The sequence below is a fragment of the Myzus persicae genome, unplaced genomic scaffold (genome assembly GCF_001856785.1).
Source record: "Myzus persicae strain clone G006 unplaced genomic scaffold, MPER_G0061.0, whole genome shotgun sequence".
NCBI lineage: Eukaryota > Metazoa > Arthropoda > Insecta > Hemiptera > Aphididae > Myzus > Myzus persicae.
Genome location: NW_019104477.1, coordinates 644,150 through 708,975, shown reverse-complemented (window position 1 = coordinate 708,975; position 64,826 = coordinate 644,150). Strand labels below are relative to the sequence as shown.

The 64,826-nt window shown below is 28.4% G+C and overlaps 6 protein-coding genes across 24 annotated transcripts in view; 4 read left to right on the top strand and 2 right to left on the bottom strand.

Moving 5' to 3' along the window:
- Nucleotides 1-8,174: 8,174 nt before the first annotated feature.
- On the top strand, nucleotides 8,175-14,698 carry LOC111042434 (polypeptide N-acetylgalactosaminyltransferase 35A-like). 2 transcript variants are annotated; one of them, XM_022327051.1, is made up of 12 exons: nucleotides 8,175-9,038; nucleotides 9,254-9,459; nucleotides 9,547-9,688; nucleotides 9,772-9,938; nucleotides 10,013-10,146; nucleotides 10,667-10,911; nucleotides 10,981-11,098; nucleotides 11,248-11,400; nucleotides 12,816-13,058; nucleotides 13,123-13,224; nucleotides 13,282-13,413; nucleotides 14,404-14,698. In XM_022327051.1, the coding sequence occupies exons 2-12, from the start codon at nucleotides 9,264-9,266 to the stop codon at nucleotides 14,536-14,538; spliced, it is 1,767 nt and encodes a 588-aa protein (XP_022182743.1). In that variant the 5' UTR covers nucleotides 8,175-9,038; nucleotides 9,254-9,263; the 3' UTR covers nucleotides 14,539-14,698. The 2 variants fall into 2 exon arrangements, with proteins under 2 accessions (XP_022182743.1, XP_022182742.1); XM_022327050.1 differs by having other exon boundaries at nucleotides 8,175-9,459.
- Nucleotides 14,699-23,246: 8,548 nt separating this feature from the next.
- On the top strand, nucleotides 23,247-25,623 carry LOC111042433 (heat shock protein 70 A1-like). Its single transcript, XM_022327049.1, has one exon. It carries the CDS (start codon nucleotides 23,514-23,516, stop codon nucleotides 25,428-25,430), a length of 1,917 nt encoding a protein of 638 aa, XP_022182741.1. The 5' UTR covers nucleotides 23,247-23,513; the 3' UTR covers nucleotides 25,431-25,623.
- Nucleotides 25,624-28,173: 2,550 nt separating this feature from the next.
- On the bottom strand, nucleotides 28,174-35,336 carry LOC111042429 (putative ATP-dependent RNA helicase me31b). 2 transcript variants are annotated; one of them, XM_022327035.1, is made up of 11 exons: nucleotides 35,160-35,336; nucleotides 33,182-33,568; nucleotides 33,035-33,113; nucleotides 32,734-32,968; nucleotides 32,505-32,648; nucleotides 30,839-30,933; nucleotides 30,602-30,724; nucleotides 30,400-30,528; nucleotides 30,147-30,327; nucleotides 29,871-30,082; nucleotides 28,174-29,051 (listed from the first exon to the last, which is right to left on the bottom strand). In XM_022327035.1, the coding sequence occupies exons 2-11, from the start codon at nucleotides 33,247-33,249 to the stop codon at nucleotides 28,977-28,979; spliced, it is 1,341 nt and encodes a 446-aa protein (XP_022182727.1). In that variant the 5' UTR covers nucleotides 33,250-33,568; nucleotides 35,160-35,336; the 3' UTR covers nucleotides 28,174-28,976. The 2 variants fall into 2 exon arrangements, with proteins under 2 accessions (XP_022182727.1, XP_022182728.1); XM_022327036.1 differs by having other exon boundaries at nucleotides 33,035-33,110.
- Nucleotides 35,337-35,817: 481 nt separating this feature from the next.
- On the top strand, nucleotides 35,818-55,733 carry LOC111042428 (TBC1 domain family member 23). Of its 8 annotated transcripts, XM_022327027.1 has the most exons (16): nucleotides 42,858-43,015; nucleotides 43,390-43,488; nucleotides 46,487-46,709; nucleotides 46,781-46,837; nucleotides 50,776-50,934; nucleotides 51,001-51,212; nucleotides 51,283-51,605; nucleotides 51,675-51,799; nucleotides 51,857-52,007; nucleotides 52,063-52,269; nucleotides 52,632-52,848; nucleotides 52,923-53,070; nucleotides 53,129-53,298; nucleotides 53,359-53,473; nucleotides 53,569-53,745; nucleotides 55,038-55,733. In XM_022327027.1, the coding sequence occupies exons 5-16, from the start codon at nucleotides 50,909-50,911 to the stop codon at nucleotides 55,117-55,119; spliced, it is 1,953 nt and encodes a 650-aa protein (XP_022182719.1). In that variant the 5' UTR covers nucleotides 42,858-43,015; nucleotides 43,390-43,488; nucleotides 46,487-46,709; nucleotides 46,781-46,837; nucleotides 50,776-50,908; the 3' UTR covers nucleotides 55,120-55,733. The 8 variants fall into 8 exon arrangements, with proteins under 8 accessions (XP_022182721.1, XP_022182718.1, XP_022182725.1 ...); XM_022327029.1 differs by lacking the exons at nucleotides 42,858-43,015; nucleotides 43,390-43,488 and adding an exon at nucleotides 35,818-36,102; XM_022327026.1 differs by lacking the exons at nucleotides 42,858-43,015; nucleotides 43,390-43,488 and adding an exon at nucleotides 35,818-36,106.
- A 3,178-nt stretch (nucleotides 55,734-58,911) lies between these two features.
- On the bottom strand, nucleotides 58,912-60,784 carry LOC111042432. Of its 5 annotated transcripts, none has more exons than XM_022327044.1 (5): nucleotides 60,721-60,784; nucleotides 60,506-60,596; nucleotides 60,301-60,444; nucleotides 60,072-60,233; nucleotides 58,912-59,262 (listed from the first exon to the last, which is right to left on the bottom strand). In XM_022327044.1, exons 2-5 carry the CDS (start codon nucleotides 60,530-60,532, stop codon nucleotides 59,173-59,175), a joined length of 423 nt encoding a protein of 140 aa, XP_022182736.1. In that variant the 5' UTR covers nucleotides 60,533-60,596; nucleotides 60,721-60,784; the 3' UTR covers nucleotides 58,912-59,172. The 5 variants fall into 5 exon arrangements, with proteins under 5 accessions (XP_022182736.1, XP_022182738.1, XP_022182739.1 ...); XM_022327046.1 differs by having other exon boundaries at nucleotides 60,506-60,601; nucleotides 60,721-60,736; XM_022327047.1 differs by lacking the exon at nucleotides 60,506-60,596 and having other exon boundaries at nucleotides 60,602-60,757.
- A 634-nt stretch (nucleotides 60,785-61,418) lies between these two features.
- Nucleotides 61,419-64,826, top strand: part of LOC111042430 (DNA-binding protein Ets97D-like) — a 5,140-nt gene continuing 1,732 nt past the window's right edge. Inside the window, exons 1-4 of one of the 6 annotated variants that reach the window (XM_022327040.1) lie at nucleotides 61,419-61,510; nucleotides 61,597-61,637; nucleotides 61,742-61,933; nucleotides 62,891-63,491. In XM_022327040.1, coding sequence (XP_022182732.1) covers nucleotides 61,760-61,933; nucleotides 62,891-63,490 — 774 coding nt within the window. In that variant the 5' untranslated portion in view covers nucleotides 61,419-61,510; nucleotides 61,597-61,637; nucleotides 61,742-61,759 and the 3' untranslated portion in view covers nucleotide 63,491. Of the gene's footprint in view, nucleotides 61,515-61,596; nucleotides 61,687-61,738; nucleotides 61,934-62,890; nucleotides 63,492-64,826 lie in introns of all 6 variants that reach the window. The other 5 variants (XM_022327038.1, XM_022327037.1, XM_022327042.1 and 2 more) reach the window with 5 other exon arrangements.

Here is a 64,826-nt window from a genome sequence, read left to right as displayed (position 1 = left end):
GTATTGTTCCGTTTCGATAATGCATTATTTTTGTACCGTAATAAATACGAAACAACGTGTAGTAATTTGGTCAGCTACGAATATCTATATTAATATCTAACGACACGTCTTTTTGTGAGGTGCATACAACGATTAGTGCAGTATTTTTCTCACTCTGAACATTTCCAACGTGTTCCGTTTTTTTTTGTATAAGTTTTTATATACCTAGTTTTTAGTTGTTTTTATTTTATTTTTTTATACACTTGAACGTTTTACTCACCAGCCCTGACGGACCATGCCACCGCACTGTTATCTTTTAGTCACGTGCCATCACTCCATGCGATCGGTCAACGTATGTATTTCGCCCACACGATTTGCAACAAACGTCCTCCACCTGCTCGAACCCGCCGATATCTAATCTAATGTTACAGTTGAATCCGTCCATAAATATCGTCGTGATATATTCAACTTAAGTGCAGATATAATTACTTCTATCAAACGCGGCAAGAGGAACGCTGCACATAGCTCTAATCTGGGGATCGAAATAACCTTTAATGGCGCTATACGAGACTTAGCACATACTAGTTGCGATTTAACGATGCCATCCGTATCTGTTGTGTGCATAAATATCATGTTACGGGCAATGTGTACATTGCCGTCATTGCCCTGTCAATGTGGTCCTGCTCAGGAAATGTAAGCCACAAATTTTTTTTTAACCCACTAGTAATATTATTTATTATTATTATAAATTATTATCATCACATATTTATAGTATAATTTTTTTTTAAAAACAATCATTATTAATTTTATTCGTGATACGAAGATTTTGATGGAATAACAAAAAAAAAAAATTACAAGTATCATTTTATTTTTATAATTTTACTTATTTACTTGAACAAGATTTAGAAGCATGACACTTACAAGTACATAGTCTGTCTGCTTTTCTACACTTGATATTTAAATAGGCAGTGCCTACCATAAGTAACAAAAATAAGTTTATACACAATGTCTCAAAAAATTCATAGTTTATTGTATTATGATAAATTAATAAAATTAATAATGATTTTAAAATAAAAAATTTTTTTTTAATTTTAATATATTAATATATTAATATATCAATATTTTATTTTAAAAAAAAAAAATCAATACTTTAAATAGGTAATATGTAATAATAAAAATTATATTCTTTGGTTAAAAAAAAATCGAGGTTTACATTGCCCGGTATTCCACATTGCCTGTAACATATATACACGCACCGTATGCTTTCGTGGATGCATCAGCATATCCGTGTATCTCTATTAATTTCTTCTTGTCGCAGCCCAGCTAACGATGAGGTATATGAATTGAGCTCGTTTAGACAATTATGGTATGTCCCCACTGTACTTGTATGTGTTTTGGAACTGGGCTGTTCCAACCGATTTTCTCACGCCATATTTTTTGTAACAATATTTTACCCACCAATATTACCGGACCTACAAAGCCGAATGGGTCAAATAACGGAGTTTTATCAATTCCGCCGTTTTAATATCAATTCCGCCGGCTATCGATTCCACCCGATATTTGTTTTTTATTTATTGATTCTGCCGAGCTTTTTATTTATTGATTCCGTTTTATTGTTTCAGTTTTTACTTACGGTACTTGTACGACGTACTTGTAGTAATCACTTTTCGGTTCCCAGTATAAACCTAGAGTTTTTACGCTTTCTCTATCCATTGGTACGGTCGTTAATTCATCTTTGTTTTGATTCGGAGATAAATCTGTATTGTTCGTAGTCCATTTTTATAATTTGAATCCCCCACCTCGCATAATTGAAATTAATTCGTCACGCAATTCAATTGCTTCCATCAATGAATCTGCCGCGGTGAGGCAATCGTCGACACAGAAATCATTTTTAATTATTTCTTTTTAACTTCGTGTTAGTGGTCTTATCGCCGATGCGATTGACGCAACTTATTGCCAAAAAACCTGCCTACTTGTCCGACATTTGATTACTATAATCTCCATAAGTACTCCGAAAAATATTTTGCTTTAGAATATAAAAAAAAAATAATGAAATAATGATATTGTCTTACATTAAATTTATCACGCCATATAAAATAACTTTAACAACAATTTTTTTAATTTTATGACCCTAGTTACACTTCATTCATCAGGCAATTTTTACCCTTTTAAAAATATTTGTAAATTTGTCTTTTCAATAGAAATTAGACATAATTAGTATATTGAAATGATGTTTTATTAAAAAAACGTTTGTAAAAGATAAAAAATAATGATATATAACTAATAATATCAAAATATGTTCGATAAACATGTAACATGTTTAATAAAAATTAAAAGATTTTAGATACCTAATAATAAATTTATCACAGCACATTGTTTAACTTAGATGAATGATAACATTCTATTTATACATTACTCTAAGAAATGAAATAAAATAACTAGTCTTTTAGTAATCTGTTGAGATCAGAGAAAAACTGTGGTTGGGCCCTATAAAAATGATGTTACAAGATTGGGAGCAACTAATTGTAATAATTACGTATTTAACTAATTCAAATCTTTAATATTGGAGTAAAGTAATATGTGGGGAGGTGACGAATTTTCTAGTAAAGTATGACTCTTAGTAATTTAAATGTATGTCAAGTATTGGCAAATTTACTTTTTGTTGTTGGATTGGGAGTATTTTAGATTTTTGACCTACTAAAGTTGATACACAAAATTAATGAAAGACAATAATAGTATTAAATGATTACAATAATTTCTTTTAATAGTTATATGAAATTATCACGTGAACTAATATTAAAGTAATATTTCTAGTAAAATACGTATTGCAATTATTATCTAAATAAAACAAAAAAAAAAATAAACCTGTAATTGGTGTATAATATATGTAGGTACGGATACTCTTTTACCTGCGTAATAGTTTATGTTAAAGTGTCTGTATGTCATTTTCCTGTGGCGTGGTTGAAACACTATTCGTAAGCCAATTCCTCACGTAGCAATAGGAAATATAACTGTATAAATAATAATATGTATTAATAACTAATACAAAATTATAAGAATATAGTTGGGGCTTGGTGTGGCGTGGTGATTGACTGAAGTCCCTAATGGGTGACAAGCATCGGCCGGCGTAGCCAGCATCTGGATGGGTGACCACCTGGGTGTTTAGTGACGAATCCTAGCTCCACATACACACGTGTAACTCGAACCCTACCGTGACATCTATACAAAAGATGCTGTTATCCATAATGAACGGTTTATTTACAATCAAATTGGCATACAAAATAATATGTAATATACAAATGGTACAAAATAAGAAGAATGCAGTTGGGGCTTGGTGTGGTGTGGTGATTGGCTGAAGTCCCTAATGGGTGTCAATTATCGGCCGGCGTAGCTAGTATCCGGATGGGTGACCACCTGGGTGTTTAGTGACGAATCCTAGCTCCACATACACACGTGTTACTCAAACACAACCATGACCCCTACAAAAAATGATCATTGTCATAGTGTCCGAAGATTTAGACAAAAAAAAAATCCAAATTGTTTATATTAATTATAGATTTAATAGAACCGCTAATAATTATGATTATTTTAGTAGTGTTAGTTATTGGCTGTTAAAAAGGTTAAAGTTTATCATCCAGATAATGCTCAAAGAATTTAAAAATAAAATTATTTCAATACTTTATTCAGTTGCTTCAAATCTAGACATCTTCCTAGAATTTTTGCAAAACAAATGAAGCTTAAATAATTAATAAAAATATGTTGCTTTAAGAAAGACGTTTCACCTGAATATCTGGTCTCCAATTGTTCAAATGCGTCTTACAAGTATGAAACCTATCAAATTTTAGTTAAGCAGTTATCATTCATCTTCGTTGATTCCAAATAATAATAAACATTCTAATATTAAAACTTTCATTGCTAAATTAGATTTGCTGATATTGATGAGCACTTGCAACACGGGGCCAACACATGCTTATAAAATTAATATTTTTAACTAACTAGTTACTTTTTAAATGTACATCCAATCATACTTTCAAGTTGATGCACATATAAAAGTCTTTATCGTCTTTCGCATATGTTGTATGCTTCAAGTTGTTTCAAGTTGTAATAATTAAACAAAAAAAGTTTAACTTGATAAGCGGACACAAAAAAAGAAAACCAAAGAAGGATCTTTTTATTCTAAGGGTCCCACTTAACCCTCTGTTAGTCGCGCGCCAAACGGGGGTGATTAAACTAGCACCCCCCATACTGCCCAACTCGCGCGACTATACTGTTAAGACAGAGGGTTAAATAAGTCATAAATAGGTTAGTACGCCTAAGGGCTATGGAGAGTTGAAGCTGTGGTGATGATAGTAGGCTAGTGGTAGTATACTATCATCCCTGGTCGAGTGCATCGCAATGATCTTTTCCTAATAACTACCAAGGTATTCGATATTGTATAAGCTTAACAGTAAAAGAAAATATTTAAATATTACTATGATAAATTAGAACCTAATTAAGTATCATAATTTGTATCCACAGTTTTAAAGCCAGTCGGCTGGCGTTGTACCAGTACTTATAATTAATAATAACTTAAATACAGCCAACACTAATTAGTGATTTGTCTATCACACAAAATTATACAAACTGATTTAAAAATTCTAATGTATCAAAAAATATAACAAAATCTTAATTAAAAAATAATGAGAGTTGACGGTATGAGGAGTTATTGTGAGGTTTTCAGAATTTATTTATTTGTTTGTTTTAATTTAAAATATAGTTTAGTGTATTAAAATAATATTGTCTTACAATTCCCAATATGTTTTCTTCTCACTTCTTTCCACATTGCACTAAATCTAATTTTTCCAACATTTTTACTAAGACCAAAACAAAAATAAAAAATATACAATTACATTTGAATTTTTGTATACTTTTTCAAAATGTATGCTAGTTACAGTTTAAAATACAATATTATTTTAATTCAAACATTAAACTATTTAAGTCAAAAATAGCTTTAACATAAAAGAGCACCTAGACCTCTTTCACTCTAATTTTTTGTATCCATAATAACTTTCATTCAATTAACACATTATTTTATTGTACTTAGGTAAAGTCGAATGAACTCTGATCATATTTTTTCACATTTTTTCATTTTTTTTTTTATTTTGATTCTTAAAATTCACTTGCCCGCTGCCGCCCATGGCCCCCTTCCCATTTTTATTTTTAAATTTAAAAGGCCATTTACTTTTTTTGTAATTTTTTTTATTTGACTTCTTAAACTCATTTGCCTGCAAGCTCCCATGCCTCCCTTCACAGTTTTTTCTTTAATTTAACTATAGTTCAATTATTTCAAATCCTTTTTTTTATTTTGATATTCAGTTAGTGCCTAATAAATATTCATTGTTTCATGATCTAATTAATGTAAATAAAGCTATGAGCTTAGGAATTGTGATATTGAAGACTGCAGTCTTTAATATTTATTTTTAATACTCATTTTTTCATTTTTTTTTTATTTTGATTCTTAAAATTAATTTGCCCTCGGGCGCCCATGCCTCCCTTCAAATTTTTTTTCCATAATTCAACTCTTGTTCAATTATTTCAAAACCATTTTTTAATTTTTGATGGTCCGTCTGTGCCTTATAAGTTATAAATATTCACCATTTCATTAGCTAATTATTGTAAATAAAACTATGACTTATGAGTTTAGGAATACTGATATTGTAGACTGCAGACTTTAATATTCATTTTTAATATACATTTTTAGATATATTTTTTTAATTTGATTCTTAAGATTCATTTGCCCGCGGGCGCCCATGCCCCCCTTCTCATTTTTATTTTAAAAATTGATTCTTTTTCATATTTTTTCATATTTTTTTTTTTTTTATTCTTAAAACTCATTCGCCTGCGGGCGCCCAAGCTCCCCTTCTCATTTTTATTTTTAAAATTGATTCTATTTTATTTTTTTTCATATTTTTTTTTTTTGATTTTTAAAACTCGTTCGCCTGCGGGCGCCCTTGCCCCCTTCAATTTTTTTTTCTATAATTTGACTCTAGTTCAATTATTTAAAAACATGTTTTTGAATTTTGACAGATAGTTAGTGCCTTATAAATATTCATTGTTTCATGATCGAATTATTGTAAATGAAACTATAAGTTTAGGAATACTGATGTTGTCGACTGCAGTCTTTAATATTTGTTTTAAAAGTACATTTTTTCATACATTTTTTATATTCATTTTTTTAATTTGATTCTTAAAATTCATTTGGCCGCGGGCGCCCATGCCCCCCTTCCCATTTTTATTTTTAAATTTAAATTCTATCAAATTTTTTATAATTATTTTTATTTTGATTCTTTCAATTAATTTGCCTGCGGGCGCCCATGATCCCCTTCCCATTTTTTTTCTATAATTTAACTCTAGTTCACTTTTGTAAATTTTGATAACAAGTTAGTACTTTATAAAAATCCATTGTTTTATTATCTAATTATTGAAAATAAAGCTATAAGTTTAGGAATACTGATTTTGTAGACTTTTGCAGTCTTTAATATTTGTTTTTAATGTACATTCAATAAACGCATTATTTTATTGTACTGTGGTAATTTAACAGAACTCTGATCATATTTTTTCACATTTTTTCATAATAAATCATAAAATAGCATAAAGCTATTAGTTTAGGTTAGTATTCTTAGATACTGATTTTGCAGACTGCAGTCTCTAATATTTGTTTTAAAAGTACATTTTTTCATACATTTTTTATATTCATTTTTTTATTTTGATTCTTACAATTTATTTGCCTGCGGGCGCCCATAATCCCCTTCAAATTTTTTTTCAAATATTTAACTCTACTTCAATTTTTTAAAACCATTTTTTAAATTTTGATAACAAGTTAGGCCTTCATAAAAATTCATTGTTTCATTATCTCATTATTGAAAATAAAGCTATGAGTTTAGGAATACTGATATTGTAGACTGTCTTTAATATTTGTTTTTAATGTAAATTTTTTCATAAATATTTTAATTTGATTCTATAAATTCATTTGCCGCGGGCGCCTAAGCCCCCCTTCCAATTTTTATTTTTAAATTTAAATCCCATCACTTTTTTTTATAATTTTTTTTATTTTGATTCTTACAATTCATTTGCCTGCGGGCGCCCATGAACCCCTTCCCATTTTTATTTTTAAATTTATATTCTATCATATTTATATAAATTTTTTTATTTTTTAAAGAATTCTGCAGTTCGATGTGATACTTATCATCTTTTGAATTTCTACTGCTCGAAAGACTTTATGTGCAAATCCTAATTTAAAGTAAGTAAAAAAATGCTTCAAATAAGTTTTTTAAGTTGCTTAAACATATTTTGAACTAATATATTATAGTTAAAATATTTAGTTTGTACTGTTGTTATAGATATTTATATTTTTGTCACAAATTATTACTTAAAAATAAAAACAATGAATAAAATAAATGTTTTCAATGCAAAATTACGTATTTCATTATACTTGTAGGTATAGTGTAGGTATAATGTATAATATATAATATATAATGTATAATTACCTTTATATTGTAGACAATTTATCAAAAATTAATAATATTTGGTATAATTTTGATATAATTATCCAGTGACTGCTTGACAATGGCTAATGAAAATAGCGCACGTTCTATTTCAGTAAAAAATATTAGTCATGACTGAAGACAAAAATGTTTTTTTTGTTTACGCTTTATCAGTGTGCGTGTTTTCCATAAAATATAAATGTTTTATTTTTGATTAGTCATAACTCATAATAAAGCGACTTTAGTCGCTTTAAAGCAGTTTTGCTTTACCGATGTGCGGTCACCCTTAAGCAATTTTTCATACAATTTAAAAATATTAAGAATACAAAGGTTTTATTTTTCTTATAACAGACAGAATTATCCTGCTATTCACGAAATTTGGTCGTAAGGATATATTATATTGTGTTCATGGAATCTAGGACATTTCCCCATATGCTTCTTCCTATCCGTTTATTATTTAAATTTACACAAATGTATGTTAAACAGAACCAAGTAACCAACCCCCTGACTTTAATTATTAGATTGAATTCACCTATCTGCTATCATCACATTTTAAGTTAAGAACATTACCTGCCATTATTTATTTACCTGTGTTCCTATGTTGGCTATTTTATATTTTAATTTTTATGTAAGTTATAAGCGTTTAAATAATTAAAATTGTATAAAAATTAAAATATAGTAAAAAAGCTAACATGGAGACACGTAACGTTGTTAGCTTAAACTTTAATAATTGGTGAATATTGAACTCAATATATTATTACAATTTACAAGTAACAACACAGAGTTGGTTTTGACGAATATACATTTGCCATACTCCTTGTGGGTCAGAGAAATAAAACAAATGGTGAGCTGACAATTGACATCCTTTCAATAATATATATATATTGATTTAGTGAGAAACTTTGGGTGTCATCAAAAACCTTAGGCACAGCCGGAAAACGTCCAAATGGCAATTACCTACCATTATAATATTATTTATGGTACTACTACAGTAGTTGTACTTCGGCACTTCTTGCATAACTGTATATCTGCTGCAGTTGTACCTACAAGTGTACTAGATATCGATCACGATTAATTAGCCTTTCACTTTGTATATTAAATAGTTAAAAATGTATACATTGAATGTTGAGAATTAAAAAATTCTTATATCATGATATCAAATATGGATTATCGTTGATTATAGAATTTTCTTCTTCGCAATCTTGATTTTATCAGTGTAGTCAAATACTCAAATATTTTAAAATTATAATTTTTAAGTATTTCGTGCGGTACAGAATGTTTTTGTTATCATTACTCTTTGTTATCTATTATACAAATATACAATAACCATAACTGTATTACATTGGACGTTTACGATTTACATTTGCGGATCCGGTGTTTGGGTTAATTTAATATTTTAATTAGTAATTACTGTAAATCTACTCTAGTAAGAGAATAATTATTGCATATTTGCATATCTGCATAAGTAATTCAATCATAAGTAACATATAAATTCAAACGATACTACTCGACAGTCATCACTACGCAATTTTTTTGGTATACTTTTTAATAATAATCATAATATGATCTGTGATCTCATTACTCATACAAGTTAAAGTTAATGTTCTTATTCACTATTATTATTATTGGATACTGTTGTGTAGATTAGACTCTAACCTATACATTTATAATTATATAATATCATCTGAATTTAAAAACATAATGACTGTAATTGTTTTATTATAGTTAGTAATGAATTATTTTCCCAAAAGTTTATTAGAAATGAACGGGTACAAATTTTTTTTATTTGGTTGCTTGTTTACATCTCTTACTTGGTCTCTAAGTTTGTATATGTATTGGAAACTTAATACCAGGCCTGATAATTACTCACATGTAAAACTCTTTCGAAAAGAGAATACTTTTGAGTATGTGAAAAAACAGAAATCTAAATACTTTAATAATCATATGGATAAAAATGGTTAGTGTACACGCATGTTACTTATTTAATACTTATCTTATTTACAATTATTTATCTAATTCTTTTATTGACAACATTTTTGTGTAGATCTTAATGATTTAGGAATCATTAAAACTGATGACGATATGGCTACCAGGGATAAAGGATACAAAGATCATGGTTTCAATGCTTTGGTTAGTTTGAGACTAGGTAATTATCGTGAGACATTACCTGACACTAGGCATCAATTGTAAGTTAAAGTTGAGTTTGAAAAAGTATAAAATGCAATTTATACATAATAAATAATTATATTTTTTGTATTTTTTTTTACAGATGTTCAACGATAAAGTATGATCAAAACTTACCCAGTGCTAGTATTATAATTTGTTTTTATAATGAACACCCACAAGCTCTTTTTAGAACTATACAGTCAGTCATTAGACGTACACCAAAAAACCTTTTACATGAAGTCATACTAATTAACGATTTTAGTGATTCAGGTTAGTAAAATCCAAAAGTAATTTTCTTTGGTTTTTGTTTTGTATAATCATAATTAATTTCCTTTTTGTTATAGAAAATCTTCACCAAGTAGTAGACCAATACATACATGATGAAATATTACAGGGTATAGTCCATCTTAAAAAAACCAATAAAAGAGAAGGACTTATACGTGCAAGATTATTTGGAGCTAATTTAGCAACTGGTCAAGTAATTAAAGGACTACATATTTATTTTATAATTATTATTCAATACATTTATGTAGACAAATATTTATTAGTGTAAGGTATTTGGTCTACAATAATAGATGAAATAATTAAATGTTTAAAAAGTATAAGAATATGTTGTGTAACATTTATACAATAAGTCACACCAACTCCCATAAGTATATAATATAAACTTCAATTAGCTACAATGTGTTGCAATCAGTATTATGCGTATTAAATCGATACCGAGCGCATCGTTCCTCTAACCACCTGCACTTAATTCATTTAGTCTTAGTTTGATCAATAATTTATATTCACAATTTTAAAATCAGTATATAAAACAATTGATGTCATGAAATTAAAAATAAAATAAGTCTGTCTTGTGTAATAGTTATAAACTGCTTTTTATCGTAAAACCTTGTATGTGTATTTTTTCTAAACTATCACAAACTAATTGTGATGTATTAATTTTCTTCTTTGCTTAACTAATTTTTAAAATTTGTTAATTTCTTTCATTTTAACAGGTTTTAATATTTCTTGACAGTCATGTTGAAGTAAATACTGATTGGATTCAACCACTATTGACAAGAGTTCGTAATAATCGCACACAAATTATTGCGCCTATTATTGATATTATTCAACCAGATACATTTGATTATAAATCATCTCCATTAGTGAGAGGTGGTTTTAATTGGGGATTACATTTTAAATGGGATAGTTTACCAAAAGGTACCCTAGTTACAGATAAAGATTTTGTGAAACCAATCAAGTAATGTATTATTTACTATACAATATACAATTAATTTTCTTTTATAATCCATATTTATTTTAATTGTAGGACACCTACTATTGCTGGAGGACTATTTGCTGTTGATAGAGAGTACTTCAATGAAATTGGTCAATATGATTCTGGAATGAATATTTGGGGTGGAGAAAATTTGGAGTTATCATTTCGAGTAAGAAATAAATGATACCATGTCTATTCTAAATGATTTATAATGCATGAGTAAGTTATTTATCTTAGACATTTGAGTTAACCTATTTATAACATGACATTTATTTAGAATCACTTTAAATATACATTGTTTTTATTTTTCATTTTTAGGTATGGATGTGTGGAGGTTCTCTTTACATTGAACCATGTTCACGCGTTGGACATGTATTCCGTCAGCATCGACCATATTCAGCTCCAAATCATGAAGACACAATGGCTAGAAATTCTTTGCGCCTAGCAAATGTGTGGATGGATGATTTTAAAGTGAGTTCTTAATTCTTGGTAGTGGTCTAATATGATATCTATTTTTGTAAAAAGTATTATAAGTATGATCTAATAACTTTATTTATTCTATTTTGGCGGCTGGAGCCTCCTTTTTTTAGGATGTCATTAATTTTTTATTTGCTTAGCGTGTTCCTAGTCTTTATAGGGAGTAGGGACCCCGTGAAATATTTATGGAAGTATGGAAAAATTAAACCGTACATTATTTTTAGGCTAAATTTTTTGTTACATGGTCCAGGACTTTAGTATTTTTTTTTTGGGGCCCCTTAAAAAAACTGATCCATGGGCCTTTAGTGTTCCAGACCGAGACTAAACATGGCCTAAGTATTAACTGTGCATGTGTGTAGATATGTGAGTGTACATATAAATGTATAATTGTGACAATAAACTCAAAACTCAATAACCAAATATAGGTATCGGTATATCCCACAGTAAAGATATAAGATACACTTAACAGTTATATTAAACCAAAATTCAGGTCACATATATTTTTATATATTATATATAAGTCAAAATATATCACTAACTTGTACATTCACTCATTCATCGCATATTTCAAAACTACAAAAACAAAATGTGTGAACTTAAATTTTGAATAATGTTTCCACTAATGATCAGATGTGTAAGAAGAAAGGATTTTCCAATGTTCGTATTTTAAAGTGGTGGTCAAACAGGAATCTTGAAATTCATGGAGGAAATTGAAACTTTTTTTGTTGTTTAAAATGGTGGCCATTGGTTGCAGGTTATATTATATAGTAATGGTAGAAATTAGTATTACATTTTTTTTTTATAAAGGATTGCCATTGGTTACTTGGATAGATCAGGTATAAGCATGCATCTTGCAAATTGTCATGCTTATGGACTGGAATAAAGAAACTATATCTTATAAAGAAACCAAATGTATGTGTGTAGCTTATAAACACTAAAACTACTCAATTGAATTTGACAAAAATCTCAGTGGTTTTTTTTTTAGAGATATCAGAAAAGTTTAGAGAGTATAGTGGGTAGTAAATTAAAATAGATAAGTAGTTAAAAATATACAAAGTATTAAATCCAATTTGCGCTTGCAATTGCCCATCTAGGTTAAATTATTTCACAAAGCTTGGTATACTGACTCTGATTTGTCTGTGAACTAAGTTATTACTAAAACTGAGATACACTCAAACCGTGATACGCCTATATAACAAATAATATACAATATAAGATTGGCCAAAAAAACCGTATCCTGGCAAAGTCAGGATGTTCAGCTAGTTATATAATTATTATCATAGATGTATAAATTATTTATATGACTATGATCACAATGTAGATCTCTTGTTTTTGTACATGAAATTTTGTACCGCTTTCATATTTACTATACTTTTCTTTTAATGATTTAATAAAATTCTATTTTACAGAAATTCTTCATTAGTAAACGAATGGATTTATTGCGTATAGACTATGGTGATGTGTCTGAAAGAAAAGCTTTACGTACTAAATTGGGATGCAACAATTTTGAATGGTACTTAGAAAATGTCTATCCTGAAATGTTATTACCAACTGATGAAGCTGATCGCCTTAATAAAAAGTTAGAAAATGTTGACAAACCCATTTTTCAACCATGGAATAAACGAATTCGTAACTACACTGCAAAATTTTTAGTAAATATTTTTTTTTTTTGTTATATGAATGCATAATTATTAATTATTGTTCTGTTGATCTTAGATTAACTTAAGCAATACAAATTTGTGCATTCATCCAATAAAAGGACACCAAACCAAAAATAGTAGACTAGTTCTTAGATCTTGTATTCGCAACAAAGAACAGGTAGGTATTTTGATTTACATAAAACTACTGATTTTTAAAATTTTGAAATTATTTTAGATATGGTATGAAACGGATAAAGAAGAATTAGTCTTATCAAAACTCTTATGTTTGGATAGTGCTTCAGGCAATCCAATTATAGGAAAGTGCAGTGAAACTGGAAGTTCTCAACGTTGGAAACACACTGATGATGTATATTTATTATTTATCATATTTAATATATTTTTTTTTAAATTTAAATCTGAATTTTTCAAAGATAGGTGTAATATTTTGATTTAATGACTAAATTACATGTGCATGTGTGTGCGTAATATGTATGACGCGGGTAATTGGTGTGGAGTATTTGAGTATACATACACAAAGACGAGTTGTGAGCCCGTGACCAGAAGGAGCAAAAGAATTGCCTAAATACAACTTCTTAAAAATGACACTTTTACAGGGAGCCCTAAAATTTAAAAACAAAATTCTTTGAAACTAAACTCTGGTGAAAGTTATCATGTCTTGGCAAAAAAAATAGTCATTTTAGCGGCTACATTGACTTTAACATAGAAGACTTCAAACACAAAATAGTACCATTTCTTCTTGGGACAATATACAAACAATTTATAGACCTAGTCATTTGTATACACAAAATGTGATAGCATAATTATTATTGATCAAAGAATGAATCCATTACATCTAAATGTTTATTGATTACTGTGTATTAAATTCTTATTTTGTTGACCATAATAGTATAATAATTTATTTCAATAAAAAAAAATTTGTTTAAATCATTTTATAGATAAATAATTACTTTGGAACTATAGTATATATATCCAATATATTTGCCTAAAGAATTAAGGCACTTCAAACTAGTTTCTTCAACATTTTTTTAAACAATTTTTATCACTTATTAGTTATGCTCTATTTTTTATTTTTATAAAATTTACTAACACGTAATAAGTGTTTTAGGAAACTAATAAGTTCAATATGTAAACATTCAAGTTTCAATTTTTATTTTAAAATGTGCCCATATTTAAAAGACATTTGAAAAAGTGTACACAGAAAAACAACATTGTAAAACTAATTTATTTCTGAATTATTTTTTTTTTTGGTTTGAAATTTAAAATTATAATCACTATTTCTTAAAAATTTCATAATTTAATGTTTTTGAAAATATTGTTTTATTTTTGTTTTTTATAGAAGGGAACTGCATTTTATAACTTAGCAGCTGGAACGTGTCTAAGTGTGAACGAGAAAAGGATAAATGCAGAAGTTGTAATGAATATTTGCAATAACGAAAGCTCATACAACAAATGGAATTTAGTTATTGTTTAATTTACAATACTTTAAAAATGTTATGGGATGTGTTTTATTGATGTAATTAACTTGAACAGTATTATCTTATCAAATAACTTGTATCGATCTATAGCCATAAAAACAAATTTTGTAAAGTATAATAAAGTAAAATATATTAAATATCTATATTTATATTATATACAATTTAAAGTAATACTATTTATTGATAAATCGTTGGAAAAAATAAAAATGTGCTACTATATATTTCGAGTATTTAACCTTAATTTAAGCATATGACACTGATCATAGCAGGTATTCTATTTCATAAATAAAAATAATAAGGAATACGTGATAATGTTTTACAATTATTCTAATAATACTTAAAATCAAAATAGAAAATAAGGCTTCAAAATATATTGATTCATTAGTTTTCTGTGTCTAGTAATTTGATTTGCAGATGATACAAATATGTGATTTTCAGTTGACTCTTGTGAGGTGGTATTTGATTCTCATAAAAATTATCCGCTAAATAATTTACAAAAAAAAAGTGGAGTTCCCATTTGAAAAACAAAAGTTTGTATCGCCACAGGACACTCCTAAGTGGTAAAAAGTTTTAGGAATATGAAAATATGGTCTTTGAGTATATTTAAAGATACAAAAAATTAAATTTTGAAAAACTTCGTAATTAAAGAAAAAAAGGGGTTTGTACATACTTGTTGGATCTCCCTGTATATTAATTTAACCATTTGTGTATTCATTGATTTTCATTTTATATCGTGTTTAATATTTTTACTTTTAATTTTTAGCATGTTCAGGAAAAAGTTCATTGGAGGGGGTGGGTGGAGGAGGAGTAACTTCTCTACAGCAGTTCAGTAGGGTTTATTTTAAAAATAATGAATACATAAACACCCAACAATTAAAATTCCTGTCTACGCTCAGATGTATCCAAATGAAATTCGAACGAGTGGTTTAAATAATAAACAGATAGGAAGAAGCATATGAGGAAATGTCCTAGATTCCATGAACACAATATAATATATCCTTACGACCAAATTTCGTGAATAGCAGGATAATTCTGTCTGTTATCAGAAAAATAAAACCTTTGTATTCTTAATATTTTTAAATTGTATGAAAAGTTGCTTAAGAGTAATTTTGTTTAAATTTTCAATCCTTAGCTATAAAAATTGAAAATTTTATAATATTATAACTACAAAATCATTTTCATCATTTATCAATTTTCAATTTGATAAATATTGTCAACATTTGAACTTAAAATACTTATAAAAAAAAATCATGCCAATGCATTTTTAATATTTTTCAACTTTTATTGTAGCAATATATCAAGTCTTGTTTTAGATTTTCATGCTTTTTGACCCAATCAATTAAATTTTATTGACATTGATAGAAAAAAATTGAAAAAAATGAAAACGATACAGTCTCCAAGAGAAATCAAGTGAATAACCAATGTTGTAAAAATTCAAAATTTAAACGCTCTTAAAAAATTATTATGGATTTACGCTCAACTTATTTTTTTTAACTTCCATTAACAAGAATTTACGAGAAATCTTGAATTACATTTACAAGTTTTTTGATGAAGAAAACAATTTTTTATTGACCTTAATTTAAAAAAAATCAATAATGAAATAAATAATAAATAATAATTGGAAATTGCATATACCTATAAACAGTTCTACACAAGTTAAAATATTTTAAAAATTGTATGGTGTCAACCAAATGCTAACACAAACATTCAGTGAAAATTGGGTGTATCTACTGTAAGAATTACACGAAAAACCAAAATCTATTTTTTCAAAAACTGGTTTTGTATAAAAATTCCTGTTTTCCCTTAATTTTTTATTAATACCTTACTACACCCATGTAAAACTTCATACACCTAGTGGCTAGCTACATATCTACTAATGTAAAAACAAAAACAGTTGAGTTTAAATAAGCAGTAAGAAAACTCAGTGTAAATAACGAGAAAGACGGAAAAAATTCACGAATGTTCTGTTACAGTATCAACACCATTACCGTATTATATATATGTATACAGCAGTGAAAAGTAAAATGTTTGCTACAACTAGTAGCGGTGAAGTAGGGGGACGGCGAGGCGGCCAGGCAGTAAGCGTATCGAACATTCTCGAAAGTTCGGTTGGGTACTTGGGTATATAATAGCGGTTTCAAAAATTAAAACAATAAGGAATACCCGAATACGTGACAATGTTTTACTATTCTAATCGTACTTAAAATCAAGATATAAAATTAGGCTTCAAGATATATTAATTCATTAGTTTTCTGTGTCTAGTAATTTGGTTTGCAGGTAATACGATCTTGTGATTTTCAGTTGACTCTTGTGAGGTGGTATTTCATCTATATTATAAAAGAAAATTTAAAATAAATAATGCAAATGAGGAACAATTTAGGCATAGCATATATTTGTATGGAATGTGTACTTAACCTTATTAAACAATAATGTGTAGTACTAATATAGTGCACTGACAACCTCTAAAGGACTATTCTTTTTAATAACTAAAACGTATAGGTTGAGCAAATAATATATTAGAAGGGTGGAATAATACATTTACAACACTATGGTCCGTATCGAATATCCAAATTCTATATATTATATAATTATTCAATGATATCTGAGGCTCTATAGATAAGCAACACAAGTTTACTTATTAAAAATTTGAATTATAGACCAGGAAANTTATTGTGTTTTTGTATTAATTAAATAAAAAGTATTCAAATTATAAAGAAAAAAACAAACTCTTGTTCATTTATTCTCAACACCATCAAACGAGCGTAGTCAGATTGTTACAGATATAATATAATATGTTGTTATCAGTTTTCGAGTTTTTGAATTCTTTGGATGACACGATACATATTTTATTTCAGATTCCGAAACATAATATTATTCGGAGTGTTTAAATCTAAACAATTCAGAACACGGAACTCTGCGTATAGGCCATTTAGATACACTACTGTCGCGAGTCCATTTTTTTGTCCGGAATCTCACAATATTGTTTTTAATCTATAACTTAATATAAAACTCTAGAAGTGTCAAGACATGAAAAAAATTCAAAATTAGGCTTATAAATTTACAGAAGTAATAATTAAAATCATCATTCAGCAATCTCAATGATATGGAGTTTATAGTTTGAAAGAATACAGTGAAGTAAAAAAGCTAAAATACACAGAACTAAACTGTTTGGGATTTTTAAATGTAACGAGAATTCTCGTAAATCATTTATTTATTGAAACAGATTAAATTACTGAATATCAAGAGTATTCATTGGCTGACTTGCAGTGTAGTCTGACAATTAACAATAACAGGTATTGTATAAAATTATTTCAAAATAATATATTATTTAATTAATTGTTTTAAATAATTTTTAGATATATATTATCTGGAGCCGTTTTTTATGGACATGATCATTATATAGAGTATGTAAGCCGTGTAAATAGATGGGAAGTGGGCAAAGATTTGTCAAAATAAATTAAAAGTACCCTTAGTTCAACAAAAATAAAACCACATGTAATTTTATATGTGAAAGAGTAAAATAAAAGACATGTACATTGGTACAAAAGTCAACTATAGCAATAAGAGATGTCTTTTTTTAATTAAACAAAAAGACAAAAGGGTTATATTCTATTATTTTTAAATGTATATTAAGCGTTTGTTACAAGATAAATAAAAGTAATAAGAATCAATAATTAATTAAATCAATTTTATTTTTTTTAATTTTCCCTTTACCCATAAATGGCCATAATTCTATTATAGTGACATGATTCCAGGATCCGGCACAAAAATGAGAAAAAGTCGGCAGAGGATTGAAACAGTCTGGTAGCGAAAAATGTTTTTGATGTAACGACCTGACGTTTTGTAATAAATGACGAGAACCATGAACCACGATTTCTAACTTTATTAATTAAAAATTAATAAAGTAAATTTAAAATGAAGACGATTTGAAGATCTGAAAAACATAATCTATTTTATTAGCAAAACAAAATAAAAATTGTTATTAATTAATGTGAGCTCTTATTTGATGACCATGAGCTTATAATATTCAATAACCCATGTTATGTTCCTACAAATATAGAGTAAAAAGAATTAATAAATACATTTAAAAAAATAAATTATTAATTTACGTTTATTGTAATATTACCATGCATTAAGACTATAAGGGTAAGAAACAATTATTCCATATTGAACTTATATTAAATAGTAGCCAGATATATTCTGTAAAATACTTCTGTAAGCAGTATATTTCAATTGTGTATTACATAATATAATTTTAAATTATACTATAAACTATACCTACGTATAAACACCAATGATTGGTATGATTTTTGGACTCAAAATTATTAATAAGTTAGCGGCTATTTGCAAAATGTTAGCAGCATATATCAATTCGTAGCTCAAAAGGGGGTGTAGCGTGAAGTCGCCCCCTATCTTATATTTTTCATACCGTGTGGGTAATTTATTTGCAAATTATTTGTAAAATGATAACAGAGCTTAATCTATTTAATAATCTCTTCATATGGCCGTCGATGAACTTTTCTGTAACTATTTCGTATTACATAGTTGCAGAATTATTTATACTGCATCAAACCCAGAAAAATGTATGATATCTTAGTTATTTATTAACAAGATTATGAAATTAAAATGTACCAATATGTTATTGATATTGTAGAAAAAAAAGAGAATTATTACCGTTAGGTTAGGGTACCGCTCTGCTGTTAAGTAGTTGTCAAGCATGTCGTTTTAATGGATATGTTATAATTTAATTCAATGATAAATCATTGTATAAGATAAACGAAATTTTTTTTTTTTTAAACACATCATTGTAAAATCAATACATTATTTCGCTATGCTCCGCTCAGAATCTAATATCTAATTATTTAGAATTTTTATTAACTTACCTCAATGTCATCAATAATTTCTCTTCTGGAGTGATACTTTTTCTGAAATTATTATCAGGTTTTCGAATTTCATAGGTTAAGTATTTCTAGAATATAATCAAACGTGTAGGTACTCATTCGTGTAAGATTTCTAAATTTACATTCGTCATTTCGAAGTTCATGAATAAAACATTTAATTGTATTATTTTCAGTTCGTTTCAAGTTCAAAGGATGAACCCAAAGTTTTTTTTTATTTTCTTCCTATTCAATTTCTCTTAAAAGAAACCATAAAATAGGAATAGTAACTTCCTCCTAGTCGGACGACATTTTGACGACTACTTGATACATTTTTATTTGACTAACTATGTTTTATCTAGTGAGCGACAACAATGCTTTATTATGAATAAATCTAAATGACTAAATATGACTTACATTTCTTCAGTCAATTTTGCTTTACCAGTGTGCGGTCACGCTAAGTAATATTGTTTAAATTTTCAATCCTTAGCTATAAAAATTGAAAATTTTATAATATTATAACTACAAAATCATTTTCATCATTTATCAATTTTCAATTTGATAAATATTGTCAACATTTGAACTTAAAATACTTATAAAAAAAAATCATGCCAATGCATTTTTAATATTTTTCAATTTTTATTGTAGCTACATATCAAGTCTTGTTTTAGATTTTCATGCTTTTTGACCCAATCAATTAAATTTTATTGACATTGATAGAAAAAAATTGAAAAAATGAAAATTGAAAATGTCCTTGAACAACTGAAAACTAGTCAAAACATTTTGAAAATTTTACCCAGTATATAAATTGATGAATAAACATATGGTGTAAATCTTCAAGAGTCTACAGTAATTCATTTTTGTATAACAATAAACTAAGAAAATCGATACAGTCTCCAAGAGAAATCAAGTGAATAACCAATGTTGTAAAAATTCAAAATTTAAACGCTCTTAAAAAATTATTATGGATTTACGCTCAACTTTTTTTTTTAACTTCCATTAACAAGAATATACGAGAAATCTTGAATTACATTTACAAGTTTTTTGATGAAGAAAACAATTTTTTATCGACCTTAATTTAAAAAAAACCAATAATGAAATAAATAATAAATAATAATTGGCAATTGCATATACCTATAAACAGTTCTACACGAGTTAAAATATTTTAAAAATTGTATGGTGTCAACCAAATGCTAACACAAACATTCAGTGAAAATTGGATGTATCTACGGTAAGAATTACACGAAAAACCAAAATCTATTTTTTCAAAAACTGGTTTTGTATAAAAATTCCTGTTTTCCCTTAATTTTTTATTAATACCTTACTACACCCATGTAAAACTTCATACACCTAGCTACATATCTACTAATGTAAAAACAAAAACAGTTGAGTTTAAATAAGCAGTAAGAAAACTCAGTGTAAATAACGAGAAAGACGGAAAAAATTCACGAATGTTCTGTTACAGTATCAACACCATTACCGTATTATATATATGTATACAGCAGTGAAAAGTAAAATGTTTGCTACAACTAGTAGCGGTGAAGTAGGGGGACGGCGAGGCGGCCAGGCAGTAAGCGTATCGAACATTCTCGAAAGTTCGGTTGGGTACTTGGGTATATAATAGCGGTTTCAAAAATTAAAACAATAAGGAATACCCGAATACGTGACAATGTTTTACTATTCTAATCGTACTTAAAATCAAGATATAAAATTAGGCTTCAAGATATATTAATTCATTAGTTTTCTGTGTCTAGTAATTTGGTTTGCAGGTAATACGATCATGTGATTTTCAGTTGACTCTTGTGAGGTGGTATTTCATCTATATTATAAAAGAAAATTTAAAATAAATAATGCAAATGAGGAACAATTTAGGCATAGCATATATTTGTATGGAATGTGTACTTAACCTTATTAAACAATAATGTGTAGTACTAATATAGTGCACTGACAACCTCTAAAGGACTATTCTTTTTAATAACTAAAACGTATAGGTTGAGCAAATAATATATTAGAAGGGTGGAATAATACATTTACAACTCTATGGTCCGTATCGAATATCCAAATTCTATATATTATTTAATTATTCAATGATATCTGAGGCTCTATAGATAAGCAACACAAGTTTACTTATTAAAAATTTGAATTATAGACCAGGAAATATCCATAATAATTTTTAAAATGAAGATTTGTTAAATAAATGATGTAAAGATGTAAATGTTATTCAGATGAGGATATTTTGAAATTTGTAAGTTCTGAGAGCAATTTTCCAAAAAAAAAATATCATCAGCTATATTTTTTATTTTTTATTATTGAATATTGAGGTACCTGTATGGCGAAATTGGTGAATTTTGTAATTGTATTATTATGACCTTCAAATTTAAATTATATTTATATAAACAGGGTGATCCAACAAATATGCTCACATCCCTTTTTTTCATTAATAATGAAGTTTTTCAAAATCTGATTTTTGGAATCTTTAAATATACTCAACGAACATGTTATCATCTTCTTGAGATTTTTTGTGCCACTTAAGGAGTGTCCTGTGGCGATACGAACCTCTGTTTTTCAAATGTGAACCCCAAATTTTTTTCTTTAAATTATTTAGCATATAAATTTTTTGAGAAATTTGATTCGAACTAATGGTTTCCCAGTTATTAGACAATTTGTACTAAGGATAATAATTCATACCGTTCATACAGTTCTACGCATGGAATAAGAACTAAATAAATCATGACGGTTTTACTTGCAATTTACCAAAGTGTTTGACTAAATAAACATAAAATGACGTATTAATTTATATTATATACGTATAGACTATAGATAACAACGTACACTATGTAAGCATATCCTTCTTCCCAATTATAAACTATATTATCCTTAGCACAAAGTGTGTAATAACTAGAAAACTACTCGTTGGAATTTTGATTTCAATAGGTCATCAAAATTCTCAAAAAAATTATCCGCTAAATAATTTACAGTAAAACAGTGGGGTAAAAAATCCTATCTACGCCCAGGTTTTCCAGCTATTATACCTACTCACGATCAAAAATGTTATGAACTTATATAAACATATCACACTGAAATCTCAAATAAACTGAACTAATAAGCAATTTCGAATAGGTACATTTTTTTTCCAGTTTTTAACCGACGACGTCGAGGGAACTGCTAGGTACCTACCTAGCTATAATAATAGCTGCCAAGGTACAAATAATTGAAAAATTATACCATGTCTCGTAAAAACGAATAATATGGTTATTTGTTGGAGTTTTCAAATATTTAGAGTTATACATTATGCAATTGTAAATTTTTTTGAAAAAAAAAACAAAATCAATTTTGTCGAAAACTTTTGTTTTTTTTCATGGAGTAACAATAAACAGGGTTTTACATAGACGCGAAATTAAAATATTTAAAATTTAAAAATAACACACATCATTGTAAAATCATTCTGTTTAGGATCTATTCTGTAATTGAAAAGATTAACTTTGTTTGATATCGTAAACCTAATACCTTACTACACATATATTATGAAACTTCCTACACATAGGTACATATCTACTTAGGTATGTACAAAAACAAATCAGTTTGAATAAGCAGTAAGCAAAGTCGGTGTAAATAACGAGAAAGACGGAGAAAATTCACGAATGTTCTAGTACAGTATCAACACCATTACCGTATTATATATATGTTTACACCTATAGGTACTATAGTAGTGAAAAGTAAAAAGTGTGCTACAGCTGGTAGCGGTGAAGTAGGGGGACGGCCAGGCGGCCAGAACAGCGCTCGCGAATCGTCTCGAACCTTCTCGAACGTTCGGTGGGGTATATAAGCGTTGGCTGCGCGCTGACCGGCATCAGTTTTGAATTTGAATTCGAAGAATAAACGCGCGGTTACAGTGCTATTCGTCGAGCGAGACACACATAATATTACGTGCTATTTTACGCGACTTTCAGTGTTGTACACGAATTTTCCATTGCGGTTTTAAACACAGTGATTTTAAATCGTTATCGAATATTGTGGTGCGCTTAAGTACCTATAATAGATATTTATTTTTTCGTATTTATTGTGCGTGAACAAAATCTACAATTATTGGCGAAATGGTTGGAAGAACAGCGATCGGTATCGACCTGGGTACCACCTATTCCTGTGTGGGTATCTGGCAACACGGAAAAGTAGAGATCATCGCCAACGATCAAGGTAACAGGACCACCCCGAGTTATGTGGCATTCACCGACACCGAACGGTTGATCGGCGACGGGGCTAAGAACCAGGTGGCAATGAATCCCGTCAATACGGTATTCGACGCCAAACGTTTGATCGGCCGTCGTTTCGACGACGACAAGACGCAAGCGGACATCAAACACTGGCCGTTCAAAGTGGTGGACCACTGTGGAAAGCCTAAAATCCAAGTTGAATTCAAAGGTGAGCGGAAAGTGTTTGCGCCGGAAGAAATCAGTTCGATGGTTCTGACGAAAATGAAGGAGACTGCGGAAGCGTATTTGGGCCGCGACGTGACGGACGCTGTCATCACGGTGCCGGCTTACTTCAACGATTCGCAGAGACAAGCGACCAAGGACGCGGGGGTCATTGCCGGCCTGAACGTAATGCGAATAATCAACGAACCGACGGCCGCGGCTCTGGCGTACGGCCTGGACAAGAATCTGAAAGGAGAGAGGAACGTGTTGATATTTGATTTGGGCGGTGGCACGTTTGACGTGTCAGTTCTGCAGATCGACGAGGGTTCCATATTCGAAGTGAAGTCTACGGCGGGCGACACGCATTTGGGCGGCGAAGACTTCGACAACCGGCTGGTGAGTCATTTGGCCGACGAGTTCAAGAGGAAATCCAAGAAGGACGTACGTACCAATCCGAGAGCGCTGAGACGGTTGAGAACGGCTGCCGAACGGGCTAAGAGAACGTTGTCGTCAAGCTCGGAGGCCACAATAGAGATTGACGCTCTGATGGAAGGTATCGATTTCTACACCCGAGTGTCCCGAGCTCGTTTCGAGGAGCTGTGCGCAGATCTGTTCAGATCGACTCTGCAGCCGGTGGAGAAGGCGTTGACTGACGCCAAGCTGGACAAGGGCGACATACACGACGTGGTGCTCGTGGGTGGTTCGACGAGGATTCCGAAGATCCAGAGTCTCCTTCAAAACTATTTCTGCGGAAAACCGCTCAACCTGTCCATCAACCCGGACGAAGCGGTAGCCTACGGTGCCGCGGTACAGGCGGCCATTCTGAGTGGCGACACGAGTTCTGCGATTCAAGACGTGTTGCTCGTTGACGTCACACCCCTGTCGCTAGGCATCGAGACTGCCGGCGGCGTGATGACCAAAATCGTCGATCGCAATTCCACGATTCCGTGCAAACAAACCCAAACGTTCACCACGTACGCGGACAACCAACCGGCCGTCACCATCCAGGTGTTCGAAGGGGAAAGAGCCATGACTAAGGACAACAATCTGTTGGGAACGTTCGACCTGACCGGCATACCTCCGGCTCCCAGGGGTGTACCCAAGATCGAGGTGACTTTTGACATGGACGCCAACGGAATTTTGAACGTGTCGGCCAAGGACAACAGCTCTGGGCGCTCCAAGAACATCGTCATCAAGAACGACAAGGGTCGACTGTCCCAGGCCGAAATCGATCGTATGCTCAGCGAGGCCGAACAGTACAATGAAGAGGACGAGCGACAAAAAGTCAAGATCGCTGCCAAGAACCAGTTGGAGAGCTACGTGTTTGGAGTTAAACAAGCGTTAGACGAGGCCGGCGACAAGTTGACCGAATCGGAGAGGAACACAGGCAAATGGGAGTGCGACGCGGTCGTCCAGTGGTTGGACAACAATCAGTTGGCAGACAAAGAAGAGTACGAGTACAAACTAAAGGAAATCCAAAAGAGCTGTTCGGCTCTAATGATGAAGATACACGGTGCAGGACAAGCCGGCGACGTGCCTCCCGGCGGTGCACACGGTTTCCCAGGTTCTAGAGGACCTACCGTCGAAGAAGTCGATTAATTCCTTGAACCATGTAATCTCATTAATTATTATGTTTGTAAATACCATTGTTAACTACTTCCTATATTTTTATTTCTACTCTAAGCTCTAAGTTATTCAGTAGATGTAAGCTAAGACTGATTTTGATATTGTAATATTTAGGTACCTAAGTTTTTACAAAATAAAAGTATTTATTAGCTGTATAGCCTGTATACATTTTGCCTTTTTATTTACCCCGGAAGAACCATGTACTGTTTTGATGTTAATTAAAAACGTCCAACATATATATTGGAGTAACTATAATATAGGTATTTTATTTTAGTATGTACTCAATTATTAGTTATTACATAACGTTGTTGGTACGTTCATTATGCTCACAAGTTCTGGAATTTTTTTCAAGTTTTTAGTTATAACTATACAAGTTGGTAATGCTGGAAAGTTATGAGACTTAAGATACATAAAAATATGCTTTAAAAAAATCTAAAACTTGTATATTTCTTATTATTATTATTGAATTTTAGGTGATGGAAACAGAATGAAAATCGCTGAATGAGAATTCGTTATAATTATAGAACTGATTGAATATAGGTATTATCACAGAATATATTCTGTGGTAATATACTCAAGAGGGAGGGGAGTTGAACATTTTCATTGAAAAATAATTAGAATTTTCTGTTTACAATTTTTTTTTTTATTGAAGGTGGAAAATCTTATGAGAAATATCGTTTGTATTTTAAAATTTCAGATGTAAATATGTATAATTTTTTTTACTAACAATTTTCAAATGTTCGTGATTGTGTCAAAATTCCTACTTATGTCGATCATAATAAATTATTCTGGTTTTACGCTCAACTTTGTTTTTTTAAATTTTGACTACAACTAAAGAATAATAGTAACAGTAGTAACCAAAAGTACCCATCTACTAGATTCACATTCCTACCAGAAAAATTATATACCTACATGATGGGAAGAATTTTCATATCCTTGATCAATCAGAACACCATGATTTAAATTCTGATTTTTTTTTAACCTCCGATTGTGTAAAAATTGACAGATATGAATTGTAAAAGAAAAATTTAAGTAATTTGACTTTTTTTCATCGGTTTAAGTGAATTAATTTTTAAAATTAGTATCTAGTTTCTTACCTGTCAAGTCCTTTTTAAAGAGCTACCAACCAAATATCTAGCTCTCATCATGGTTTAGGAGAAAAGTTAAAAATACGTAGAACATACCAATGGATTCCATGGACAAGTCAGTATACTATTGTAAATCTATAATACAGTAATATAAATTATAGGTATACTTAATTTACGTTTTTACTTGATGGTATACAATAAGTATTTACTATGACTGGGAAAATTAATATTTTACCCAGATTCAGCAATGGACTTTTTGCAGGTATTGACCAAACGTGAATATGAGGATCATGAATCAAGATGTATCTCTTAGTATTTATCTATAGTATAACATAATTCGAGTTGGAGACAAACCAAAAATCAGACTAAATAATATACACCCGAAGACGATACATCTGATTTAATATTTAAATAAAAATAAATATTGAACTAACACTGTCAATAATATTATATTCCAAGCTATATATTGTAGAAAATAAACAAAAAATGTTAAGAGGATAAATCGTAAGATGAATACCTAATATAATCAAAATTCGCCTTAAGGATTAAGAAAGAAATCACTTTCAAAGTATAAGATCAAAGTATTTTTACATTTCTAGTAGGTGACGACAAAAAAAAAAGCTCCAACCGCTTTAAGAAATGGGTCTTGCATTAACTTCTTAAACTAAATATAACGTTGTTAATTCTAATATTTGCATAGATACTGAATTCGGGATACTGATTTTCGATGACATAGTATACAATTAAATTAATTAAGAACCTCCTGATCACTTATTAGTTTTCAGCTTTATGTTCATTATTTGGATTTATTAGGCAACATTAATCAATACTTTACCTTTCATTATATTATGTTTCTATTTGTGGTCAATTTTAATTAAGAAAAACACATAATCTATATAACACAATTAATGCTAGTTGTTAAATTGTAACTTTGAAAAATATTAATTATGTAATATATGTATTCACATAACAATATTCATTGAATGAACCAATAAATTATTATGCAGAAGAGTTTTAAGGATAAACAAAAAACACTTAAATGGCGGTTGAAAGTTGGATTTATTTAATTGTTGTTATCAATTCATTTTTTCTATCCATTTACAAATTTACACAAATTTGTATATAACAATACATTTTTTTGACATGAAAATAGTTGGATACACAGTGAATTTTAATAATACATAATAGAGAAAATAATGTTATACACTAATTAAACGGGTAACGAGATTTATAGTTTATATAAAAATTACATATGCAGGTTAACTTATAATATTTTATTGAAAGTCTAATAGAATTTGGTCCTATTTTCAAATATAATTTTAACTGTAACAAGACTGTCGGTTTTGATTAAAATATTAATTTTTAATTCAGTAAAATAAAATTTGTTTTGAAACTAACAACCATTTTTTTAAGATTATTTTATATTTTTTTTTCGATGTAGCAGTAATATAACTCCTAATAACGCAGTAAAGCCAACATCATATTTTATTTTTTGAAAAAGAAAATCAAGTACCAAATTTTGTCAAACTATAATAAGATATTTATTTTATTTTTTAATTTAGTTTCTAAGTTTTGAAACAAAAATGGTACTTATTTATTTCATCAAGAAAAAAATAAAATGTAACGAATTTTCCCCCCATACATAATTTGACTTCAGCCCTGAAATCCCAAGTCAAATTATGAACATGAAACAAATTTTTGAAAGATTTATTTATTAGGTCAAATACATAATAGTAGTTAAAATTTTACCGTCCATAATTAAGCCAAAAAAATTAAATTGGTAAGAAAACAATCGGGCTGAAGTGAATGTTTTCATAAGCCAATACTAAGAATACAATTTTGTAGGACGGGTTCCAGCTTTTAATCATTTTGTACTGTAACTGAGATAGCTGTACTCTCAGCTCACAATTTGGATCAATTTTTAATAGCCGCACTTGCATTAGAGATCTTTTCGCTTATTCAATAGCAACAAATTTTAATGTTTTTAAATATAATAAATAATATACTCTTATGTACAATATATTGGACAACAGCGAGGGTATTTGTTTTTATCTTTAATATATACATATTTTATGCCAATGTGGCAAGAATGTAGTACTGTTCACGAAAGGCTTGATCCAAGAAGTTTAAGTCACCTAAACGAGATACAGTACTACCATGCAAGGCAACATAAATTTCTTGTGAAATGAAAATAAAAATAATACTAATAATAATAAAAAAAAAACAAGAGAAGAGATTTTAGTTATGAATTTACGAAATAAAAATAAAAATTTAAGTGAACTGCAAATAGTTTTTAGAATAAATTTTTCTTTGGATCGATTGAAAAATAAAATGTATATATCTTGGGTTCTTTGAGTCTTAAAGTTAAGTATTTAGGTATTGAGTTTGTTATAGATACAAGTATTTACAATAGTTGAGGAAGGAGGATTTTTCATTTACTAAGGTCCATTTCTTCATTAATATCTACATCTTCTGGTCGTGCAACATATAACCTTGGATCAATTACCTGCAAGATAGAAAAAAAGAATGTTATACAATAAATTTAACAAACTTTTTCCGAAAAAAATAATGTTATACTATTTTTTTTTAAAAATAATAATTATTAATACAGTAGAACCCATGCAATTGTGACACATTGGGCAGTGACCCATTTGTCCCTATTATACGACTGTGCCGAATAATAGTAACGTCCAGGATTATGCCGTTTTTTGTAATTAAATTAAAGTTTTTGTAATTAAACGGTTTCTAAATGTGAACAATTTAAAATTCAAATTTATAAAAGAATTTTATTTCAAATACACTAACATTAATGAAACAAAATAAGTAACTGAAGTAAGTGAAACAGTAGCAATTAAATAAGTATATTAATAATTATTAATTAATTACGAAAACTGCATATTTTAGCAGCAAATCTTGGCAACAAAAGCAATTCGCAACATTTCACTCACAATTATTATTGATGAAAGTGCCTCTACATCTCCATATTTTGGTTATTTTACATTTGACAAATTAATTAATGCATAATCTTGGAATAAGTTTGAAAACAGATAAAGATTTTTAAATTTTATTCATTTTGGATTAACTTTACAGAGAACAGTATTTAGAATGACCAAAATTGGACATTGACCCTCAATGGATTAATTATGAACGAAAATTAAACAGTGGCTAGATTATTAATTCTATAAACTTGTACAAAATAAATATAAGATATGTTGGTAACTTTCATAATTCTATTCATTTTAAATGAGCTCCTAAATTATTATTACTTTATGTTTTAGTGATAGTATTCCTTTATTAACAAGAAGTTTCAGTGCAAATAACTTACTTTAGGTATGGGTTTTATTTCTGTGCCTAATTCTTGTTCAATGCGATGTAAAGCAAACCGGTCATCATAAGTGATAAGATTGATGGCTATTCCAAGATGTCCAAATCGGCCTGACCTACCAATACGATGCAAATACGTCTCTGCCATTTTGGGAAAATCAAAGTTTATCACAACATTTACAGCTTGTACATCAATACCTCTCGTAAATAAATCTGTAAAAAAATATATGTGTCAAAAGAATTACAATGAACACAACACTATATTTAACTAAATTACCAGAACAAACAAGATTGCGACAAGATCCTTTTCTAAAATCATGGAATACACGATTACGATGTGCTTGGGCCATTTTAGCATGAATGTAATAACAACAATAGCCGAGATCAGTTATTTTTTTAGCAAGTAATTCTACACGCTGTGTTGAATTACAAAATATTATACTTTGGTTTATTTGAAGCTAAAATAAAGAAGAATATAAGACGTAAATATTTCACTAAGAAAAAGATTGATTATCGTTCTAATAAAATACCTTTGAGAACAAAGTGTTCAAACAGTGAACCTTTTGTTTTTCTTGAACAAATGCATAATACTGAGTAACTCCTTTCAAGGTTAGCTCTTCCATTAAGTTTATTTCATATGGACTACGTAAGTGTTTATCCTAAGACATAAAAATACACAATGATTAATACATTATAGACTAGTAATTTCATTGATTTCGATGATGTACGTACCATAAACTGTTTGACAGTCAGAGGGAATGTGGCAGAGTATAGGAGGATTTGCCTCTCAGACGGTAACCTTGAAATTATATGATCTAACATACCTTTAAAATCTTGTGACAAAAGTTTATCTGCCTAAAAACAAAAATTAACTTATTAAATTGATAACTAACAATATTCAATTAAGTTAGCTGACGAAGATTTTAATGATGTTTTTAGGAGAGTAATTTAATAAGAAAATGTATTTACCTCATCTAAGACTAAAATCCGACAATGATCGACTTTAGCTATGCTTTTGTCTAAGAGATCCAATATCCTTCCAGGAGTGGCAATAATAACATGCACTATAAATAAAATATTATAATATACCATATTAATGATGCATATTATCAACAATTTAATACTATAAAAATTCAAGAATATAATTAATTGCATTTTAAAGAACGAAATTAATTGCTCACTAACAAAAGATTGTGGGGTATATATTATTAACTTGAATGCAATCGGTAGGCAATAGCATATCAAAAAATTAGTATTTGGAGCCCAATTCACTGAGTTTAAAACATTATATTAAACTTGCAGGTAATTAATCAAAAAATTGTTTTAAAATTTTGAACATATAAGTTAATACTGTTGTGATTAAAAGATAATTACTGAGCTCTTCTTAAAAAAAAATTAAGACAAGAATTTTGAGATAGGTATGAAGCTGTATTACATGCCACGTGAGAAGAACACTATGGATAACCAAAACTCGTCTTTTATGTGAAATATGAGAATCAAGTAAATGCAACTTTTGGTTTAATAGCTAGTACTATTAGAATAATAAACCATACTACTTATCTAACTTTGCTAAAAAAAATCTACAGCACCTAAGCAAATTGCTCTCAAAAATAATTTCTCACTCATAAAATTAAAGTGAAGGGGAATCCAAGTATATCATCATAGAGCAGATTAATTTAATTAATTAATTACGAATACACAGTATATGTATTTCAATCTGGAATTTAAACTCTCAAACACTAAATCTCACTCATAGTTTTAAATGAAGGGGAATCCAAAATCTATCATCACAGAGTAGAATATATAATAATTTCTTATAATGTCGTAAATAATTATGCATTATCAACTGTTAAAATATGTTATCACATACAGGAACACTTTATAATTAATAAAAAAAAAAGAACATATACATTTAATAAAAAGCAAATATAACTATTTAGAAAAGTGAATTAATATTTTATTATAATATATTTCCAAGAAGCTGGAAAAAATTGTAGTTCTTTTAGAATTTTTTTGTAGTGGCAGACATTGTGTCACTTAAAAACTTATTAATAATACATGGCTATAAGTATATAATTCAGAAAAGAACATTATCTGTACTCAAAGCTCTCAAACATTATATCTCACTCATATGTCTGAAGTGAAGGGGAATCCAAAATATATCATCATGGAGCAGAATATACATTATATTCAAACAAGTAATTAGAACTTTTTAGATAACTATGAATTAAAATTTAATTATTTAATTACAAGCTGGAAAAAAATTATATTTGTCTCAAATTTATCGGAGTGGCAGATATTTCAACACCAACAAATTATAAATTATTGCTTAGTACATGGGTATAAATAGAAATACCTAATTAAAAAAAAGCATTTGGTATTAAGCTCTCAGTTATTAAATCTCACTCATATAAATATTTTAAGTGAAGGGGAATCCAAAAACTTTCATCATAGAGCAAAATAAAAATAAATGTTTATATTAACCTAAAAATGCAACATCGATTATACATCAAAAATTCCTTGTTTGAAAAATTAAAATATATCATTAACGATGTTCAATGATGACTAATGCAACCCCTTGCTTAGAGCCTGCCTTAAAAAAAATAGGTATTGCAAAATTACTTGTAAATCTTACCTCTTTGGTAAATACGAAGAATATCATCCTTAAGATTAGTACCACCAGTAGTCACCATGACCCTAATGTCCAAGTGCTTTGCAAGCTCAATACATATTTGACTAGTTTGTAATGCTAATTCTCTGGTTGGCACAATCACAAGTGCTGAAAAATAAAACATTCATACAATAATTTAATAAAAGTTGAGTTAAGTTAATAACTAAAAATCAAGCAAGAGATCAGTTTTTACCTTGTATAACATCTAGTTTTGGGTCCACTTGTTCAAGTACAGGTATAGAATAAGCTCCAGTTTTTCCTGTGCCATTTTTTGCTCTTGCCAATATATCTTTGCCAGAAAGTGCTATAGGAATACTTGCTTCTTGAATAGGACTAGGTTTTTCCCAACCTTTTTCAAATATACCCATTAATAATTCTCGTTTTAAACAGAATTCTTCAAAATCATTTCCTTTAGTTGAAGTAACATCCTATAAACATATTTTAAAAATAAATATTTTATGTATTTCAATGTATTCATTGAATATGTTACGCACACTTGTTTTAATCCGGTGATCTTGAGGCGGAAGTTTAAGCTTGGCCTTCCAACCGGCATCATCTATTCCTTCAAAGCTACTGGAAACATAAACAGTTTTATAGTATTAAAGCATTAATAGGTATTATAACTATTGTCAGTAACTTACATTCTGTTTAACTGTTTGCTGGGCATACTGAGGTTGATCCCAGAGTTATTGTGATTTGTAGCAAGCATCTAAATTTTTTTGAGGTTCTAAAGAACCAACGTGTGTACACAAAAAAAAATTGTTTAATTTACGATAAAACAATCACTTTTTAACACTAAAACGTGTCTACTTAGACTTTATTATGTACAACAAATAAAAAAAATAACCAACATTTAATAAAAATACTATGAAGTATTCACTTTTGTCTTTATAAAAATGTAAGTTAAATTATAGAAAACTTTATTATATTTCACTTATGAAAATAATGTCTTTTTTCTTGGGTTGATATCACTCTATCAACGAAGAGTAACAAAAAGCTGATTCCAATGAAAAAAACTTTTAATAAACCTGAAAAATTAAAACAATTAACAATAAAAACATGTGTACTATTATGTTTTTCTATATAAATAGAAAAACAAAATAAATAATCTAATTCCTAATTTTAACTTTTAAATGGTCAATTAAATATTTATCAAGACATTTTAATACCTATAATCTAATATATCAATGGGTTTTACCACTAATATCTATTGATACTGAAAAAATTAGATGGCTTTAAATTGTATTATCATATTCTATAATAACATTGTTTATTATAGGCACATTTATATTTTCAAAATGAATACCAAAAATGATTGATTTATTAAATGTATATTCAAATTATGAAGATATAATTACAGTTGTGAATTTGAACATTTGTACCTATAAATATATACATTTTAAAAGAAACTTCTAGTTTAAACAAAATCAATAAAAATCGGTAATACCCAATTTAGGCAATTTAATGATAAAAAAAAATATATATTATAGAACACAGAAAGCACTGTTATATTTTAAAAACTTTCATAAAAAATATATTTAAGAACAGTTTTTTTAACTATTTATAAAATTATATTAATATATAAAACCGATTAGAAAATGTCATCATTTTTAGTGCTGTTTATTAGTTCCAGTGAAATGTAATGTAGATTTAAATAGGTTTAATAGAGTGCATGAACATAATTCATGATATGAATCAAATGACTAGGTGAAAATTCTCAATCTACAAATAAAAACCCTACTATCTATTTAATTATTTGTCATATTTTTTTGTAAAAAAAGAGAACAAAAGTCGACCAAACCCACCATGTGATTTTCATAAACACACAATTAATTTAACAGCCGGATAAACCAAATTCAAAGCAATATTTGATAAATTATGCCGCGTCATAATACAATGTGCGAGTTTATCGACATTCGGGAGTTGACTATTACTATAAATAGATTACAGAAGAAAAAGTTAGAACAGAGTATACACGCGACCGACGTACTTAAGAGATCCGATTTGTTTTCTTGATAACCGTAATTACAATTTACCTAAATACACACTTGAACAGTCGGCGATTACCTACTTGACGAATATTAAGTGAACGAGATATCGGGGTATGGGGTGTTGCAGTGATTATTTGAAACAGTTCATCAGCTGACAGCGAATATAATTTAAAAGACTGCAATTCGGCGAACAGGTATTTGGGTGTTAAGGTGTAACGGAAAAACCCATCGGACGGTCAAATGAGTCGACAAGACCAATTCAAAAAGACGAAAGAGATGTAAACCCTCCTAAAGGCAGCTACTAGTAGAACGCGACCAATGTCGAGTATCAAACACGGCGTTTAGGGTCATTACCAGGAAGTGGCACGCCATGTTTGGCACAAAATCGGACATGCCACGACGATTAGGCGCGTCACGGGCTCGGCTGGCTGCCGGCCTAACGTCGACGCGTATTCCTCTGCCGCCGCGAGCCTATAAGTTTATCAGAGTACGACGACCACAACAATAACAATAACATCACACCACCACCGCGACAAAATGGCGGCGGTCAGGTGTTCGGCGAACAACGAGGTTTCTCGCCGGCGCCACTCGTACGGTCGGTACGTACGTACACGAAAATACAACTTACCAAATCCAACGGCGGAATGTCCACGGGCGGCTCGCGTTTCGTGTTCAGTTCGTCTGTCGGGCGGACGTCGTCTTTCGCAGTTCAATTCGTTTTTCGAGAAAACGGGCAAAAAATAACATCTATAGTCACACAATCAACGTATAAATGACGTCGCGCGAAACGGTCGCAACACTCGCAACAACAAAAACGTTCGTTCCTCCACTCCTCCTCCTACCATCCCTTCCACGCACCGCGCGATCAACACCGCAACCCCCACCACGTGCCTCACGGTTAAAGTAGTTGTTCGCCGTGTATACGCTTGATCCCGTGGGGCGCACGTACGTCTCTCGATCGCGGCGGCTCTGCAGTGCAGCCAACCGTTAGGTCGTCGTCGGCCCGTCTGTTCGACTTCAGACGCAGGTATCACCTACCAACCAAGACTGGAAGGCCCACAATGGTGTACGGACGACACAGTCGTGCTCCACTGTGGCGCTGTCCGCTGACCACTTTTGGCGGGACGATTGACGATGACCAGCGACATGTCACTGGTCACGTCACACCAACATTTTTCCAACGCAGCGGACGGCGAGTGGCGACAGTTGACGTTCTCTGTAGTCGGTGACGTCGTTTCAACGAGCTTTTGAATTTGATTTGGAATATTATTATTATTATGTTATCGAAACGTCACTATTACAACGGAACGATAAGTGGTGAACGAGTGTTACGGCGGCGACTACGACGCCGTTCACTCCGGTGACTTGAAATTATTTGAACATTCACACACGTAAACTCGTCCACAACTTTACTATAGGTTGTAGCCTATAAGAATCTATACTTTTACCTTTTGCTACCTGCAATTTACGTACACAATATATCGATTTTTATTTTTATTTAATGTTACGGCAACGCTTCACTGTGCATCGAAACAGAAACTTCAACCATTCGAGTATAATGTTCACAATATGTAGGTAAGCGAGAGTATTGTATTAATAAATGTAGGTAATTGATGAAGTATAACACATCTAAATATTAGTTAATCTATCAATAAATTAATATATATATATTTTATAAATCATAATAATTTCAATAATAATATTTTAAGGTATGTGGTGATGTACTATTATATACCTACCAACAATGTGATTCACTGGGCATGGTCATTTCTTTATTTTCTTTAATAATGAATTTTTTTTAAAAATCCATGACTACTTAAAAATCATATTTTATATAATTTAAGGCACCAGTTCTTCTTCAAACTTGTTTAGCTCGCTACGCCTGTTTTGAACTAAGGTCTTCCAAGGGGGGGGGGCACCCTTCCCAAGTCATAGGATAATAAATAGGAAAAAAAAATAAAAAAAAAAAGAAATTGTAGTGGGCAATATGAAAATATGTATTTCATTTAAATTATACATAATTTATACATTTTTATTTACATAATCATAATCGTTTCCATCGTCGTCGGGTTTTAAAATTTATTTTTGTACCATATTATAAAATTCTACGGCAACGGCCACCTTGAAAAGACATAACGACGCACACTTAGGAAACCGCTGAATTTTAAGGAGTGTCCTGTAGTGATCCAAAATTCTGTATAATATACACTATTTTAAATGGTAAATTGTTAAACATACGATTTTTTTTTAAATGTTATTTATCTACCTTAAGAAATCGAAATTCTTACGAGTAGTTTCTGAACTATTAAAGTTAATGTTTAAATTATAATAGTTGATGACAATATTATAGGTTTGAATGTAAGAACATTCCCTCGAGGCGCTATGATGATTTTTAATTTATAGTAATTAATATTAATATATTAACTACAGTTTATAATCTAGTAATTTGTAAAAATTATCTGTGTGTAATGAATAAACTAGACCAACTAGACTTAATATGTCATATAATTTATAATGTAAAACCATTTTTTTTTTAAGGACTATTTTAAGAGATGGCATGGCAAACATGTATCTATCAGTCATCTCATATTTATTTATTTTGACAAATACCAATAGTTCTAGTCGTTAAAACCTCTAAATGTTAATGTAGCCCTCAGCCCCTTATGGATTCAGATATCTGGCGTCCTAGTATTTTTCCCAACTTTAAAAAATATATAAATGATAATTTATATACAATAAGTCAATAAACATGCATAGATATATTATACTCGGGGTTGAAGCCAGCATAATATGTTTTTTTACCATCAAATTTTATCATTTAAGGTGGGTTTGAACCCTAAACCCCACCCCTTCATTATACTCTACAGTTTTACGGGCTTTTAAAAAACTTGCCCCATATGCTCTCTTTAATCCAAACCTCGTCATTCCACAATTGTTCATAGTAATTAGTGCATACCAATATGTATAATGAATAATAATATATTATAGGAAAAGAGAGTGGGGAATGTATCACAAAATGATATCGCAATATTTGGCTCATCGAAATATTAAACGGTTATTTTTTATTTTTATTTTATTTATTAAGATAAGATGTTCCTAGCCATGACTAATTAAATGGTTATAACAAGTTATAAGTTATAATATACGATTCACAAAATATTCATTATTCATAGGAAAGTATATCGGAAATATTGTCCATGAAAATATTTTGCTTCAAATACAAAATTAAAAATACGAGTAGGAGAAGTCACTGTATAATGGATTGTATGATTCGAATTCAATGATATAAAATCATAAAATACGAAAAACGGTCTGTCATCCTTTAATTTTACTAAGTATATCTTATGATATTATTATCTGATCGAAGTAATTGATTTTAGTTTTTAGGTATTAGCACTACCGTAGGTTAAATAATCTTTTGCCGAAAAAATATCATTTTAAAATGTCATTGTGTGTATACGTTATAATTTATAATAATATATTTTATAAGTTTCAAGCTGTTTGAACCAATGAATAAAAGTTTATTGACATTTATTCAGAAAAAAAACTAAACAAATAGCAAATTTTTTATGTCCATAAAAGTGTAAGCAACTCAAAACGTGTTCAATGTGTGAACACTTTATCAAGTATAGAAAATGATAAAATAAATGTTTGGTGTAAATTTCAAGTATATGCGGATATTCGTTTTTAAATTGCAACAAAATTAGAAAATCCTTCCATGAGAAATCGAGTAAATATCAAATGTTGCAAGAATTTGAACTTCAAACTCACATAAAAATGTTATTTGATATTTCAGAAGACTTTTTTTGTTAAAGATAGTCAAACTTACGAGGAATCTTGTATTGTATTTTCAAATCTTAGATATAAAAAGGAAAATTTTTATGAATTTTTCACTCAAAATAATTTACAAATGTTCTTGATTTTAGCGACTTTTGTCAAAATTTTATTTTAGTTAGTCGCTCATACAAAAATATCGTGTATTTACAATAAAATGTTTTCTTAATTTCCAATAAGAACAACTTATGAGCAACCTTGTATTACGTTTACTAGTTTTTTAACCAAACAACAATTTTTTATTGACATTCATTTTTAAAAAAAACTAGTAAAAATTATAAATTTCATATGCCTACAAATAGCTGAATATGACTCAAAATATTCTGAAAGTTATATCGTTTATAGAATATTATAATATAAAAATTCAGTGAATATTTCATGTATCTAACGTATTTTTTTTTTTAGAGTTGTATACTTATACCAGAAATTGTCAAAAACTAATTTAAACTCCCGTTTTCCTCAATATTTTTTTCTCAGGGATTTTGAAAACTACTGGGAATTTTAACTTCCTGAACCAATTAGATTCACTTTCTCATAACACATTCGTTGTTCCGCTCAGCATCTAAAATACGAGTCAAAAATATAAATTATAGCATAATAACCCAAACTCAGAAGTACCGACGTTTCAAACTGTAAAATTATTATTTTTTTTTTTTTTAAGTACAAAAATATAGTGGTATATAGGTTATTAATATTCTGATTTAAAATATGGAATCACCTTGTATAATTTAAATTTACCTTGCATATAAGTGTATTTTAATGTTACATTTGACAGTTTATAAAAAACTGTGACATTTAATATTATATAATTAACTGAAATGCGATTGGTGAAAGTGTACCACTCAAACTCTTAACAGGCAACACTATCACAGTGACATATTTAGGTGGGGGGTTAGTGGGTCAGCTAATCTATACTACACTGCTACTAGTCTACTAGTATCCGTTAAAAAAAGATAAAAAGATGGTTTTATTTTAATGGTCCACTTGAAATTTAGACCATTTAAAAGATAATATAGTATTTCTTACCTATATGTATAATATTTGTATAAATATTAGGTACGTTTAAAAAGGAAGTATAATTTTTATCATGTCTCATTGCTTAGTTGATTGTATACAGTATTAATATTTAATCAAATATAGTTCACTAAACATTAACTTTAATATTTATTATATGATTGACAAATTAGTTTTTTATTTTCCAGTTTTAATAATTAATCTGGGAATAAATAATTTATACCTTTACTAAGTACAATTTATATTAAATGGGTAAATAGAATATGAAAAATATTGAAAACAAAAGTACTTAATAATTTCTAAGACATAATCATATTCTTTAATAAACTACACCAAAAAAGTAATTTAATACATTCAATAATATATGCAAAATTTTCTCTCGATTGGGTACATAATCTCTGTATCTTTATATAATCGATTTACTTCAAATTTAGGTATGTCAGGTTTATGCAAAAATATATTGGGTATATAATAAACATAATTGACCCTCTACTCTCTAGCATAATTAAAAGAAAAATAAACTCGTAAGTAGAAGTTTTATCTAAAAAATATATTTCCATAAACGTTAAGATTTTTTGAGAAAACGAGTACGTTTACCTTTAAAACAATCACTCTGTAGTTTGTAGGTACATAATTTGTACACAATTCATAGTAAATAAATATTTAAATAAAAATAATATTAAATGTCAGTGAATTTTAATGAATTATTATTTAGGTGTTTTAAAAGTATTTCGTAAAAATAAATTAATCAAAATTGCCCAGCCTAACCTAACCTTCTTAAAAAGAACTTTCCCAACACTGTCCTTCAAAAATATTACCCCTGAAGTATGTGTCTTGTATGGTCTTAATAAGTACTTATTTTCGCAAGTATACAATGTTTATCCACAAAATAGATGAAATTTATCTATTCGGGCTGTGGTTTATCCAATCTGTGCCGTAACTTATAAATTATAATAACTAATAATAATGTACGGCAATAGAAAGAAAGCTGAGAAACCACTTAGTATACTAGTATACTATTATAATTCAATTGATATTGCTTATTAACTCCGAGCAGTCAAAAGATTTTTTTCAAAATGAAAACAATATACAGTCTTCTCAAATAAACCATACAAAGTTTGGTTCTTGAACTGGTTTACGCTCATTAAATCATAAAACGAATCACCTACATTGCCGGGAATAGTGCTAATTAATAGAAAAGTATGATCCATATTAGATATATATTTTTAAATAAAACTAAGTCAAAACATTGATTAGGGATCGAGATATTAGAACTGGCTTAAATTAACTTTTTTCGTATACTGCATGCAGCTCATAGAGTGATAGAAACACAAAAGAAAAAAAAATTGATAGAAATTCAATGTAAGTATGACAAAAATTATGAAAATTGTATGTATAATAAATAATTTAAGAAGTATACTATTATGTTAGGAGATTTCCAAAAAAATATTTTGAATCGAGTTCGTACGTTTCATATTAGTATTTACTCAAAAGAAAAAAATTAATATTTAAAAAAATAAACTACTAGTTTGAAATAAACTTTTTACATTAAAATTACTTTACGTTACCCTCTCTTCCTTACAATCGGCATCTTGCATCTAGTACTCATCACCTTTTCACTAATATATCATCGACATTTTTTGCGTGGAAAATATTTTTCTTGTTATGAAAAAGTGACTAAAGTAGTTCTATATACACTTATATATGACATTAGTATTAGTGTATAACGAAAACTGGCGTAATATGCCAAAGTGCATTGATCTGAACTGAACAGGCCAATTGATCCTTTTTAGATCAAAATTCAAAATGTAGTTTGATTCAAGGGCTCGGATTTAAATTCTATAAAAATACTCGTTAAGATTATATTTTGAAAAATGTCCGATATTTGTTGTACTACTTACCTACTCAAAAAGTGTCCTGTGGCAAATAAACTTATATTTTGTAAATTAAAATTTCACTTTATTATGTAAATTATTTAGAAAATGGTTTTATGAAAATGTTGATGTATCCAAATCAAAATTCCAATATGTAGTTTCTGAGTTATTAAAATGCTTAAACTTAGGATAATTATTCTTAAAAATAGTTTTACAAAAATGTGAACTCTTGTATAAATTATATTATGTAATATTTAGTATACTAGTACCTTTTTTACGAATTATTTATAAATATTATAATGATTAGTAAATAGTAATAACTTGCATTTTCAAATCATCTAATCCGTATCTACTTAACCTAGGGTTGACGGTATTGAATTCGGTACTGGTATGAAACGGTATATCGTAATGCCGGCATATACCACAAAACCAATACATACCAGAACACCGGGTTAGCAGAAAACCACAATACTGTGATACCAGACCGTAAAACTGTTTAAAATCACGATTTACGTTATCACGGATCAGTGTGAAGCCTCCTTATCGCTATTTTAAGCGATATTTATTTATTTTATAATTAATATTCATTTCAGCAGAAACAGTTTTACCAATAAAACCGTCCCCCCCCCCATGGTATCACGGTATTATGGTTTTCCGGTATGCGCCTGTAATACGGTATGTACCAGTTTAAGGTACACTGTTACAGCGGTATTTGAGCAAAAACCCGGTATACCGAAATAGACGGAATTACCATAGACATATTATCCTTAGCACACAGTCATAAAAAATACTCTTTCGAATTTTTTTGTAGATTGTAGATAATATATCAAAATTCTAAAAAAAAATATCGGCTGTATGATTAAAAGTAAAAATGGAGAGGAGGGTTCCTGATCGAAAACTATAAGTTTATATATCACGGGATCACCCTTAAGTGTCACAAAATATCTTAAGTACTCGATAATATGGTCATCAAAGTGTATTTAAAAATTCCCAAAATCGAAATCATAGCCTTGTATAATTTAAGCATACAAATAGGGAGGGCATGTTTAAAAAATCACTTTGTGTAAGTAAATCAACCCTAGTTTTTTTGTATAAAAATTTATTTATTATTTATTAATACATTATTATTGATTTATTTCACTGTATAAATACTTCTACCAACATTCTGTTCAATTTATGATAGATCATAGATCCAATGATACATTTGATACCTTTCAGTTTTAATTCAAAATGTTGAAATAAAATTAACCATATAATATAGTTCATACATAACAGTGTTATACCACCAATTTAACGCAGTAGTAATCTACTTATTGTTTTTTTATATGGTATCACATCATGCAATGCTTTCATTATTTAAAACGTGAACATAATAAATAATTATTATTGTAGAATATAATCAGTTAACACTTGACATCATTGAATGCCATACGTGTAGGTAATAGGTATTAAGTATGTACCTTTACAAATGTGAAATACGGAAATATAAATGTTTATAACATATTAACATACCAACAATAATTAATCAATTGTTCATATTAATTTTATTTCTTGTCTATTGAATTTAATATTTTTATTGGTAACAAATTTTGCAAGTGTGAATAAATTTAGATTTTAGGTTCCTAGTGTGTTGTTACTGTAGTTACATTTATAGTATATTTTATTTATAATGAACTATGGTTACCTATTTACTATTTTTCTTATCTGTGTACTGTTGTTCATGTTTTTTATTACATGTTGATTATCACCGCTGTAATAATATGTGAGTACCTTACCTATTATCAACCTACCAAGATTTTGGATTTTTTATTTTTTCTTAATCTTTGTATATTGTATATTGACTTAATATATTAACTATAGTTGTCCATAATAATTATTATTTGTAATAAATTATATTAAATTTCTATTTTAGATACCAGCATAAGATTACCTATATAATATGCTATGCTGCTTTTTGAAGTAAATTTTTACTAAATCCAAATTCTGAAATTAAAAATATAAACATAATATAAGATTTAAATATATAACATACTGTCATACTTCATAGAGTATACTTATATTATACTAAGCATATGTATTGTACCTACTACCTATAGTAAATATAAATTAATATAATAGTAGATGCCTAATTTACAGTGTATACATGTGGACAATGGATATTGATTGAATGTTGGCTATCGAGGTCAGTTGAATATCGTCTATATAAGTCATTCAAATTATCAAGACTTGATTTAGGTAACTAAAATATAAAATATAGGTAATATATGATAGTATTGAGACTAGTATGTAGGTACCTGTTCAGTGTCAGAATTTGATGGGAGGTGCAAGGTGTCAAGGTAGGCATTTTTTACTGTGTCTGGTTGTAAAAACAGTCCAATATTGTAAGTAAAATACCATAGATAACCATAACTTTCTAATTTTGAGGAAATATAATGTTATGTAATGCATACGCACTAGAAAACTATTGTCTCGATAATATAATAATTAATATTTATAGGTAGTTTATTAGTTCAAATATACGCTGTCTGCTCAGTGTCGCCATTCGAGGGGGGTACAATACTGTACTATAGAAATTAGAAGTTCTACAAACTGAAAGATCACTGTTAAATTTATCCACGATTTCAAAAAAGCTTTACAATAGAAGATGGCTGTAAAAAATTCACGTAGTCGCGTTCCAGTATATATTATTTTACAGCTTTGCTGTGTCCCAAAAATTGATACCTACTGAAAAATCTTTCTTCACTATTAACAACTGTGTCGATAGAAAAGTAATCCATCTCTAGAGCTTGAAATCCACTAATTATTAGCGAGTTTATTGAGTCATCTTGATTATTTGTGGTTGTCAAAATAACGTGTTCGCATAACCATCCACTACTTAGATTTTTTACTTTGATTCCAACGAATTTGTCGATACTGCTAGTTTTTTTTTGCAATTGTGATGTACCCGTCCTTGTCATTTACAGTTCCACTGCCAATTTTTAAGAGTACTGTATGAAATTCTCCTTCGTGTATATCTCCTGTTAATTTGGTTCACATATTTATAGTAAGCGACAATATTTTGACTTTCAACCAAATCGTAGATGACTTAAGGTTCACATTTATTTGATCAAATTGTGTAAACTCGTGGAACAACCCGTTATGTTTGCCTAAAATCTCTCGCAAATACTAATGTGATGTCTCCCATAGTTTTATCTGATGACTGAATATCCCGTAGTGAATATCCAAGGAAAAAATATCCTGTACTAAAATATCCAAGTCAAAATATCCAAGGTTAAAATATCCAGGGATAAAATAATCAATATATGGGACAAAATATCCAAATAAAAAAAAATCATAAAAATGTATTATTAATAATCATATAATTTTTTTTTTTTTAATTCATTATATTGTTGTTTTTTGAATCACGTTTTAATACCATTTAATATCAATAATACTTCATAATACAGTAATAAAATAATAATAAAAATAATATGTTGCGTTATATATAATAATTATATCTTTAGTTATAGGAATTGTGTATTACACTATATCATCTAAAAGTGTTTAATAATATTTAAAAAAAATTGTTTAAAAAGAGGTAATAAATTATTGTATTATATTTGCTATTGCAATTAAAAGAATATCTAATTCTTTTTCACCATTAATATATTCAAGACAAAGGAGCTTAAGTTGTATTATTATTTTTACTATTATTATCTTATTACTATATTACAAAGTATTATCAATGTTAAATGTGATTTAAAAATGAACAATGTATCTAAAGAAAAAAAGGGGGAAAAATATTTTTTTTACTTGGATATTTTGTCCCATATATTGATTATTTTATCCCTGGATATTTTATCCGTTGAATATTTTAACCTTGGATATTTTGACTTGGATATTTTAGTACAGGATATTTTATCCGTTGGATATTTTAACCTTGGATATTTTGACTTGGATATTTTAGTACAGGATATTTTTTCCTTGGATATTTTGTCCCAATACCCGCATTACAATGATGAACCGACAATCGGCGCGCGTTCGGCGTCTGGTCGTCTAGGAAATGTATTATTACTTTTCGATAACGTAATTTGTATAATTGAGCCAGTCATTGTTTTCTATAAAACTCATAAATATAGCCAATTACATATAAAAATTATTTTTACCTATTTCAATCCTTAAAAATCGAAATTTTGAAAATCGGGCGACGTGGTGACACTTAGGAAGGCATTTGGAACAGTTCTGTAAACAAAATTACATCATTAAACATTAAACTTACATCGTTTGAGGAGAAATTATATGCATTTTTTCACCGAAATTTGAACTTCAAACGTTCAAGAAATGTATATTAATTAAGCACCTTATGCTAAACGACTTACTCGAATTCCAGTAAAATAACTTATGATGGATCTTGTATTACATTAAAACTTATAGATTCTGAGCGGAGCGATACATGAGGTATTGATTTTACAATGGTGTGTGTTTTTTTTTTTGTGTATCTGTGTTCTCCATAAGTAGTCGAAATAATTCTTCAATCATCAATTATCTTTTTCAGTGGAAATTGTATACCAATGTTTTATTAATCTTATATTTATTTGACTTTAAGATTATTAAAAATCCATAAAAACTAATTTGCATGTATTCATTTTGTCTGTTGTGCGTAGGTCAAAAAGATTAAATTGTAAATTGTCTCGAATTTCAATAAGATAAATAAATAATATGTTACTTATTTTTGTATTAATTATAGATACTATACTCATACTACCCCTAGTGTGAAATCATGATAACTAGGGCCCGAAATTGAAATGCATTTGCATATTTCTATCTATTTATCTAAAAAGTAGCTAGGTAAGATACAAATTTGAATCTTAACCTAATGTGTTGATATCCAAAATTAAATTTGGCATCTTTTTGCATATTTGGACCATTTTAAATTAATGTGCATATTTCAGTAATTTTCTGAAATATAATGCAATAATGCATATATAGAAAAAAAATAGTATGAAGTATATTATTATTATGTGCAAGACTTACCTACGTCAATTCAGTGTATCATGAAGTATAATTTGATATGGGCTATAATAAGATTTATAATAACGAATGAAATAAGAAATAAATCTTTCGTTAGCTGATTCCATTAAAATTGTTGAAAATACCTATTGAGAATAAGTTTAAAGAAGTATCTTGCGCAAATGGTGTTGAAATATACAACAAATTTTAAAATGTTATTGAAAAAAATTACGGATTTTGACAGTTATCAAATATATCCAAAATTATAACTGGAGAAAATACCTCAACGAACAATATACCAGAAGATCTTTCAAGCAGTGACTTAGTATACTTTAAGTATGCCCCGATATCTTCAACGGATGTAGAACAAAGTTTTTCTCGATTCAAGAACATATTTGCTGAAAACCGACGTGCATTTTTATTTGAAAATCTAGCCAAGTCTTTAGTAGTTAATTGTAACTCTCCAGGTAAATTTTAAAATATCTTAAAATCTATTGCATTTGTTTAAATTTATTTTCGTTCATGACTTTTTGTTTAGATGAGTGAATGTTCAAATCACAACTCAACGCAGTTCAATACAACGTACAAAAATATTGTAAATATATTTTAGAATACATTTTTCTATTTAGTATAGATTATTTAATGAATTATATACATTTTAAAACTAAATAAATTTATTAAACTTTCATTTTTGTTTGCATATTTGTGCATATTTAAAGTGCATATTTTAATGATATTCAGTGCATAAATGCATGCATATTTCGTACATTTTTTGTGCATATAATTCCGGGCCCTAATGATAACTCTACAATTACAGTACCTATGTTAATTATTAATACACATTTAGTATGTAAATAATAATATGAAATATATGATAAAATATAATGAGACATCGTAACTGAACACCTTTTCGAAACGTAGAGACGAGAAGCTGGAATATTTTACATTCTGCCAGAAGCCCCGTCCCCTTTCCACCAGGACAACTTAAAATGCATGATAATTGATAACATTCATTATTAAGACTTGTTTAAAAAAAACAATGAAACATAAAATATAATCTCCTAAAATATTTTCTAAAAATGATTTTTGCTTAGTATTAAGTACTATCACCTTTTGAAGGTAATAGTGCGCGATATCTAAATATTTAGCTACCATGAACATCGAAGAATTGCTTATGTTCATAATAGCTACGAAGGCAAATTAATAAAAATTAATGATTAATAAGTAATAACTATAATGAGATTATATAATAATAAAAATTAACCGATTGCTCGGCAATATGGAATATTAAGTTATTGTAAATATGAAACTATTATATAGGCAGATAAATGGCGAAGGACAAGTTTATGATTTTAAATTTTAACAACTATAAAACCAAAATTGTATGTTAAATGTCCAAGTTGTATTCAACAATATCTGCCTATGTAAATATGTCTACTGGCCTTGGTCTTAGGAGGAGGGGTTGAAGTACTTATAAACTAAGTACCTATGTACCTATGTAAATATATGTAGTATTATACATATTATGTAGGCCTATGCTACTTATTAGTCTGTGCCTTAGACCTAACATTCCTTCATAGGTACTAATATGTTAATCGTCGATATAGGTGGGTACGTCTGTTGTTTTAATATCAATAAAGGTGTAATAACTATTAACTAATAAGTAATCTTAGTGTTACTGTAAATGAATTATGTATTAGATAAGTATATGGATTAGCTGCTGTAGTAACTTGTATTATTTATAATATAGCAGGTATACAGGGTATAACAGAAATAACTGACTAATGCACTAACACTTTCGTTTCCATCAATAAAAAAAGATATTATTTTTGTATAATTTATAAAAACTTGCGCTGTATTTTTAGTATACATTTTTTTCATAATAGCCCATTTGTAAATCTGATTATAAGACCAATTTTGATGGTATGAACACTTATCCAAGTCAAAAAGGTAGTTTCTTATTAGAATTTTTTAAAACATCAATATTTTTTTGTAGTAAATTAATTAGAAACTTTTTTCAAAATATTATTTTTGGGAACTTCCTAACATGAACATATTTCTTAAATTATATTTCATTGTCCATATAATTTTCACAATTTTTGTCATACGTTCAACTAGCATTAATTTTTTTTGTTAGATCTTTATGTTACACCCTGTATAAAAGTATATACGATGTAGGTGCATAGAGGTTGGTAATATTTGTTTGAATACATTTTATTTTATACCGAATAATTTTATATTCTAAGGCGTTGGTAATAAACTAGGTACTTAAGAAAACACTGTAATAAAGAACTTACATGTGATGTAAATGTAGATGCCTATGATAAATCTAAAGTTAGTCATAAGTATAAACTCCTCTTTTTAGTCTATTTGAAGATCCAATTAAAGCACCGGTATAAGTCTACTTTACCGGACACCCTTTTTTCAAAATACATGTGTAAGTATGCTAAATTTAAAAGTGTTTGAAAAAAATTGCGGAAACTAACTGTTTAAAATTTACATGATAATTTCAAGGAATGTTTTCGATTTTAATTGTCAAGGCGATTGAATGACCACGAGTATTATATATTTATGTAGTATATTTATATTGTGTTGCTTGCCTCCCCCCAAACAAAGGTTGACTATTTCTACTCTGGAGATCTACCCGAAATGGTTTTACATACCCAATAAATTGAGGAATGTATTCTATTTTAATTGTCCAGCAGCAGGTACATTTCCTTGGCACCCGCACTTTCGAATTTTGGAATCACCCAGGAGCTTTTGTCTGGCCTCTGAACAAATTCTTTGTATATTCTTGTTTGTTGAAACATTTCTGAAATTTGTTCCATTTAAAGTACAGAGCTACTATAATAGGTATGTATAAAATGATCCTTCTTAAAAAGCATGTACCCAAAAAATGCTACACATTATGACGTAGGTATAGTATTGACTATGATATATATTGAAAACGTTTTAAAACATATATTACATATCTAACAAATATATAAACATACTATACTTAAGACAATTTTATTTTAATAAAACATACATTTTGGTCAATTTTTTATCTAGGTGATTAATAAATAAAATAATACCAATTTTGTTAATCCGAAATCTCTATCAAACAATAAATTTTGCAATAAAATTTAAATATAAAATAATTTAATAATCAATTATTCGTACAATTTAGGAACTTAGGGATTAGGAACGTATAGTAAAATTATTTAGTAGGTACCTGCTATTATAGTCTTTCTTTTATTTGCTGGCTGAAATGACTGCATGGCTACTTATTCTTTATAAATTACATATATATATATATATATATATATATATAACATAGACTTCTACACTACCCTATGTAGACATCTACCTATAATATTATACCAGGATACCAAGTAATAAACTAATGTCATCTAATGAATCTTCTTCTGTACAGTGAAAGTTAGTCTTATAAAGTTAGAAAGAATATTTTTTATCGCATATCCTCTGAATTTTATATATTTTGGTAAATAGGTAGTAGGTATGCAGTGGCATAGTCATTAGTCAGGATTTTGAAATGGGGGGGATAAAACACCCCCCCCCCTTTGTTTACACCACTTATAATATGTATACCTACTTACCCACTCCAATACTTTATCTATTATTCCAACCAATTTTACTACCTATATAAGTAGGTATTTATTTTTGTTTTTACTTTTTAGTGGATTTAGCTCGTTGACACAATGTGGTCGATAATCGGAGGTATAAAAGCAATATAGCATTGATATAATTATAGTATTTTTTAGTACTTATTTATAATAATGCACTAATTCTTGAGTATTGACTATGTCTAATAAATGTTATTGTTATAATTTCATATTGTCATTGTGTTATTAAAATTGCCGACCTTCACGCTGCAGTTCAACATTTTGAGATCACTGATCAGCATTCATTATCCAATTAAAATTTAAAGGCATCCATATACCATAATATCGTAATATTATTTAAGTCATATCATTTTCGTCAGTAAAGTACCTATTAACTAATAACTATCACTGAAAGCGGTAGCTACCTATTAATTTTGATTTCAAACAATACGGTGCAATGCCAATCCCGGTTTTCATTGAGAAAAAATTGTTGAATTCTCCGTGACATATTTTATGTACCTCCTACAAAACAATCACCATGCATATTTTTAGTTTTCGTATTTTTTATTATCTATTTAGTGATTATTATTTAATATAATATTGTTATTAGTTTTTACCTATGCTAATTTATAGAAGGTACTGCAGATTATCCTAATAGCCAATAGGTAATAGTAATCCTTTTGTATTTTGTAGTTTTGTACTATTAATTGCACATTAATGCCAACCTATAATTACATTTTAAACGAATAGGTCCTGATAAAAGACTTATCATTTTCCTAAAAAATAATGATAAAATAAATACATATTAGATAACATTATTTAACTGTAATAAATAATAATACATTTCAGAAAATGCACTTTTATTATAATTATTTACTTTTGAACATTTTCTGATCATGCTTACCTTGGTTTTCTGATTATTTTCTAGTGCCGAAGAATATCTGTTATGAGTAGTTGATCATTAACGAAGAATGTTCCATGAGTTATCAATGTAACAGCTATGTTTTCTTCTCAAATTTATTCAATACATCTTTTGCTAGTCTAGATAAATAAGATTTAAGATGTCTGAAGAAGAAGATGAAGGATGGTACGTATACACAAGATTCATAATGTTATGTTTATGAATTATATGATTAAAATGATTTATATGTAGGATGAAAGCTTTAGAAAAAGCACTTTGTGAGAAAGACGAGTCTCCACTTAGTGAAGAATCTGGAAATTTTACTGTAATTGCCAATGAATGTAGGGGTCAAATGTGGCGTCAGTTGCTGAATCGTGATGATGATACTATTCAAACTTTGTTAGACGAGAGACCAATTATAAAGAATATAGAACAGTTGGAAGTTGACTGTCAAATGTTGATTGGTTTGTGTATAAACTAATATTATTGAGGTACTAAATACATTTTAATATATCTGTTCCTAAATACATATAGCTTCTTTAGAAATTGAAGATGAAGATGAAAAGTTAAACTGTCTGTCAGACACTGAAGCTATATTGGTAACAATGTGTAAAATATATAATACAGATACGTATGATATGAGTAAGAAATGGTCATCAATAATTCGGCCGATTATATCATTAAAATTACCACGAATTGATACATATACTATGTTTCGTGCGGTTGATGAAGAGTACTTAGCCAAACATCAAGACTGTTATCATTTATTACGGATATTGTTATTATATCATGATCCAGAATTGTGTAATTTACTAGATTCTCTGAAATTGGGACCAGAACTTTATAGTGACTCATGGGTATCTATTAATCTACTAAAATATAATAGTTCTCAATAACTACTAATTTTGATTGCTTTTGTTATTTAGATACAAACTTTATTCTCAGAAACATGTTCATTAGAAGTAATATTAACTATTTGGGATTTATACTTAGCAAAAAAAGACAGGTTTTTTATATTTTTCTTGGCTTTAGTATTCATCATCAATGCAAGGTAAATATTTTTATAACCTACATTTATCTAAGTCTAAAGTTTTAAATATTATATTAGGGATCATATATTTTCATTAAAACATCAACCAAAAACACAATTGATTGAAATTCTTGGGAATTTGCCATCACAATTGGCCATAGATGATATAAATGATTTTTGGTCTTTGGCAGAATACTATGATAAACAAACACCTTCATCCTTCATAAAAGTATGTATTTGAATATCGGGGAAACTCAATATTTAGTATTCTGTGTGATTTTCAGGATGTTGCTGGGTATATTTTTGATCCAAAGCTGCAGGATAAAGGAATTTCACAAATGTTATGCCTTCCAATCAGTGTAAACGAACTAGTATCTCATACTAATAGAACAGTGACAAACAGCTTGAAATTTTTTGTTATGGATTGCCGACCTGCTGAACAGTACAATGCTGGACACTTGCCTATTGCCTTTCCATTGGACAGTACCTTAGTATGTACCATTATTAATGTTCTAATTCACTGTATGCTTCAAAATCCAGACAAGTTCACTTTTTGAAACTTTTTGGGATGATAAAAAACACTTAAATGATTTGATAATGTTAATTGAAAATCATACTTACAATTTTGAATTCTATGAAAGATACTCGATAGTATTGGTCTGTTCTATATTATACTCTGTATTTACTTTAAAAACTAATTATGTCTGGTTATTGCACTCACTTGTAGGTAATTTATTTCTTTATTTTGTTCCTTAAAAACATGGAATTATCTTGTTTTTGCAGCAAGACTCTTATGTAAGGTATATGATTTTATTTTGAAAAAAAATGTTCAATTTATGTATTGATTTTAAAGCTTTTGGAAGATCCTGTTTCTTTTTGGACTGCGGTTGAAGGGTTATTATCATGTCAAAAGCAGAGCTTTGTTGAGGGTCGTTCAGGGGGAGGAGAACATTGGTGTTTTTCAGGTTGTGGTAGTGGTTTGGATGCTAACCAAAACACTCACATGGTTGTTTCTGCTTTTCTACAAAAACATTCTCTCTATGTTTCGATGTTAAATGGTGGTTATCAAGGTTTGTATTTTTCTTCTTATAAATGAATTATTGTTTTATTTTATTAATAACCTTCACAATCTCCATTCTAATAGCACTTCATGACTATTTTGAAAAAAACAATATTGATGGCCTGAGTGATCATGATCGTAATAGATGTTCACAGTGTCTTTGTAGTCCTCATAAAAATAAAGAACGATTGACTCAAACAAATTCAACTAATGAATTGTTTTCTAAGCTCGGGTAAATATTATTCAAAATATTAATATGTTTAAAAAATATTTAAATATGTAAATCTTAGTGTGGCCATGAGATCAAAATCTTTTGAAGTCAAAGGTAAATTAATGGATTTTTTATCAAGTAATAACAATAGTACAAAGAATGAAAAAACGGATGGAGGTAGCAAAAGATACAGAAATATGGCACCAGTTTTTGCAATAGATGAAGATGATAATAATCAAGATTCAGAAGGTATTAACAAATTTAATTACAATTATATTATTAATAAACCTGAGATTAAATTTTAAATAGATGAGTTATATGATGCAGCTCATAATAATAGTTTGTCGATGCTATTAAATAAATCCAATGTAATTGCATCATTTGATTGTCAACATATCAGAAATGATGGAACAGTTATTCCAGGGTAATATGCTAATTATTATTTACTATACTGAGTAGTAATTCTTTTGTTGAATAAACAAATGTTTGATATGATGCTTTTATATTTTTTAACACTAGGAAATTGGTGTTGACAGAAAATAACCTTATAATAGTTGAAATAGACCCAAAAGATCCTAATAAAATTTGTTCATTGATAAATCATTCACTAGGAACTATTTTGAATATCAAATGTCGCAAAAAACGACCGGATTTGATTATTTTTGAATACTCTGGAGCGGAAAAGGATATAGACAGGTTATTATTAATATTTTGTATATTCAGTTGTGTTATGTGTACAATATGAGAAAAATAGGGTAGTAGTAGTAATAATTTAGTTAACATGCATATTTTAACATTTAAAAGATCAATTTTTTGTTATATTGTATGTTATAAAATAATTTATGGCATAGTATAGACACGGTATTTTCTAATTTTTAAGAATTTAATATTATAGTAGGTCTGTTAACTACATCTTATACCATATAACCTACATGGCTAAAACATACTCATACTCCCACTAATGAGAATAAATACACTTATTTTATTTAAAATTTAACTAATTAAAAATAATAAAATTGAAGGATATCTAAAAGTTATATTTTTTACATCAAATTAAACATTTATAATTATTCATTTTACCTGTATTTCGAGTTACTTCGTATCAGTGACAAATTTTTTTTATTACATTTGTGATTAAAAAACTAATAGATTTTGATTGGCATTCATTTATTATTTTGACAGAACAAAATATTTTGAATTTAATAAATAGCCAATAGCTGTAGAACGGTAATTACCAAACTTATTTTTAGCTGCTAAAAGTTGCTGCATACTTTAATACATGTTCTATACTTCTTAATTACAACTGATACTTTTTTATTAGGAAAAAACAAACTTCTCAAATGAATTTGTATTTTTTATAGTAATTGTTTTTTTCTATATAGATGTATTTTGAGTAAGGACTAAAACAAATTATGACAATATCTATTTATAAAAGTTAGACCCACCAGAACTGAATAGATTAGGATTCTATATTTATACTACCTATGACTTTGATGTAACCGTTGTAATTTATTCTCATCAATAAAGTAACAATGGAAAACAGCTATTGATGAATATTTTTGTAAAAATAGAAGATAAATTAACTGTATTTCATTGTTTGTAAATTTGTAGTTAGGAATTGTATAACAATTTTCAGTTTGTTGTATTAATGATTTGTAGTTTAAACATGAGTACCAATTTATTATTTTAATTTGATTCAAGTATTTTTGTGTAAATTAGGCCACTTTAAATTGAATTGTATTTTATAATACAATGCTCATTATTTATTGGTTTGGTATCTAAAGAATCTAAAATAAAAAATTATTATTATCTACTAACTACTATTTAGTAGTTTTAGACATTTTTTTTTTAAGTACTTTAAATTATTTATTTAGAAAAGTTGTTAGAATTAATTTTAAAAATGTATTGATTTAAACTTTAATATTACTACTATTACTCATATTCTAATCAATTTTGTTTATTACATTTTATTAATTTATGGTATTTAGATTCTTAATACCACAATCACAAAAAGCTACCGATATAATAAGTAAGCAAATAATGGATTTTATTGAGCGTGATGAAAGCTGATCAGTTTTGTAAAACTTGCTACAACAAAAGATTATATCGAAAACAAGATTCATCACAAAATACAGTTTACAAATAATAAGTTTGTGATTATATTGCTTTAATAAATCCAAATATAAAAATTTGATTGCTCATAAATTAATCTGAAAATCATTATGTGAAGCAAAATAAATCTATTCAAGCTAAAAAAAACCATATAATATGTAGATATATTTGATAACTTATTGTTCAAAATCTATTTTGGGTATTGAAAAATGCCATATTTATGAAACTAATGTTAATTGTACTATACTTACAGTTCATTATTCTTAACTTTCTTGAAATATGACTATTTATGTTATCATTTATTTGTTTTCTGTTTATTTTAATTGGATGTATAAGAAATTTTAAAATTGTTATTTTATTTTACATAATATTTCATTTGCATTAAGTTGTTGAAATGATGACAAATTCTTATTCTCAGAACTTTAGAACAGTCTATAAATAAAGTACATTGTATTAACATTGTCACATCCTTCACTAGTCTATCTTTAAAGAGTAAGGACTTATATAGTAATTATTAAATCAATGAATTGAAAGTAAAACTGTTAAATTATTTAACTGGCAAATAAGTATTATAGTTATGAGTTTTGACCAAATGAACATTATAATTATTAAAAAAATAATTATTTTTAATTTACATTGATATTTATTTTTGTTAGAAAAAAAGTTTATTAATTATGTTAGTTTTTATTTATAAATTGTTTGAACTAGTGATAATTTTTTTACATACAATCTTTAAAGAACATCTTTGTAATGTTTGTGATAAGTAGGTATTAATAACTTGTTAATAAATACATATTATCTATATTGAGTTAGCTATATTATTTCCGCCAATCTAATTTTAATTTAAAATTAATTTTATTCATTATGCTTACATCAAGCACATTATTTAGTCTGTAATTATAACTATACTCTGTCCAACTAGAGAACATGCTAGGGCCAATCGAAATTGGTTTTTCTGCTCATTCTACTCTACACCCTGCCATAGGGTAACCGGGTTTGATGGCAGGGAGACATAGGGAGATGCGCAGAATCGGCACATTCTCTCACTGGATAGAGTATAGGTCTAAGAAAGTATTGTATGAATTCAACCAAAATTTGTCATTCAAAACAGGCATGTGAACGAATGGAACAAATTGTGCTTTTTCTACACCTGACTACTTATTAGGGAATTAAAGGCCAGTGAAATTTTTTTTTTAAATGGTTGTATGTTACATAGTATAAATAATTTTTAAAATATAAATGTCCATTGTTTATTATTGATCAAATTTTAAAAATGATATAATTATTTTTAAAATGCGATAAGTCTGGACCTGCGGCTTACACGTTAATGTGAATCAAAATGTCTGTAACAAACCGACTACGTCCGTTTGTTGGTGTTGTAAAATTAAATGAAGAAGAGTTGTTTTTTCTTTATAAATTAAATACTTTTATTTAGTTATTACAAAACGATAATTTTTCTTAGTCCAAATTGACTATAATTAAAGAATGGGAACTAGCGAGATGTGACTTATACTCCTAGCTCCTCGTTGGTGTTGGTCCGTCTGCCGAAGCCTATTTGAGCGACGTATTTTATAATGGCGAACCTTGGATCGTGTCCCTGCTTAGTATCCTACTACTTTACCATATAAGGTCATCCCGTGGGCGGCCACGCGCTGCACACGCCGGATGTCCCTTGCCTATCTGGTCGTTGTCATCTCTGTTGAGGCAACACAACCGTTGATGTGACCTAGTTTAATAATATTCACATGAGTAGTGATATATTTATGAATATTGACGTTTCGAGGTCATGCACAATAGGCGCTTCGTAGGCCTCCTTCAACATATTGTGTTTCACCTGTATATTTATAACTACTTGGGTGATTTACTAATAATATTTAAACATAGTCACAGCTCGCTACATGTCTAACTAATACAAATTATTATATCTGTATGCAAAGTTAATGTAAGTATTACTAAATGGACTAAAAGTTACAGAAATTATAGAGAAACAAAATATCAGGATTCAACACCGTTAAATTGGAAGCTAAAATAGTGAATACAGTTTTAAAAGTGTAAAAAATTTAGATAAACAGGGTATTCCGTGAGGATATGCCCATAGGGCTGTAAGGGGGAACTCGCTGCCAGGACCAAAACCGGTTTTTTGCCAATTTACCTATAAACTAAAAAAATGATTAAAAATAAAATGTTGAAAGGTCAAAATTTTCAAAAAAATAAACTACAAAATGGATGTCTTCAATTCCGGATGTTTCAAAAATAAAAAAATGAAAAAATAAAATATATTTAGTCTTTGTATCTGTGAGTCTAATAAAAACAAACAGATTTATGATATTATATTATTTATTATCTCAGAAGATATCGTACTGGGTAAATCCTCAATACCCTTGTATATGAAAAAAAAAACAGGAATTTCATTTTTTGAAGTACCTAAATACCTAACAAATAAAATCTCTGATAAACATAATTCACATCTTCCAGTCTATTGAACTCAAAAACGTATGGCTTTTTACAATTTATTATGAGAATACAAGACATTTTTTGTATTACGGCTGAAATATCACTAATTATGAAATGCAATACCACAACAATATTAAATATTGCTGTTATCCACTCAATATTTCACATAATTTTCTATTTAGCACAAGAACATCACAAATCGAATTAAAGCAGTTTTGAATTTTGCCATCAGTGATTAATTAAGATACCTAAAACAACTTATTCTGCGTCAGCCATATAAGGTAAATATGGCTCTGTTGCTTTAAATATTAAGTATGGTGTTCATGCATTAAATAGAACTCATTTCTGACCATCAGAAAGTAGTCATAACTCAAAATTAATCTCTTGCATATTATAGTAAATTGTTTATTAATATAAAATAACAATGCATACAATATTATAACAATAAAAATACTAGAGTATTTATTTTAATTTTATAACGATACATCAATTTCATTTTCAGAAAAAAATATTCTTAAATTAATTTATAAATTAGCATAATACATAAGTTAAATGGTAATGGTAATGGTAATCAATAGGCCTCAGAAGTTAATAATTTAAACAAATGCAAGTATGGACAAAAAATATTTTTAAAGCATGTAAAGAATTTAAAAACCATAACAATTTCAAGATAAATAATACTTAAAATATAAAACAATAGTATAGTTCTATTTTAATGAAAAAGTTATTTAAGACATTTTGTAAAATTGTTTGATTTTTAAATGATTGAAATTGAATACATATCAATGTATCTAAATAAAAGTCACAAATTAAGCAGTGAAAATTGGTTAAAAATATTAGTTACAAAAAATTGCCCGACATTGCCAACAAATACAAAATAAAAACAGTTATTTAAATTTGTATATTATTGAAATACACATTAACGTAAGGAAAAATTGTACAAGACATTAAAAAAAAAAAAAAATGAAATCATTAACTTCTGAGATTTAGTAATCAATAAAAATACTTATAATTTTTAATAATAAAGGTAATAGTTTAATAATTCAAAGAATTGTATTCTTAAATAAATATTTGAAAAATTTAATCATAATAATACATTGTTATAAGGTAAAAGTGGTAATCATTTTTTTATAATGTATCATAATAATAATTTGTTAATGCAAAACTATTTGGTTAAAATATATCTTTAAGACAAAAAAATTAATTTTAAAACTTTCAATATTGTAAATATTTTTTGAGCTTAAATATATTTTATAAATCCCACAATAAAAATTAATGTTTTTTGATACTTATTGATTAATTGACAATTATTTATATGAGGCAAGTTAGTTTAGGTGGACTTCACTACATTTAACAGACATAAATATAATTAGGAAATTGTGTATATTCTTGGAGTGATCCAGAAAATACATAAATATTCAATGATAGAGTAATGTAAATTCTACAATCCACATAGTATGTAAAAAATTCCAAATATTATTATACAATATTATTTGTAATCGAATAAATTATGAGTGGGTAATTTTTAAAATCAAATAAGTAATGGTGAATGTAAACTCAACACGGTTCTGCTGTTATAATACATTTTGGAGGTTGTTGTGTCCATCCTTTCATATTTTCTTCATTGATAACTCTTTCCGCATTCATCTAAACAATTGTATCTATGTAATTATTGAGTAACTATTACATTTAATTTTATAATATATCAATACAAAAAGAATACAAACATTAAAATGAAATCATAAATTGTTATTGTCAGTATAACTAATTCAATTCTATATACCTACATATAAATATTATTATATACTATTTAGTATATTTTAACCTGACTAGTTAAAGAAAAGTTTGGATTAGGTTAGGTACAGAGGAATATGAGTGTTCTGCTATGAGCATATAAATTAATCACCCTGTAAATTATATACATACGAACTTATAGCATTGTTTTGTGTGAGCTATAATTTATTAAATTACAATATTTCCATTTCAATACTTTATTTGAACACTCATCATTTTTTTTCTAATTTTTAACCACATACCATTTTTGTAAAGTATAAACATCTCCAATACTGGGAAATTGTTAAGATATTTGGAATTAATTCACAATATCAAGATTTAACTAAAACAAGCTGGATTTTTCCATTATGTAGTATAGATTCTGTATTAATGTTCATTTTATAACTAAAAATATGTTATCAAGTTATGTTTTCCTTCATAATCATAATCTTTGAGTGATGATGTTACTTTAAAAATTTAATTTAGTTTGTAGGAAAAACATTTGTTTAAACGTCTATGAAAATCAGTCATCACCTGAGGTTACTCATATATGAGACAGTTCACAGCTTGGTTGATAACATAAAGAGGTAAGGGGCTTAGAAATAATTTTACCTATTTGTACCACAATATAAATATTATTTACATTTCTATAAAATCTGATAATAATGTTAAATAAAACTCACTTCTTGCATTATGTTGTTGTGATAATTTATTTCAAACTGATATTTAGGCGTCGTGATTCCAAAAAAATTAGCCAAAGATTCACCAAGGTAATCAACAGTATTCAATGCACCGTGACCAATTACTGCTGATTGTTTAAACAACCACGATGGCCAATTATTAGTCTATGGTTTCAAATTTAAAAATCATACATAAATATCATATAAACACTGATAAAACTAAAATACTAACAGATTCATTTGAATTAGATTTTGATTCTCCTCTCAGTAAATCTGTTTCATCAGTTCCTGCAGTTTCTACACATCCGTCACTAAAATAAGTCTTGCAAGGTTCAATTTGTATATTGATGCCTTCCATGTCAACAAATGGTTTCTCCTGAAATTAGAAAATCACAAAACTACTTTGTAATTATTAACAAATTAATGAAAAATAAAACCTTTAACAATATTGGTTTTGATGACATTGTTCAAGTGGTAATAAAGTGATTGAGTGTTTGACAAGCACTGATATGCATACACTTCTTTGAACTGACCTTGTAAAGTTGAGAAATCAATATTATTTGCTTATATTATTCAAAACATTCAGAAGACAGTCAAGTCTTCAAAAATTATATATTAATTATATACTAGTAGACTACTAGTTACTACTTACACTAATACTAATGTAATAAATTTTTTCAAAAATGTCACGCAATCATAAAAATATAACAATACAAAAGATAAAACAATAATATAACGAACAAGTGATTAACGAATAACGATAACCATTAAGCAACGAAATCTAGCTAACTAAATCTAACTACTGAAGTCAAAATGTATTGTTATGTTATCACTTATCAGACACTGAAGACCACAGAATATATATAAAAATACAATATAATACAAATATAATAGTATTTTTATATATCTGTACTGAAGACTGAAATCAGTGAAACTTTTATCTATTTAACTCATTCTATGTTTATATCATAATACAATATTGAATATGATTATAAATTTTAATAAATCTATTAAAATAAAATCATAAAAAAGCATAATATAATATCATAGACTTATAAAGTATACTAATATTTTTTTTTTTTGTATAAATCAGTAGTAATCCTGTCTTTGGTATAAACATCATTATACCTAATATATTATAATATAGTATTATCTAAGACAGACTGACAGAAAGACTTATATGCTCAGAATAAGCCCAGCAACAAGGACCATCGCACAGATTAAACATAAACATAAATGAAACATCAGCTGTACTAGGTATCTTTGATATTATATTATGGTTCTATGATATTATATTCTATATTTCTATAGTTCTAATGTTTAATATATTAAAAAATCGATGTCTTAAAGCTTACCCCAAAAATATTGACGACCATTTCTCTGGCCAGTTTGGGTTCATCATGTTTCTTTGAAATACTACTTTGTACGCTTGTACAGTTAAGGTAGGTATGCCTACTCTATGCTAAGTTTTTATTAAACTAGACATAATTAATAATATTATTTAATGTTATGTATTTGATTACTTCAGGGGCCAGGGTAATACATCTAATGTTGTGGATCTAACTACAGGTAGTAACATATCATGTGTTGAGAAAAAGTATTATATTATGTATAATAGGTATGCATTTATTGTGTTTTAATGCAATGTTTTTATAAAAAAAATATTTAAGAAGAATCAATCAATTACATAGATGGAGTCAGCAGAGTGGTGTGAGACCGTTTTTGTGATTGGTAGAAGAACAAATGCTGGAACTTTTGACAATGGGAATTGCAAAGTGTTTGATAAAAATGGATATCGTTGGATTGTTGATCAACAGTTTTACAAAAAATTAGAACTACCTGAAGATCCGTGTAAATGGGATCAGGTTGGTGTATAATAATTAATAAGTAAATGTTGAACAATATACTTTTATACTTGATTGACTATATTAAAATTAAGAAAATGCTACACCTACTTGTGTTGTTTCAGTCTTACAAATGTATAACATAGTGAAAACTGTTTCATGTGAGGTGCGGATAAGAACCCAAGTTAATCAACAGAATTTCCACACAAGTAAGAGAACATTGACTGTGGAACATTGTGTGATAACAAAAAAATTAAAAAAGTTCTTATTGCTTAAAGATTCATTATTTTTAAGTTTTTCAAACTTGAATTACTTTTTTTTTTACTTCTGATCGATAAATAAAAACAATATTGCTCAGTAAATGTTCTTCTCTTAATAGTGTGAAAATTTGGTTCCTTATCTTGGACTACAGCCTGAGTGGTTGTTACTCTTGAAAAACAGTTTTTTCTATGTTTTACATTTGTAAAACGGAGACAATAAATGCGAGTATAGCGCCCTCTTAAACTGGCCAAAAAAAAGATAACTATCTACAGCTCATTACAAGTTAATTTCTAGTATAATAAATCTTATTATTACTTAGGTGCCTAAGTACTGAATAGTTCAATAAATAATATTTTTATATAGATAATGTTTAACTGATAAGTATCAAGTTTCAATCAATTAATTATAAAAGACAATTTTGATTTTGATTTTTATAAGTAAACTATTTTTTAGACAATTATTAGTTTATAACTAATATAATATTTTTTTAAGAAACAGCACTCTAGTTAGTTGTTATCAACATTGTCCATAAGTTCATTTACCTATACAAACTATTAAGAGATAGACTGAACTCAGTAAGAGATATCTCTTTAATCATTGGTTAATTTTTTTACTATATTTCTGTGGACTTTTGGTGTACATTACATAGGAAAACAGTTATAGTTATCTTCATTTATAAAAATGAAAAATTATCTTGATGTTATGTTATTTATTTAGATGCAAGTTTGTACTTGGATGAAATGGGCTAAAATTGAATACAACTTAACTAATTTAAATATCACTGAATTAACAATAAATGGGAAACAGTTAACTTCAGACAATTTTTGTTGGGATATTACTGGTTTAGAAGATAAGTCATCAAATGATGATTTTTGGACACACGTTTGTCTACTCAAAACTATGCACAAAGTATATATTAAACAAAATGATGAAGGATGTATCAATATACAGACACTTCTAAACTATAAAAATAAAATGTATTCAAATTCGGATTTTAATCATGATGTAGAAATTTGGCAATTTTTACTACATTTATTAACAGACAGTGAATATCAAAATGTGATTGAATGGATTGATAATGAAGGAACATTCAAAATAATAAAACCAAGTACTGTTAGTATCATGTGGGGTTTGGTTAAAAATAATTGGAGAATGGATTACAATAAAATGGCTGCAGCATTGAGATACCATTATGGAAAAGGTATTATAGAACGAGCTAAGGGAAAACATGTTTATAAATTTGCTGGTGATATAAAATCTATGATTGGTCATAATCCCTTGGATATGAAGAGTATGTTTCAACAAGAATCTAATTAAGGTACCTAATAATTGAATTTTTGTAATATATTTTTTACCATATGAAACTGTTGTATATAAAAAACTGATTAACTGAAATTTAATGGCCTAATCGTGAGCCAATAAATCATGTTTAAGAAACCATTAACGATCCATTAGATGTTTAGTGATTGCTTATGCAACATGGTCTAATGTTAAATTGTATTATCTATTTCAACCACAGTAGTCATCAACAGTATCCTATAACAAGCTTTAAAATTAAATCATATCAACATTTTTTATAATTTTTTTTATTTTGATCCTTAAAATTCATTTGCCATCGGGCGCCCATGCCCCCCTTCAAATTTTTTTTCGACTTAACTGTAGTTCAATTTTTTAAAAACAATTTTTAAATTTTAATAACCTGCAGTTAGTGCCTTACACATATCCATTGTTTCATGATCTAATTCTTGTAAATAAAGCTATGAGTTTATGAATACTGATATTGTAGACTGCAGTCTTTAATTTTTTTTTTTTTAATGCACACTTTTTCATACATTTTTTATTTTGATTCTTAAAAATCATTTGACTGCGGGCGCCCATGCCCCCCTTCCCATTTTTATTTTTAAAATTAAATCATATCAACATTTTTTATAATTTTTTTTAGTTATTTTTTGATTAATTTTCTTCGATTAATTTTTCTTTAATTAATTTTCTTTGATTTATTTTCTTTCTTTAATTTTTTCTTTAATTTTCTTTCTTTAATTTTTTCTTTAATTTATCTCTTTAATTTTTTTTTCTTTAATTTCTTAGGTTAGGTTAATTTTCTTTAATTAATTATCTTTGATTTATTTGCTTTCTTTAATTTTCATTGGTTAATTTTCTTTCGTGAATTTTCTTTGATTAATTTTCCTTGATTAGTTTTATTTGATTAAATTATTTTTATTAAAATAAAAATAGGTAGGAAGGCATGGGTGCCCGCAGGCAAATGAATTTTAAGGATCAAAATAAAAAAAATTATAAAAAATGTTGATATGATTTAATTTTAAAAATAAAAATGGGAAGAGGGCATGGGCGCCCGCAGGCAAATGATTTTTAAGAATCAAAATAAAAAATGTATGAAAAAGTGTGCATTAAAAAAAAAAAAATTAAAGACTGCAGTCTACAATATCAGTATTCATAAACTCATAGCTTTATTTACAAGAATTAGATCATGAAACAATGGATATGTGTAAGGCACTAACTGCAGGTTATTAAAATTTAAAAATTGTTTTTAAAAAATTGAACTACAGTTAAGTCGAAAAAAAATTTGAAGGGGGGCATGGGCGCCCGATGGCAAATGAATTATAAGAATCAAAATAAAAAAAATTATAAAAAA

Coding starts and splice junctions, on each gene's coding strand:
- LOC111042429 (XM_022327035.1), bottom strand. CDS start 33,249: ATGCTTGCTACAAATCACAATAACTCTGGGATCAACCTCAGTATGCCC. Junction 30,725..30,838: donor GGATTTTAGTCTTAGATGAG/GTAAATACATTT, acceptor TTTTGTTTTTAG/GCAGATAAACTTTTGTCACA. Junction 29,052..29,870: donor AAATAAAACCCATACCTAAA/GTAAGTTATTTG, acceptor TCTATCTTGCAG/GTAATTGATCCAAGGTTATA.
- LOC111042433 (XM_022327049.1), top strand. CDS start 23,514: ATGGTTGGAAGAACAGCGATCGGTATCGACCTGGGTACCACCTATTCC.
- LOC111042434 (XM_022327050.1), top strand. CDS start 9,234: ATGAATTATTTTCCCAAAAGTTTATTAGAAATGAACGGGTACAAATTT. Junction 11,099..11,247: donor ATTTGGAGTTATCATTTCGA/GTAAGAAATAAA, acceptor TTTCATTTTTAG/GTATGGATGTGTGGAGGTTC. Junction 13,225..13,281: donor GTATTCGCAACAAAGAACAG/GTAGGTATTTTG, acceptor AAATTATTTTAG/ATATGGTATGAAACGGATAA.
- LOC111042428 (XM_022327033.1), top strand. CDS start 50,909: ATGTCTGAAGAAGAAGATGAAGGATG. Junction 52,270..52,631: donor TTCCATTGGACAGTACCTTA/GTATGTACCATT, acceptor TTGATTTTAAAG/CTTTTGGAAGATCCTGTTTC. Junction 53,299..53,358: donor TAATAATCAAGATTCAGAAG/GTATTAACAAAT, acceptor AATTTTAAATAG/ATGAGTTATATGATGCAGCT.
- LOC111042432 (XM_022327044.1), bottom strand. CDS start 60,532: ATGTCATCAAAACCAATATTGTTAAAG. Junction 60,234..60,300: donor AATCTAATTCAAATGAATCT/GTTAGTATTTTA, acceptor TTGAAACCATAG/ACTAATAATTGGCCATCGTG. Junction 59,263..60,071: donor ACAACAACATAATGCAAGAA/GTGAGTTTTATT, acceptor ACAATTGTTTAG/ATGAATGCGGAAAGAGTTAT.